Below are 72,089 nucleotides of genomic sequence, written 5' to 3' on the forward strand. Positions count from 1 at the left end.
ATGGTTCTGTCGCTAATCCATCGCAAACACGAAAAAAAATTAAAAAAAAAATTATTTGAAAATTAAATACCGAGAACTGTACAATTTCTATTTCCTGTACAATTTATATTTCCTGTAAATAAAAAACAAACCACACAAAAAATTTCATATAACAAGAATCTACAACAATTAATCGTTCCACCTTAAAATTAACAAGTTTAATTATTTACAATTCAACAATTACAATTAGGAAACATAAAAAAATAGAACTTCTTCAACACAGTCCTCTAATCATCGCCAAGATTTTGTGTGTCTTCTTGTTCATTGTCTTTATCTGTCCCTTCAGCTCCACTACGCTGATTATCGCTAGCAGCCTACACAAGAAAAGAACAGTCAGTATTGATAAACAAAATATAATGAAATAAATTACACACTATATGTGATTCTATCATGTGCTCATGTGTAATCTAAGGCAATAAAAAAACTCTATATGTGATTCTATCATGCTCATATGTGCTCTAAGGCAGACAAAAAGTTATATATATATATATATGTGATTCTATCATGCTCATATGTGTGCTAAGGCAGTCAAAAAAATGAATATGTGATTATAGCATGTTCATATGTGTTTTAAGGCATCTAGAAAAACTCTATATGTGATTCTACCATGCTCAGATGTGCTTTAAGGCAGGCAAAAAATTATATATGTGATTCGATCATGCTCGTATGTGTGCTAAGGCAGTCAAAAAATTGAATATGTGATTATAGCATGCTCATATGTGCTCTAAGGCAGGCAAAGCAAAAAAATTTATATGTGATTCTATCATAAATGATATATAGCATGTTCATATGTGTTCTAAGGCAGTAAAAAAACTTTATATGTTATTATAGCATGCTCATATGTGTGCTAAGGCAGTCAAAAAACTGAATATGTGATTATAATATGCTCATATGTGTTCTTAGGCAGTCAAAAAACTGAATATGTGATTATAGCATGCTCATATATGTTCTAATGCAGTCAAAAAAACTTTATATGTGATTCTATCATGCTCATATGTGTTCTTAGGCAGGCAAAAAAACTTTATATGTGATTATAGCATGCTCATATGTGCTCTAAGGCAATAAAAAAACTCTATATGTTATTATAGCATGCTCATATGCGCTCTAAGGCAGTCAAAAAACTGAATATGTGATTATAACATGCTCATATGTGTTCTTAGGCAGGCAAAAAGTTATATATGTGATTCGATTATGCTCATATGTGTTCTAAGGCAGACAAAAAACTGAATATGTGATTATACCTGAGAGGGACCTAAAATCGAAGATCCCCTATCCTGAACAGCGGCCTTGATCTCATTTCGGAGAAAGGGGGCGACGGTGTATTGGAAGTAGTTATTCAGTGATTCATTAACGATCTGGCGTACATCATCACCAGAAAGAATAGTCGGCTTCTTGGAGCTTATGTCGGCGCAAGAAGTCGGTGAGCCGTAACTGGAAGAACCAATAACTGGTGAAGTGTTCATATTACTCCCAAACCCGAACACGCGACCTTTTTTGGGTTCACCTGCTGCAGTCACTCATGCTGTAGGATCAAATGATGGATGCTGAGTAGCGTCATCGCCATATCGCTCTACCATCTGTTGCTCATATGCCTCCTACAAAATAATGTTTAAAGTATTCATTAATAATTAATGATAACATTATGATAACTTGCATATATATATTGCAATGATTATTAATAGAATTAATACATACCGTTGTTGTTCTCGCCTTCTCTAATACAAAGACTCCCGTGGTCTTCCGTTTATGTGTTTCTACAAACACATCCTTATATGGTACACTGCCTCCTTTTTCTGCTTCCTGCGAAGTTAAATGACAAAAGATTTAGTACACAAGTTTGCAACAATACTTATAAATTAATATTATATATTGATGAGTTACCATTTTCTTTAGGTGACTCCCAAATGTCTTAGATCCACCTGTGTGTAGATGGGCTTCGGGCATCTTCTATCGATTTTGTGCAGCCTTCGCAGAGCGATTTCTAAATGCATCTTCCGCCCACTTATCGCATATTTCATCACAGTAATCTCTCCTGGTAGTAATAGGACCATGGCCCTTCCACAGTAATGGATCATCTACTACGCCAGATGCTTTTTTTGCTGCAGTCTTCATAGTGTGCAGCATGTCTGCAAATCGATTGGCAGCCACCTTCTGCCACACCTTCCTTGCATTATTTTTTTCCACCGTAGTTGCGAAGCGATTCGAAGCCTATAAATATTTTCAGAAAGTTAGTAGACATTGCTTAAATAAATTAAATATAAAACACATTAACTATGAGGAACAACTGTATACCATGAATGAGGACCACAATCTGTCTAACACCTCCTTTGGGTACTCTTTCCATTGAGCAACTGGTCCTGGTAGATGTTGAAGAAGTGAATTCCTAATCTCCCGTACTACTTCTTATGGCTCAAACCTCGTGCTGCACATGAATTGTTACACAGTAAATATCAATATAAAATATTTAAAAGATATGCAATAATTGAACACAAAATACTTACGGTCGATTATCGATATACACTATTCGAATGAGTCTTCTTGTGCCAGCCTGAGAAGACCCTGTTTCCTTTGTTGGCTGTTGACTTGTGTGATCAACTGGTGTAGGTGGGTCGTGTACAGGCGCAACATCATCTGTAAAAAAATATATTAGAAATTCTCAGAATGCGCATTTGAACTAATCAAGCATCCAATTAGTTATATGATATACCTATCACAGGAGCCCGTGAAAATGAAGGCTGAGCCTAGCTACTACTGGATGAGCGACCACTATAACCTCCACGAACCATATTCTAACAAATAACATATGCCATACAATACATTCAAATAATTCACATCAAGTATTATAATGCATTCAAGTCATTCACATCAAGCATTGCAATACATTCAAATAATTCAAATCATTGACATCAAGTATTGCACTAATTCAAATCATTCGTTGCATAAATTATAATACATTCAGATAATTGAACTCATTCACATCAAGTATTACAATGCATTCGAATCATTCGTATCAAGTATTACAATACATTCAAATAAAATTTTTAATCATTCACACCAAGTATTGTAATACAACTCACATCAAGTATTACAATGCATTTAAATAGAGGTTTGTAGTATAAGATTTTGCTCACTAGCTTGAGAATTCTTCCTCGTCACTAGTTTGACTTTCTTCTTCTTCTTCTTCTTCATTGTTTGCTCATCCACTTGGTACATCATTTGGATCACATTCCTCTATGAATGTTTCATCGGCCAATGGAGATATGACATGCATATCATGCGCAACATCGTGACCATAAGCGAAGTCATAGACATCATCTGATTGATAGTAATCACTGTCTTCAGCTAACTCATCTTCCTGTAACTGATCATACTCGGGGTATAGTTTGGATTTCACCTTGCAAACTGCCCACCATTCATTTCTATCTGACTTTTTTATACTCGGATATGAAGTATAATAAACTTGTTGAGCTTGCGAGGCTAATATGAATGGTTCATATGTTCCAAACCTGGATTTATGATTCACCTCCACAATGCCTGAAGCTTTGTCGAGTCTTGTTGCAGTTGGATCAAACCAATGACACTTGAATATCGTAACCCTGTTATTCATGCCTAAGTAAGTCAACTCCATTATTTCCTCTATAACACCGTAGTAATCATGTTCATTTTCACCGTAGCTGCTACCCTTGACACACACGTCACTATTTATCGTTGATTTGTTGATACTGTAGTCTTTTGTATGGAATCGATAACCATTTACGATATACCCGTTGTAGCATTGCACAACTTTGATCGGACCATTTTCTAAATCACATATTCCTTGATCTTTAACATCACCATGGCGAACCTACGCACAGACATAAACAATGATTGTGATCGCGATCAATTAAGTAACTTAGTGTTCTTTATAAGTACAAAATTTATGTTAGCTTCTTTACCAACTGTTTCAACCACTCCACAAACTTAGTTTCACGTTCTTTTTGTACTTCTGCATCAGTGAGATGTGAAACTTCATTTTGTAACTCCAGATTAAATCGTCTGCAAACCACAAATACTTATATTACCAAGCCATGTATCCACATATAGAACATAAAAGGATTTATAATTGAGTTGCATATACATATACTTACTCGATGTATGGGTCGATCGCTGAGCAATTAAAAAGAATATAGATGTGTGTTGCATCTTGCTCTCGATCTGTCAATAGCCTTGATCGACAACTACCAAATGCATGCTCAAGTGGTTGAAATATCGACAGCTTGTCAGCTACAGTTACTTGTTGTCCATCATCGTTACGGGGTGGGCATGTGTAACGTGTTGGAATATGAGGTTCGAAGTACATAGATGAGAAATTTGAAATCTCTTCTAAAGTGTACGCCTCACAAATAGAGCCTTCTACTCTGGCTTTATTACGAACCTTTTTTTTTAGGTCAAACATGCATCTGACAATAATATACATTTCAAATTTTAAATATCTGTCATTAAAGAGACAAATATAAACAAACATATACCTTTCAAATGGGTACATCCATCGATATTGTACAGGGCCACCAACCCTCAGTTCATATGGCAGATGTATGATCAAATGTTCCATAATATCGAAAAATGCTGGCGGAAATATCTTTTCTAGCAGACAAACAGTGGTGATGACAGAGTCCTCGAGATTCTTTACATCTGATACAACGACCTCCGATGCGCACAATGTTCTGAAAAATCCGCTCAACTCAGACAATACCCCCCATATAGGTTTGTCTAACATATCATGGAATGCTAGGGGTATCAATCGTTGCATAAAGATATGACAATCATGGCTCTTCAACCTATATAATTGTTCATCATCAATCTTCACAGCCCGAGCAATGTTAGAGACATATCCATCTGGAAATCTCAGTTGTCTCAACCATTGACATACATGTTTTATTTGATCAGGTCCGAAAACGTACTTCGCCTTTGGTTTCAGTACTTTGCCATTATACTCTTTGAGTTCCAATTCTGGTCTTTTACATATTAATTTTAAATCCATACGGGTCTTCGAATTATCCTTCGTTTTTCCTTTAATATTCATTACTGTATTGAACACATTATCAAACACATTTTTCTTTACATGCATCACATCCAAATTATGTCGTATCAATAGGGTAGGCCAATACGGTAGTTCCCAAAAAATAGATTTTTTCGTCCAATTGTGATCATTCCCAAATCCACGGAAGGGTGTAGGACTGCGGGCATCTGTTAATACATCTGGAAAGTATCGCAATCTTCTTAGAATCTCTATGCCGGACAATCTTGAGGATGGACCTTCCGTTTCAGTTGTGCCTGCTTTAAATGCATTCTTTTGACGTCGGAACGGATGATCGCTGGGTAGAAATCGACGATGACACTCAAACCAGCAAGACTTCCTTCCATGCCTCAATCTAAAAGCTTTGGAATCCTCCATGCAGTACGGACAAGCCAACCTCCCATGTGTGCTCCAACCAGATAACATACCATATGCAGGGAAGTCACTGATTGTCCATAGAACAACGACCTTCATGTTGAAATTTTGTTTTTTGTGGGCATCATACGTGGTAACATTGTCATCCCACAGTACTTTTAGTTCATCAATCAATGGCCTTAGATATACATCAAGATTTTGGCCAGGTGAGGTCGGACCAGGGATCAACAGAGACAAGAAAAGATTTGGACGTTTCATACACAAGCTTGGTGAAAGGTTGTATGGAGTTACAAATACTGGCCAGCATGAGTATGTAGTTGATCTACCCCCAAATGGATTAAATTCATCTGTACATAGACCGAGTCTAACATTTCGCACTTCAATTGCGAAGTTCTGATGAGTACGATCAAAGTGCTTCCAAGCTTCAGCGTCAACAGGATGCGTGATCTTGTTTTCATCGTGTCGAACTTTATTTGCATGCCATCTCATGTGTTTAGCTGTCCTTGAAGACATATACAATCGCTGCAATCTAAGAGTGATAGGAAAGTAGTGGAGCGACTTGTATGAAACTTCTTTTGATCTCGTGCTACCATTGCCTCTTGTCTTTGACTTGAACCGAGGATGCCCACATGACGGGCATGATATGTTGTTTTCTCGATCCTTGAAATACAATATGCAGTAATTTGGACAAGCATCAATCTTTTTGTAACCTATACCTAGAGCGTTGACCATAACTTTTGCACAATAGAAATTTTGTGGCAATTTCTCATCTTTGGGCAACATACTCTTCACAATCATGCACAAACGGTCAAAACATGATTGACTCAAATTATACTCGGACTTCAAATTCATTAGTTAAAGAACTGCAGACAAGATAGTGTGACTCTCACAACCGTTCCAAAGTGGCTCATCAGCATCTCTAAATAATCATAAAATCTACTAGCTGCATCGTTTGGTGATTCTTCATCTACGACAGTTCTTACATCACTAGAACTCATAGCAGAACCCGGTTTTGTTCCTGCGGCATCAAATATCAAATCCGTATATGGATTATCGTGCACCACATTCACCCGTGCATCAAAATCGTTTCTAAATTCTTCTCTATGAAACATCCAGTTCTGATAATCACTCACAAAACCCTTCCTGTATAGGTGATGTCTAACGCTATGAGGTTCTACAAATCGATTATTCTTACAAATCTTGCAGGGACACCTAATCTGACCTGTAGGATCCACTGTACTGACACTTGCCGTTGCAAATTCAATAAAACTGTCAACACCATCCATATATTCATGCGATAACTCATTGTCCACTATCCTACGGTACATCCATTCACGATTTACAGTCATTCTGTCGTATGATGTTATGAATAGTATCCTAACAAATTAAAAAAAAACAATCAGAATGCTACGATGAAGAAAATATCAAATTTATCATGCAATATACTATGTCAAACAATAACAAGAATTTTGATGCATGCATTAATAACTTAATATTTTCATGTGCAAACTATTAATGACACGATACAATCATTTAAAGCATGCTTTTATTATAAAATTTCACATGGAAGTCAAAATCAAATTGAAAGTAACTACATGCAAGCATGAATACAATTACATCAAACATTGCAATACATCGTAATCATTCATATCAAACAAATGGCAAACATGTACCTGCAGCAAACACACTTCAATATCTCACTAACTACTACCATGCTTAGCATGGACTCCGTACTCTAAAAATAAGAACACTTCCATATTCATACATTAAAATCATGCTCAGCATGATCTCCGAACTCCAACAAAGCAACCCTAAATATCAACAACTAAGTGAGTGTGTGAACAATAACGTGTTACATCTAATAAATTAAATAACATGTGATACGCTTGCATCACTTATTCACCACGGGTATTTACCCGATTTGCATTGTTTTTGTCATTTACTTACCACAGGTGGCTGAGCACGAGCTGGTTCCGTTGAAAAATCTGCACAAAAAAATGCAGTTTTAAAAAAAAGTTGCCACAAAAAAAGGAAGTTGTTCCGGCAAGGGGTCGACTCCCTTGTTGTTTTATCCCCTGCTTGAAACGCGTAGGGTGGGCGAACCTATCTCCGGCGAGGCGATGGTTGGTCGGCGGGGCGACGGCTCGGGCGGAACGCAGGGCGACAGGCGACGGGGCGGCGGGCGGCGGAGGAAGGCGTCGGGCTGCGTAGGGAGGGCGGGAGAGAGGAAACAGGAAAAGAGGAAAAAGGGTTCTGATCAGATTTACGCAAAAATTAGCGACGGAATTATTCCGTCGCTAAGCCGACGTAAATATATACAACTCCTTAGCGACGGAATATGTCTGTCACTCACGGTGTCGCTAAGTAGCGACGGAAACATACCATCGCCCAATCCGTCACTAACTGCAGCGTGTTGTTGCGACAAAACTGGTCTGTCGCTACGTAGCGACGGCTTAGCGACGGACCATTTTCCATCGCTACATCTGTGAATATCACGAAATGTAGCGACAGATTAGTGACGGTCACTAAGCCGTCGCTAATTGGCGACGGGAAAATGCCGTTGCTACTATCCGTCGCTAATTGACATTTTTCTTGTAGTGGACAAAGGGATATGCATATATCTTCCCATCAGTTCTTGAATCCTATTTAATTTTCTTTAACTAAATTGAATTTTGGATTTGGATTCTCATGGGATAGGTGCTAGGCAAGACTTGGCAGGTTCAGGTGCACAAGAAAATAGGAAAAAAATGGATTCAAGCAAAATAGTTGTGATAGGCCTGTGACCATGAGTAAATCTTGGACTGGATTTGGGCTGACCAGTAGGGATGCACATCGAGCTGAGCTAGCTTGAGCTCGACCTGTTTAAGCTCGGCTCAAACTCTTTAAAAAAAAATAAATGAGTCGAGCTTGAACAAGGGTTCAGGCACGGTACACATAAACAAGCCGAGCTTGAACAGGCAATCCAGCTCGAATAAGCTTGGTAAGCCCGATTAAACTCGGCTCAAATAGTTATAAAAAAAATAGATTTATATATGTATGAATTTTGTTTGTAATGTTAACATAAAGAAGGGTCTTACCTTAATGGATAAATTTCAGTGTTTTTCTCTCATTCAAAAAAACATTTTACATGATTTTCAAAAAGTTTAAAAATATTTTTAAAATAAAGGTTTTCAGTTCAAGCCAAGCCGTGCTCGAGCTTGACTTGAGCCGATCCCGAGCCATAATTGTTAAAGATTGGCTCCAGCTCATTGCAAGGCTCCCAAACAAAGCCTTATTTATATAACTAGTGCACTTTTTCACCATAATTTTTTTTTTCAATGAATATATTACCAGTGCACTTGAGATAACTTCATGTTAAGCCACTATCATTGGCAAACACGTCTGAAAGTTGGTAACATGCATCCTATACATTACCATTGCAATCATTTCACTGTTATCAATCCAAAATAATATCGATATCTAACTGTAATTAAGATAATTTTTTTAAGGAAAATGATAAAATAGTAATTAAGATAAAGAATCAATCGTTAGAATTGAACCCTAGGGCCTTTGATTGTTAAAAATGAAAAATAGATAGAGTTCAACTTAGAGTAATTTTTATATCCTCAGTGCAGAAAGAGAAGTTTCCAATTTTGACCAGACCAAAGCTTAATTGAATATGGAATAGACATGCATATGGGCCTCCTAATTGCAGTCCACTTGCATCTGAATGGTATTAGACATGGTCTGCATTTAACCCTAATCCATACGGGCCTTATCAGGCTAACTTGGACCACTTAGACGTCGACCCATATGTTGTAGACATTAGCCTGAACCGACAGATATATCTAACCCGGACCTACTTAAGCCTCAAAACGAACTTGATGTGGACTCACCCATATCTGTCTTGGTCCAACTAGAATCTTACTTGGACCCACTGAGTCCCTCCACACTGAAACACTTGCCTCCATTTGAAGCTGACATGTCCAACCTAGTGCTGATCCACCTGCACCATATTATGGCTAACTTGGGCCCAAGCCAGATTTTGCAACAGCTCACTTGGGTAACATGTAGCGTCTGATACCGTCCGTGCCATGTGAATCCACAATGGATTCGATGTCTAAGTGCAAAAGCAGTCCTTCGTAGAAGAACATGGATCCCATCATTTGAAATAGGATGGGTTCCATTTTACATTCAATCCTAGCCATCCAGCAGAACCATTTAGCCATTGATTGGATGGCTAGGATTGAATGTATGATGAAACCCATCCTATTTCAAATGATGGGATCCGTGTTCTTTGTAGAATAGGAAAGAACAGATCTATTTCTGATTCCATGTAGAAAAAGGCAAACACTTTCTCTCTTTAAAGAGTTGCTTCCAAATTATTGGTTTAAACAAAGAAGGCAGCTTAACAAACACATCTTCTTCCATATTCTGCTGTTTCTCTGCCTAGCAGCCTTCACACATGGCTCATTTTTTTTTTATGACGAGGAACCCACCTAGGATCAAGCCACAATGGGCTCTTTCTCGGGCAGTAAACACCAGTAGTGAAATTGGCTCCACAACTGCACTCTTGGTAAAGTCACTGGCCCGACCTCTGGTGGTTTGACCTTGAGACGTCCAGGGCCTCTAGACTCAACCCTTTACCCTAGCCAGGAGAACCTCAGCCACCGGGGAGACTTTTGTATTAACTAGTGTTTGCTTAAAGCCAAGTGTATTGACAATAGTCTGAGTAGTAACTTCACTATCTTGTGCAAGCTCAGCATAGGTTCAGGGGACAGGGGCCTTGTTGGATCTTGGTACTAGATCCAGATATTGCGATAGGGTCTCACAAGAGGAACCCCAAGAGCCATTGTATAGTGGGCTCATTATGAATTGTAATTAAGTCTATTAAGTAGGATTAATATGAACATTAATCCCAGTTTAATGATTGAATACATAACCTACATGATAATTACAGAGGGGGAGCATTATCTCTAAGTTAATGATGAAACTAATGTAATCCTCCATGATTGCGTATATAAGACCATGACCATGGCAGAAAAGGGTGAGAGTAATCTTTGAGCTCTTATAGAGGATTGTGAAAACCCACACTTAGAGATGAGCTAAAATAGCTCAATCTGGTAGCTAGAGTGTGTGACTTTACAAGATTGAAGGTTCAATTCCTCATTCTAGCACATGCCCTATTATCCGGTAAGGTTGAAAAAAAAGAGGAAAAATGAAAAGAAAAAGGAGAGTAGTTAAGTGTGGTTCAGATCTGGTATATAGCAGATAGGTTCAAAATGGTATGGATTAAATATATTTTAGCCAAACCAGATTGGATATGGATCAACCTGAATGAATCCTATTTGGATCTAAAAATGTTTTGGAGCCATTTTGGATGGTAAAGGGTTAGAGTTCAATTTGTTTAGATCCAGAAAATCCATATTTGATGAAATAGACCAAATCAGGCCTATGTGGATCAAACAATAGCACTATTTGGATTTGATGAGCGAGAAAGATCAAATCATGAGATTTGACCTATCGAATTAGATATGGAGCTACATATTGAACCAACAGACAAGTTTGTTGGACTGTAGCTTTCACAAATTTAGGTCAGTTTGTTCTATCCCTTTCTTATTAGTTGATTTGGATATATGATATACATTTTTTACTTGAATGGGTCAAACTTTTGAGTGTGAGCATTTTTGGGTTGGGTTTAGTAACCAACATTGGATCTGGATATTGAGATCCAACTTTAGACACAAAACTCAAAATATACTTTGGATCCAATTATGGTTTGATTGAATCACTACCTGATATGTGCGAGTTTGGATCCAAACTAGCATTACAAAGATTCATTTTTTACTTCGAATCATGTTGGACTTGATGATAACATCTCAAGTCAAGTTTTGAATATAGACTCATATAAATCTAATGGATTTGGATATAGTTTTTTTCTTGGATCTAAACTTATATGTTCATAGGCTTGTGGTTTGATTGGTTATTAAAAATGAATGAGCTTATAATGTTTGGCATATCCAAATGATAATGAGAAAGAAAAAGACAACTCTCGTTGAATATGGATCTAGTGCATTTAAGGACTTAAGCTTTAGTTCTAATGCATATTGTTTCTAGTGAACATATATTGCTTAATGTAATGCATTAGAAAAATAGGAGCTAAATTAGCTATATTATAATTTTACACATATGTGATGGTTTGCTTGTATGAATATATGATTGGATATTTTTTTATACTACAAAAGTTTTATGCATGTTTTGCAACATGGTTGTAGTAGTCATATTTATGACTATTTAGATCTAGACATATTGATTCAAAATAATCAAGTAGTGGTTAACTTGATGAGAGTTAAAGCATGTTGCATGTAATGATGATGCACATGGATAGTAGGAGTATTGTCTATGGTGAAATTTTTAAAAATCGAGAGCATTTGCTATGTTTGGCAAATCATGATTGATCATAAATTCACGGGTTGATGAAAATCTATAGTACTCCACTAGTGTGCACGAGAACATTGTGCAAGGTTATTAGCACTTGATGATATCCTATGGTATAGTAATTGAAGGGTCATAAGAGACCCCATGATTAACTAAGAAGGTGAGACTCATATATTATGATGTATTATAAGGCAACCTAAATGATATATATGCAAAATAATTCACCATGTGATATATATTTATTTGCTTTAGAGCTATAAACTGTATAGTTGTTGACATATCTTTGGGGCATGTTGACTATGCTTTTCATAGGCAGAGTTTGTTCCTCTCGGTGGGGAAGATCGAGTTTTTGCATAGCCCAGGTCAGTAAATGCAAATGTTGAAAATAAAAATTTGCACATAAAATTGCACATTGAGGGTTATCATTGAAATTTTGACATGATGAATAATTTATATAGCTATACAAGATAGTTTCATGACATAAATTATGAGAGAACATTCACACAATAAGCCTCATGATGTTATGAATAATACATAGTATATGTGAATAAATCTCATGGTCACATCATATATGCATGATAACTTGATAAATTCATAAATCTTGATGAATATATTCTCAAGATGTTATGATCATTTTGTTTCATGCATGGAATGGTGAATTCTGGTATGATAGAATAGTTTACATGATTATGTGATAAATAATCCATATAATGTGTGAAAAATCTCATGATTAACAATATGATATAACTCTTAGAAATATTCTAGTTTATTTGATTGATGTTTAACCATGTACGCTAAAAAATGATAAAATCTTAGTTGATTATTTATTTTCATCGAACATAGTAATTTATCTATTGACTAAGGTAGTTTCTAAATGTCTTTGCAAGACATGTGAGTTGAGTAAGACTCAAGTATGCATAAATGAATGACCCACTTGATGTATGAAAAATCCTCATAATGCTAATGTTCTTCCCGTATGGCCAAGTGAAATATATTAAATCTTAATACTAGATCCGAATATAGTCATAGGCTCTCACAAGGGGAACTCAAAGAAAAATTATATGGTGGGCCCATTTTGAATTGTAATTAGGTCTTTTGAAAAAATTATATGAACATTAATCATAGTTTAATGGCTGAATGCATAACCTACATAATGATTATAAAGGGAGTGATTGTGGATAATGGGTCATGATCTCTAAGTTAATGGTAGAATTAATCCAATCTTTCATGATCGCCTGTATAAGACTATAACAAGAAAGGGTGAGAATAATCTTTGAGCTCTTATGGAGGATGATGAAAAGCTCACACTTAGAGATGGGTTAGAATAACTCAATCTGGTAGAGCGTGCAGCTTCACGAGATTGAAGGTTTAACTGATTCTAGCACATGTCCTATTATCCGGTGATCCTCTACCAAATTCAGGTTTGGGACGTATAAAGATCCTACAGCCCTAGGCTGAGATAGCACAACTAGGTCTTCGATTCTAAACACAGTTTCTTTGGGTAATAAAAAAAAGAAGAGAAACACTTTTGAATGTAAACCATTTTGTGCTATAGTAGGACTGCACAATAATTCTTCTAGTCAAGAACTTGCTGCTCATATGCATGCCAAATCCATGCTATGATATCTGACCATATAACTTTCTTAATGTTATGAAGTCCATCAGATATAGACCTATAATCTATTTTCAGTGGAAACATTGTCACGAAGGTTACATCCAACATAATTCTTCTTTGTTACTTTCGCACACATATGTATATATATGAGGAATTGATTCCTCTTAACCATCCATAAACTATCAACAGATTTTCAATGTTCTTAGCCATGTTTGATAAAACAAACCTCACAAATGTATTCAGCATGATCCATTTGCTAGGAATTTACTATTGGACCATTCTTTTTGAGAAAAATATAGTTTTAAGAGCTTAAAATTTTATAATGATTTTGAGCTATTGATTTTTATATCCTTATAAAAACCAACTCACATGCCATAATCGGATGATTCAAAACCAGATTCTTACTGAACAAACCATGTAGATCACATCTTTGAGTCCAGACTTCAAAAAAAGTAATAAAAAGTGAAAATTTGAGACTGTTCACACTCTTCTACTATAAGGAGGAACCAATCACTATATACATATATATATATATATATATGTATATATATATATATATATATATATATATATATATATATATATATATATATATATTTGGTTCCAATCATCCCCTTCATCGTACTCCATTTGGGTTCTCACTGATTTAAGATGTGATGAAATCAGGATTACTGGATGCATTCAGCATGGTCAATTTGATATGAATCAACACTTGGATTGCATTTTGTCAACAAAAATATACAACAACAACAACAACAACAACTACGCCTTCATCCCAAAACAATTGGGGTCAGCGATATGAACCAAAAAAGAAATTCATTTTGGGTCTTCCACATGAATCCTTTTCCTCCAATCATTTCTATCCAACGCCATGTCCTCGGTGAGGTTCAAAGCATTCATATCCTTTCCTATCATCTCCATCCAAGTCTTCCTAGGCCTACCCCGACCTCTTTTAACTAATATATTTTCCCATTTCTCCAACCTTCTAACTGGAGCATCATTAGGCCTTCGCCGAATATGTCCAAACCACCGTAAACGATTCTCTCGCATCTTATTTTCAATGGGTGCAACACCTACCTTCTTACGTATCTCTTCGTTCCGAATCTTATCTTTTATTGTATTTCCACACATCCATCTAAGCATCCGCATCTCAGCTACACTCATTTTTTGAATATGATGTCTCTTGGCAGCCCAACATTCCGTACCATATAGTAAAGCGGGTCTAATAGTCGTCCTATAAAACTTTCCCTTCAACCGCAATGGCATTCTACGATCGCACAGCACTCCAGTAGCACTTTTCCATTTCATCCACCCAACCTTTATCCTATGATTTACATCTCCATCAATTTCTCCATACTTTTGAATGATGGATCCCAAATATTTGAAATAATCATTCACCGGTATATCTTGCTCACCAAGCTTCACTACACTCCCATCACTACTTCGTTGCTTACTAAACCGACATTCCATATATTCAGTCTTACTCTTACTCAACTTAAAACCTCTAGCTTCCAATGTCTGTCTCCATAATTCTAACTTAGCATTAACCCCAGCTCTAGACTCATCAATCAAAACAATATCATCAGCAAACAACATACACCACGGTACATTTTCTTGAATTGATCTCGTAAGCTCATCCATCACTATCGCAAATAGGAAAGGGCTTAAAGCAGATCCTTGATGTAACCCAACCGTTATCGGAAAATTGGTTGTCACCCCTCCACAAGTGCGGACATTGGTTACTACTCTTTCATACATATCTTTAATTATACTAATGTACTTGAGAGAAACACCTTTCTTCATCATTGTCCACCAGAGAACGTCCCTAGGTACTCTATCGTATGCCTTCTCTAAATCAATAAAAACCATATGCAAATCTTTGTTCCTCTCTCTATATCTTTCAATAAGTTGTCTAAGAAGATGTATAGCTTCCATAGTTGATCTTCCAGGCATAAAACCAAATTGATTCTCCGATATCATGACAACCTTCCTCAACCTAGACTCAATCACCCTCTCCCAAAGTTTCATAGTATGACTCATGAGTTTTATACCACGATAGTTTGTGCAATCTTGTATATCACCCTTATTCTTATATAAAGGCACCAAAGTACTCTTCCTCCACTCATTAGGCATCTTATTTGTTCGCCAAATCAAGTTAAAAAGATTTGTCAACCATTCTAAACCTTTCTCTCCCAAGCATTTCCAAGCCTCGATAGGTATACCATCTGGGCCAACTGCCCTTCTTGATTTCATTTTCTTCAAAGCCTCTGCAATTTCTTTCTTTTGAATCTTGCGCATGAAGTCACGATTTATCTCATGAAAAGGAATGGAGAAGTCTCCAAGATCTTGAGCATGACTATCATTAAATAGCTTATCAAAATAATCTTTCCATCTCTCCTTAATCTCCTCATCTTTGACTAAAACCCTTTGCGTTTCATCTTTGATACATCTAACCATACCCAAATCCTTTGATTTCCTATCTCTCATCTTTGCAAGCCTATAAATATCCTTCTCGCCTTCTTTGGTATCCAACTTGTCATAAACCTCCTTATATACCTTAGCCCTCGCGTTTCGAACAACTTTTTTAGCTTCCTTCTTTGCTATCATATACTTCTCCAAATTCTCATTATCACGACTCTTACTTAGATTTCTATAACACTCTCTTTTAACCTTAATAGCTAATTTGACATCCTCGTTCCACCATGATGTATCCTTACCTAGTGGTGCACCGCCTTTAGACTCACCCAATACCTCCTTAGCTACTTTTCTCATACCACCCGCTATCTTATTCCACATTGATTCTGAATCCTCCTCGAGACACCAATCAACTTCCTTAACTACCTGCGCTACAAACATTCCTTGTTTAGCTCCTTTCAGTGCCCACCACTTAATTCTAGGATCTATCCTATGTCTATCCCTTTTGCGGCATTGTCTAATTCTAAGATCTAAAATTAAGACTCTATGTTGTGTAGCTACACTTTCTCCTGGTATAACCTTACAATCGATGCAACAACCCCTATCTCTCTTTCTAAGTAGGAAAAAATCTATCTGACTCGTATTAACCCCACTTTTAAATGTTACTAGGTGAGACTCCCTCTTCCTAAACCAAGTGTTTGCTAAGATCATATCATAGGACAAACAAAAATCTAAAATCCTTTCTCCACTTTCATTTCTTTCTCCTATACCATAGCCTCCATGGATATTCTCAAATCCATCCCTACTAATGCCTACATGTCCATTAAGGTCACCGCCGATGAAAAGCTTTTCTCCATAAGATGTCTCTTGTACTACTCCATCTAAATCTTCCCAAAATTGATGCTTAATGGAATCATCTAAACCTACTTGAGGTGCATAAACACTAATAATATTAATAATATCCGTACCTAATACTAATTTAATAAGTAAAATTCTATCACCCTTCCTACGGACCTCAACTACATTATCTATAAACTGACGACTCATAGCAATCCCTACTCCATTCCTATTCCTATTTATTCCTGTATACCAAATCTTATATCCCCAAGGTTCTATCACTTTAGCTTTCTCACCTACCCATTTGGTCTCTTGAAGACATAAAATATCAATCTTTCTCCTACACATAACATCTACTAACTCTACCAACTTACCAGTTAAAGACCCTATGTTCCAAGTGGCTAACCTAATTTTATGGTCTTGGACTAACTTCTTTACCCCCACCCGTCCAACAAAGTGAGGGAACCCTTGCCTATTTGACACCACACCCGGGCGCCGGTGTGACGCGTCGCTTCTGGGCGACGACCTAGCAACCCTTGCACATTTATCACTGCCTCCGGGCCTAGAGAGTACAGCGCGTCGCTCAGTAGGGAACGCCCCAACGAAATTCTCATATTGGTTCATTTTCATAGGATATGACAAAGTTTTTATGCTGGCTGTCACAGGCCTACCGCAACCCTCCTCCTTTATCCGGGCTTGGGACCGGCAGTGTCAACAAAAATATGATTTCTTAAATAATTTTTTTGGCATTTTCATTGTAATTAATTACTGAACCAACAGGCCAGATTATGGCAATTCAAATGTCGATATCAATTAATGAGCCATGTCGATCACATGCACGTGGCCATGAACAGAGAACAGATTTGATCGAAGCAACTTACATCAATAAGATTCTGAGATGGGGTATGACGACAGGGATGACATAAGGAATGAGTGGAACCGAATTGTGATCTACATGGCATGGTTTGATTCTCTTAGATACATGATTTGGACAGTGAGTGACCTGACCTGACCTGCTACGGTAGACTGTCAAACTACATGGAGATCTTGGGAGATCTCACGGCAACCTTTGGTTAGATGCAATCGTATCATGTTCGGATCTTGCTTCATGACAAAGGAGTAAAGCATATCTTACATATTCTCAATCAAATCGCCCTCTTGCCTCAGTGAAAAGATCAGGTGCAATATGATTGCACACATATTTGTGCATTAATCACCTGATCGCCCTCCATCTTGGGAACAGGCCTGTCAGTTGTTGGGCTCAAGGCCTCATGAATGGCAATGAAGTGCTTAACGCACAAATTTTGTGCCATGTGATTGCACCCGATCCCGCTCCTGGTCTCATAGTGCAATAATTCTTATCTAATCATGATAGAGAGAGAGAGAGGATTTCAGTCCGCGTGTTTGACACAGTTTATGGTTTCTAATGTTTTTCAAGTTTTATTATTTACCGATAGGGCTGGTAAAACAACCGAACAGTTCGTGACTCGGCTCTTTTTGGCTTGTGGCGAACTTGTTCATCACAAGTTCATCACCTATTTGTGTTGCTGGCAAGCCAAGCCATGAACAGCTCGTTTAGCTTAAATGATTCAAGCCCGGCTTAGCTCGGTAGAGCTCATATAGATCAAATATATATGTATTTTATATATAATGTATATTTTAAGTTTAATATATATAATAAATATGCAAAAAGAATGATGCATAAAAAATATATACTATATAAAATATACATATTTTAAGTGTGATATATAAAAAATATATATCCTATGTATAAATAACATGTAATGTTTTTACATGAGCCAACTTGTGTTCAACATGTCTCATTAAGGGATGCATTGAGGTTGAGGTCGGCTGGGCTAAACATGAACATGGGCCAAGTCATGAGCTCAATCCACTGGTAAACGAGCCGAACTCAGAACATGCCTTCGGATGGTTGGGCTAGTTTACCAGCCTTATTTACAGATATATTTTATAATATTAAAAGTATTTACACCATATTTTTATGTGTTAAAATATTGAAAAAACATGCCCTCATGTCCCGTTTTCATAAAAATCACGGTGCATATGAAATAACAAGACCAAATGGTATTATCATTCATCAACTGATTAGACTTTATTACATGAGATCGAGTCATCCCTAGTTAATGTCATACCCATTATGTGATCTCTTTATTGCAAGTTGTTTTGATCAAAATCTTAACCCCATAGATGGATTCCAATGGTTGATTTGATTAGAATCAACCTTCGAAACAAGGTTTTAAATGAAAAAATAAATAAAATTATATAATAAATTTTCATATTTTTACAGCTGTTGATTTTTCAGTCTCCCAAAAAATCTTGCACATTGATTTGATTGCAAGCTATGTAGATCACATCCACATGGTCAGATTGACCAAAACTGCTTGTAACAATGAGGGGGCGTTTGATAGGCAGGACAAATGCCGAGCGGGCAGGACGCGCTGCATTTGTCGGTAGGGATGGCAGTGGGGCGGGGCGGGGGACAAGGTCTCCACCCTCCGCCCCGCCTGATCAAGATTAGGACCTCCATCCCCGCCTCCATCCCCGGCAGGGATGGATTTTAACCTCCACCCCCGCCTTCATCCCCGTTTCATGTCCTCCATCCCCGGTTCAAACGGGGATGAGGCAGGGCGGGACGGGGATATTGCAGGGAAAAGTGATGGGGACGGGTCGGGGCGGGGATGAGGCAGGGATCGTGGCAGGGACGGAACCGGACGGGGAAAAGTGTACGTCCATCCCCGCCTCCATCCCCGAACGAGGATGGATTTTAACCTTCGTCCCCGTCTCCATCTCCGAACGAGGATGGATTTTAACCTTCGTCCCCGCCTCCATCCCCGGTCCAAACGGGGCGAGGCGGGGCCCCGCTTTCCCCTGGTCCACTGCCATCCCTATTTGTCGGGACGTGCCAGTCACACCCCTGGGGCTGGGGTTGCGACTGGCACTTCCCGCCAAATTCCACTGTACAGGAAGCACTGCATCCTGTACAGCCTGTGTTGTCCGGGCATATCAAACACAGGACACATACCCGGGCAAGGATGCATCATGTGTATCAAACGCGCCAGGCGATTCCAGGGTGAGTATGACAATCGGGTATGATGTTAGGGATTGTTGGGTCCCGTTCAGACTTTATCTGTCCTGACCAATGTACATTTGCATATATGTATATTTATGATACTTCTTAATTTTAGAACTAAATAAATGCCACATATAAATGTTTGCACTCATACAGATCTGGTGGATTTGGTAAGATTTTAATGTATCTATCTATATATCTGGTTGATTTAAATAAGATGTAGACGTAGATCGGTGCAGTCCAAAAAGGATTTATGTTTGACTAGTTCTAAGTCTGCTAGGACCACATTGTCATTGTCTATGCAATGTACAACTTTAACAGTGAGAGAGCGGGTTGGGACTGTACTTTCAGACAAGACCCATCGGGTGGGCAATGGTTCAGGCCAGACTCAACAAGGACTTGGATCCAGTCCCCGGAAGCAGGACCCGAAACCCATCTATCCGGCCGGTCTTTTGTCAGTCTTGGTTTGGAGTTGGCATAGAGATTCAACCTAGTTCATATCTTTATATTTAGTTTTTCTTTGTTTCCAAAAAAACGTTTTTGTGAAATTCGGATAGCTATGAATGGATGATATCTTTTCTTGATGATCCATTATTTTGCCCCAAACCCAGACAAAAAGAAAAGAAAAGAAAACGACAACAATAGCCGAAAAAAGGATTTCATGACATTTCAGAAATTCGTAAAGCAAATCAAATTTGTGCAAGGTAGCATATATATATATATATATATATATATATATATATATATATATATATATATATATATAAAGAGAGAGAGAGTATTGACTACTTTTGTGGTGTTCAGTTGAAATTCATAGGAAGAGGTTGTTTTGGCCAAGTCTGATCCCATGAATGTGCTCATCATATCAAAATAGTAGTAATCAAACCTAGGGGTGGCAAAACTTGACACAAGACCCGCCAACCCGACTCTTAGGCGGGTTCGGGTTGGGCTTAAGCCAACCCGTTTAATAAACGGGTCGACCTGTGTAACCCGTTTATTAAACAGGTCGGGTTCGGGTTGGGGGTATGCCAACACGCCAACCCGGCTGACCCGTTTAATAAACGGGTTAGGCGGGTGGGTCAACCAGTCAACCCGCCAACCTGACCCGTCAACCCGCCAACCCGACCCGTCAACCCGCCAACCCAACCCGTCGACCCGCCAACCCGTCAACCCGACCCGCCAACCTGAGAACCCATTTACCCGACCCAACCCATTTATTAAATGGGTTGGCGGGTCGTGTCGAGTTACTCGTTTATTAAACGGGTCGGGTTCGTGTTTGCCACAGCCGACCCGTTTAATAAACGGGTCGGGTTCGGGTTGAGGTATGCTGACCCGCCAACCCGTCGGGTCGACCCGCCAACCTGACACGATTGCCACCCCTAATCAAACCTTGAGTTGTTTAAGTAAAAACTGGTTTTTTTAAAGGTTGAAAAATCAGTCAATTGTAGGCCATTGATTTTAAACCCTCAAACAATTGGACATACACATTGAAAAGACATGTTCTAAGGGAAAGTTCCAACTAAATCAAACATGTAGACCACATCTGCAGGGTCAGATGTGCAAAACAAATAAAAAAAATTGGGTTCTCCACAAAGGGGCTTGAAACCTGTAATTTTAGAAAAATTGCCGTTAGAAGCATAGTTGTCATTATCAGTGCATATCGGCCTGAATCGACCGATACATATTGTATCGCCAGAAAATCAATACGATACTGACCTGAATCAACTGTTTTTTAATAAATATAAAAATTAGCTTAAAATTAACTTTAATAGTTTTAACATGTATCAGTATCGTATTGATTTTTAATTATTTTTAGCCGATTCAAAATGATTCACTTGAGAATCAGTATTCGCTTATTCACCTAAATCGTTAGCCAAACCATACAGGTTCGATTCCCATACTGACAACTTTGGTTACTTTATTTGCAAAAAAAAACAAGAGAGAGTTGTGAGCACCAAGGGTAGGGATGGTAGTGGACCCGGGTGGGTGAGTGGAGGTATAGAGGACAAGGTCTTCACCCCGCCCCGTCTCAAAATCCTACCCTCCATACTCACACGGGTTTTGTTTTTAACCTCCATCACCTATCCATCCCCGTTTCATGTCCTCCATCCGTCCAAACGGGATGAGGCGGGGCGGGGCCCCATTTCCCCTAGGTCCACTGCCATCTCTAAAGAAGGATCAGGGATGGGGTGGGGCGGGAGAAAGTGTAAGTCCATCCCCGCACCGGTGTTGATTTTAACCTCCATCCCCAGTCCAAACGGGGCGGTGCCGCATTTCCCCGGGTCCACTGCCATCCCTAACCAAGGGTTACAACGATAAATTCTCCTCCCAAACAATTTGGCTAAACGTGTAAAGAGGTCTATTAGTTGATAAGAACAAAAAGGTTATCAGTGATTGGAGTGATAATCACATAGCAAACACAGTTTTTTTCCCACATGTAACGCCATGGATGTGATATACATCTTTTTATTAGTGGGGAGTGATTTTTGTAGCACCAGAATCCGACCTGTGTACAGGTTTTTCCGGCGATCCAAAAGTTGGCAGCTATAAATGCATCGATTTTTTTATTAAAAAAAATGTAAAAACAAATGTTTTTCATAGAAAAAACATTATTTAAGGGTGGTTTCCCACCAAATAGAGCATGATGAATACATCTACCAGCTGGTTAGATTGAACTAAAACTTGCATTGTGAGATTCTAACTAGACTGTATATGTACCTACAATCTACTGTATTCAATATTAACCTTAGATAACTTTGCATCAGCATGTCTGAGCCTATCATGAAAAAGACGTAAACAAAATAGTATTGCCACTGTGACACAGGCGTGAGTAGGCGTGTCATCGGGTAGGGTTTGGTTCGGACTCAGGAGGAATCAGATTTGGACCTGCAGATTTCAGGTATGGTATCAGGTCCAGATCCGAGTTTAATCGGGTACACTATAAAAAACTATACCCAGATCCGATAAGAACTACATGAACCAAACCCGGACCCGATAAGAACTAAGTACATGAACCAAACCTGAAACATACCTGGTAAAATCATATTTTTTATTATTTTTACATTGAAAATTTGTGGGTCTTAATCAGAACTCGGGTCGAGTCTGAGTCTAGTATAAAATTTCACAAACTATACCTGGGTCTATGTATTAATCGGATCTTCGGGTATGGATCTGGGTCTTAATTGGGTCTTCTTATTTATCATCATACCCGAACCCTATAGTGTTTGGTTCAGGTCGGGTCATGGTAAACCAGACCCGTTAACACCAGACACTTATCTCACTGTACCCTCAAAGTCAAAACCCACAAATTGTATCCTTTGTTTATGTGTTTGTCCTATCAACTCTAGGATAACTATGTTATCATTTTGTCACACCAAAAACCATCTGGTCAGACTTGTCCTTTTTAACATAGTTAAATTACAAAAGCCCCAAAAGTTACTTGCGAAACTGATCCAATTGTACAAGTATTACATTTTTTTTTTGATAGGCAAGTTGGGGTTAGGCAGACCCTACAGTCATTCAACCGTACCATTGGGTTTTGAACTTGCAACGTCCCAACACAAGGTGACAAGCACTAACTGTTCCTACCAGACAAGTTTGATCATGAACTAGTTCAGCTGGCCATTTGTAGTTATCAAAAAGCTTCTAAAACTCGTTTCCCAGGGAACTCACTTTGAAAATGTGAGAACATGATTTCCAAAACTCATGAAGGCCATTTTCTCAAGGCATTGCAAATTTGAGAGCATTGTGCTATATAAGAAAGTTCTCTCATTTGAAAAAATAGAGGCCCATTTCCTTGGAAAAAAACAAACAAAAGAGAGATTGAACTTCCCATGAATCGTTTTCTCAGCTTGAATGTGCTTGCAAATCTGCTTAAGATCGGACTTTAACTTTTGGTGGTGCAAAAAATGCACTTTTCTTGTTAAATGAATTATTTTTTGATTGATCTTTTTATTGTAATACTTTTCGTATGAGTGTTTTTATTTATAAATGTAAATTGTATGTTTTAAGTAAAAAAAGTTTTGTTTATTTTTCTTTTATGTTTCTTCCTACATGTCTTCCTAATGGGTATATTTTTGGTACAGACGAGTGTACCTACAATCTAGTTCTAATCTCACGATTCAGAGTTATTGACACAATTTATCCTCACATATGTGTTCAGCATGCTCGATTTAGTAGGAATTGACTCTTGGATCATGTTTTTTAAACTAAAAAATATATTTTTATGAGCCAGAAAACATGGGCTTTTTTAATCCAATCCATCCACGGGACTTGCTTCTCTCTCTCTCTCTCTCTCTCTCTCTCTCTCTCTCTCTCTCTCTCTCTCTTAATGGGCTTTTTCTCCCTTAAGTGATAATTTTTTTTTTTACGCAAAATCTCATTTTTCAAAAACTCATGAGAAATTGAAAATTTCTCATAAATCACTCATTTTTTTGGAAAAATCTTGGCAATAAAAAAATAAATTAAAAAATAATTTTATAAAAATATTAAAAAACATTATTTAAAAATAAAATACACATTTTTTTCACAATAAATAACAATTTAAAACATAAATATCGCGGTATTTATGTTTTTTTTATAAATCTCATGATATTTTGAAAATCTCACGAGAAAATTCTGTTTTAAACTTTCAGGCAATTTCTCACGATATTTTCATAAATCTCACGATATTTGTCACTAGGCCTATCACTTGACAAACCAACCTTAATTACATGATGCAAACAGGTCATTCAGTGGATGGTTACTGGGCTAGAAAAAACAAGTGGACAGAAAAACACGCACTGGAGTCATCTTATCAACAAAATTTAAACAAGCCTTTTTTTTTTTCTTTTGGTAAGACAAGCGATGCCACAGTGACACAATTTGGAGACGCTAACACAACTCTGACACATACATACATTATTTTAATATTCATAAATATTATTCTAATATTTCAATAAAATTATTTTTTTATTTATTAAAATATTAATAAAAAATATTTTTATATTTCCTATTTCTCAAAAAGTTTTCTGACACGCGAGTCGCGTGTCTTTGGGAAAAGTATTTGACATACATAAAAAACAAAAAACAAAAAGCAACTGGACAATTGAAGTTACTGTAACCAATAAAATGTGTAGCTTTTATAATAATTATTTATTTTTATCCTGATTTAACTGCAATCGCCCAACACACTTGGGACAAGGTGGGGCCAGCGTCGTTGGGCCTGCCTGCACACTTGGCCCTTATCCATCAATAAAAGCTAGGGGCGTTTCCAAAGGCAGGATTTGGCCTTAAAATGGTAGTTTGGACTTTGGGTACGTAGAACCTGTCCGTGGACGGACACTTTTTTTTTGGGGGCGAGACAAAACCTTGACGTTATTTATGGTAATTTGTAGGACGTGTCCTTTCTTTTCAAAATGACCATGAGTGTCCCAGAAGAATACCAAAAAGATCAAAGTCCAGTCACCTTCCCAATAGGGTGTCTCAACGGGTTGCGTTTACGCAAACCCGACCCAAACTAAACCCTATAGGGTGCAGGTATGGTGAGAAATAAGAAGACCCGATTAAGACCCGGGTTTGGATCCGAAGATTCCCTTAATACATAGACCTGGGTATAGTTCGTGAAATTTTATACCAGACCCAGGTCTGACCTGAGTTTCGATTAAGCCTCAAATTTTCAATGTAAAAATGATAAAAAATATTTTTTCAGGTATGCTCTAGGTTTGGTTCATGTAGTTCTTATCGGATTTGAGTATAGTTTCTCTTATAATAGACCCGATTAGACTTGAGTCTGAACTCGATACCATACCCGAAAATCTTGTCCAAATCTGATTTCACCTGAATCTGAACCAACCCGACCCGTTGACACCCCTACCCCAGAATTCTCAAGGGTAGTTTGGTCGTTAAATTTCAGAGGTAGAAAACAAAAGGCGTTATTTTTGGTAAAGTGTGGGGCTACGGCAAGATCGGCACCTGGGTTTTGTCGATACGGCCAAGGGGTTTTACAGGCGGTACGTAGACGACGAAGATGCCCCTGCCAGCTTCTGCTGTACCAAGAGATACGTCACTGGAACAACGCATCATTCCAGAGCTCAGGAGACACGACACGATACGATAATTTTTGTTATTCTATTAACGGTTTCGAGTAATATTTTCACTATTAAATATGCTTATTGCATATTATAAAAAACTATCCTTTTTTATAGTTAAATAAAATCTGTGTCGTTGCTTAGGTTTTCAAAACTATTTGCCCGTTCGTGTCTTGCATTCATAACGAGTCTCCAAGTCGTCTTGTGTGACGTAATTTAGACTTTGTATGTGTGTACACCTATGCAAACATGTTTAACACAGGGGTAGCTCAAGAGAAGTTGAGGCCCTAGGCCAAGCCTCTAAATGAAGCCCTAATTTTTTTTTTCATTGTACATAAAAAATTTATTATTATTATTTTTCTTAAAAGGCAAACCGGAGTTAGGCGGACCCCTACCAGAAAAACAGCCACCCCATGTGGCAGACGGATTCGATCCTGAGCCTTTAGCTTGACAGAGGACCCCACTTATCACATGGGATACTACCTCTCGGTGGTATTTATTAAAGGGGTACTTGCACCTTTTTTTTTTAATTCTTAATATTTTTCATATTTACTAATTGGATTTATATATATATATATATATACACTATATTTTTTCATTATACATAAATTTTTTATTATTTATTAAAAGTGTTGCACCTTTTTTTCCTTAAATTCTTAATATCCTCCATATTAACTAATTTGAACAGGGGAAGGTAAAACCATACTTCAAATGAAACTGTTGTCCATTGGGGCATAAAAATTGAAAAAACAGACTCTAAAAGACTCATAAAATCATGTAATCCGATAATATTGCTTTCTTTTACTAAAATCACATAAACAAAACAGCATTTTCTGCAATTCATACGATGCAAATAAATCCCATCAAACTAGATGAACAAACTGACACAAATTTTTTTTTCCTTTCTCTTATTTTAGTGAGGAAAAAGCAAAATATCCTATATGCACCTGGAGTGAAGGGCAAGTTGAAATAGACTTTAATAAAGTTCATTCCAATTGTTTTGTCTTTTACGGGTATCTTTCCTTTCAATTTTTATGAGATTTGAGGCCCCTCTGAAAGAAGAGGTCCTAGCCTCAAATCTCAAAAGAGGCCACCCAGACCCGGCTTAACATAAAAAGCTTTTATGTAATTTTGGGTTAAAAACTATATCTAACCAGCTTCATATCCTTTTAGTTTGAGGTCAATAGCCGGAAGAATCTGGGCCGGATCATGATCTACGCTTGATGGGTCCATTTTCTTGGGACATGATTTGATATTTGTTGGGTAGTACTAAATATGAAAGATAAACACAAGAATATGTGGGAAAAAAATTAAAAGATAAGTAATAAGCAAAGCTGCCCGGGCCTAGGCCGCTAGGCAGGTGGTATAAGTTTAAATCTCATGGGCATCACCTCTTGTGCAAGCCGCAGTGGACCAGGGGAAAGTGGGGCCCCGCCCCGTTTGGACCGGTGATGAAGGGTATGAAACGGGGATGGAGGCGGGGACAGAGGTTAAAATTCATCCCCGTTCGGGGATGGAGGCAGGGATGGACGTACCCTTTTCCCCGCCTTGCCCCGTCCCCGCCACGATCCCCGCCTCATCCCCTCCCCGCTCTGTCCCTGTCACTTTTCCCCGCCCCACCCCGCCTCCATCCCCGTTTGAACCGGGGATGGAGGACATGAAACAGGGATGAAGGCGGGGGTGGAGGTTAAAATCCATCCCCGCCGAAGATGGAGGCGGGGATGGAGGTTCTAATCTTGAGGCAGGGCGGGGGTGGAGACCTTGTCCCCCGCCCCGCTGCCATCCCTACCGCCAAGACAGTGACCATAAATACGGCAGGTAGAGCTATCGTGGCTAGGTCTTTGTTCTTTGGGGACAGTTTATCCGTGTAAATAAAAAAAAAAGTAAGAAGTGTAGCCTATTATATAGGAAAGAGTTCAATAATGTGGATCTGAACTTGATCCAAAAAAATGTGCACAGATCATCTAAGTAGTGGTAGGGATGTCAATGATTCGGTTTTATCTGATACCCTACGGAATTTGTTTTAGATTAGTTGCATTTGGTAAGCCAAAACAATATCTGACAACAATCAGATGCAGATATGGTTTTGGTTTTCTGCTGCAGAATCCGACAAATATCCAAATTTGATGAATATTCGAATCCATTTATATAAAAAAGTGGATCTGGTATGAGCTTTTCTTCAACGGAATTCCAATCCATTTTGATTTTGATTAGCTAAGTGGAATATGCTTATTATGCAATTCGATCAGGATTATCTGTTAGATTTGGATTCGGTTCATACTCAGTTTCAAACTCGAGTATAAAATTGAGTACACAATTAGTTAATTGGATGTTATTTGCCCTATCTGAATCAGACTACAAGGATTCCGATTCGTTCGATATCCGACCAAATCCGAACCGTTGACATCATTCTATTGAAGAGTACAAATTGGAGGCGGAATGGCATACTTGTAGTTTTAATGAGTAAAAGGGGGTATTTGTATTACATAAGAGTATTTATGCTGCGTTGGCAGCGCGGACAAAATCTACAGCGAGCGTTTTAAAAACAAGCGCTTCGTAGGCATTTCGGAGAAATTTTCCGGCTAGTTACCGCCGGAGAGAGAGAGCACACGTTTTTCTGGCGAAGATGCTCGCCTATCTCGACCCGGTCCTCCAGAGGGACAACCACGACGCCGACGCCGATCCATCGTCCCCTCCTCCATCGGTTGGCGACGACGACGCCGCGCGGGCGGCGCCGATCGACCCCACCGACGCCGAGGGGGTGGAGATCCTCAGGATGATGGGATTGGACGGGACCGTTGATTTCACCTCCGCCGCCCACTCCGGCCCCGCGTCGAGTGACTTCGGCGGGATGCGGCGGTGCCGGCCACTCGCAGTCGTATCTCCGGACACCGTCGACGATATCGTGAGAGTGGTGAGGACGGCAGCGGGAAGCCGGAGCCTGACGGTGGCGGCGAGGGGGAACGGGCACTCAATCAACGGGCAGGCGCAGGCGGAGAGGGGGGTGGTGGTGGAGATGTCGGCGTTGAGGAGGGCAGCGGCGGTGGTGGTGACACCGGGAGGAGGAGCAGTGGACGTCTGGGGAGGGGAGATGTGGGAGGAAGTTCTGAGGGGTTGTCTGGAGTTGGGGGTGGCGCCGAGGTCGTGGACGGATTACTTGGGGCTAACGGTGGGTGGGACGCTGAGCGTGGGAGGGGTGAGCGGGCAGTGCTTCAAGTATGGGCCTCAGATATGCAACGTGGCGGAGGTGGAGGTGGTGACAGGGAAGGGAGAGGTTCGGGTGTGCTCCACGGAGGAGAACAAGGAGTTGTTTCTCGGGGTGCTTGGTGGGATGGGCCAGTTTGGGATCATCACCAGGGCTCGCATCCTCGTCGAGACTGCTCCCAAAATGGTGCTTTTATCTGCAATTTACTGTTCTTCTTCTTCTTTTCTCTTTCTCTCTCGTTTTTTTTTTCAGAATAACGCCATTTTGTTTCTTTGTCAATTCCCTCGAGTGATAATAGAGCTCAATAATTTTTTCCACGATAACGACTTTCTCTCTCTCTCTCGATGGGAAGATTTCTCTCCTCTGAATAACGTCCTTTACTCATTACCTTTTGCTAATGGGCAGACAAAATCCCTGAAATCTGAGGCATTATAAGGCTTTCATTGGGAGAGCATTGATGGTAGCGGTTGAGCGTTTCCTTCTCTCACACAATTCGCAATACTAGCCCCTCCCTACCTTTTCACCCTTTTTGTTAGTTTTTGCTACTCTTACCATATTATTGATTATTGAATCCTACGAGTCTGTGGGCGTCTCTCTCTCTCTCTCTCTATATATATATATATATAGTGGGTTCCCCTTCTCAATAATGCCTTCCCTAATGCCCTTGCATCCAAGCTTGGGCTCCACCTCTTCCTCAGCTTCTTGTCTCACTCGCTTTTTTATCCTGATGATAATAATTGTCTCTGTACTTTTTTTTTTCTTTCTATGTTAAGAGAACTAATGTTGGCTTGGGCTTTTCTTTAAAAGGTCCGTTGGGTGAGATTGGTCTACGCTGATTTTGATGAATTTTCCGGCGACCAAGAGTCTCTCATCTCTCCCCCTCTCTGCAACTCTGTGGACTACCTCGAGGGCTTCGTCTTCACCAACAATGACGATCCGGTCGACGGCCGTCCCACTGTCCCCCTCCGCCCGGACGAGGCCTTCGACCCCAAATGCATTCCGGAGAAATCCGGACCCGTTCTCTACTGCCTCGAGCTGGCCTTCCACTTCCGAGACGATGATGATCCCCAATCGATGGACAAGGTTAGGATTCTCTCATTATTTCTTCTTCTTTTCTTTCCCGTGCAAGTTTCCAATTTGACTCGCAGATGTGTTGACCAGTTTATATTTGTTAAGAATTGATGGTTGGATTCTGCTTTTTCGATAATTTTTTTAATTAAAAAAACATTTATGAGTCTATTTTTTATTAAAAAAACCTGCAAACAAGTTAAAATCCATATAAAGAGGATAACATATATATAAGTCACATTCACAATAAAAAGCACGAACAATAAGATAGTACTCATTGATTTCTATTGATTGATACTTTTTACACGTTCCCAATATACATGGTCACTAGAATATGAGAATTACTATGTAAACTGAGCATTTTAGACACTTTTTGGCAAAATCCAACCATGTAGATGCGTTTGGCATGGTTAATTTGTCAAGAATCCACTGCTACATCATGTATTTTTTATGAAAAAATGTGATTTTAGATGCTTGAATATTTATAAAGATTTGGAGCCATTGATTTTAATTCTGTAAGAAATCTTATTTATGCATCATAAAGATGATTCTGATCCTTATAAAACCAAGCATGGAGATTAAATCTTTATAGTTAAATTTGAGAAAAAAAACAAAAAATCTATAAAAATAATGATTTATATAATGTGAAAACTATTATATATATATATATATATATATATATATATATATATATATATATATAAAAGTAAGAAATGATCGGATGCTTTTGAGTACCTATCTGCAATTATTATTTAATAAAAAACAAGTATTGGATCCTGTGATTATGACATACATGTAGGTTTCTTAAGATCTTCAAAATTGATGGCTTACAATGTACCAAAATTTTAGTACATAAAATTTTTATTTTTATTTCAAAAAAATGATTCAAAACATGATTTCAATCAAATAATCTATATTTAATACATCTATATGTCTGATTGAAAAGATGTAACATAGAACTATGATTTCTATTATATATATATATATATATGAGAGTAATGGGTAAATGTGTTTTTCAGGATTTTTTTGTTTTATTTTTAAATTCTGACCAAACAGATGTACTTGATTTTATAGGAATCAGCTCTCGAAGTGTTTGATTCCGACACGGTTTTTTATAAGGTTAAAAAAAATAACGGTCTAAAATCTTTGTAAATTTTTGAGGCTTCCAATATCATTTTTTTTATTGAGAACACATGACTCAGGTGTGGATTTCTCGTAAACCGAACATGCCCAACACATTATTGGGGTCGTAACTACAAAAATACATTGAGAGGACAGAAAAACCCATTTTGCACTCTCTTTCTCTCTCTCTCTCTCTTTTTATATATATATATATATATATATATATATATATATATATATATATATATATATAAAGGACAGTTTATATAACTAAAGAAAAGTCCAAAAGCAACAACCATGAATGATGTGATGGATCCACTTTTAAAACGCTTGAGCATGGCATTGATCAAATCTCATATATTTAATTTTTATAATTTATTTATTAAAAATATATTTGACACGAAGACTTTAGGATGGTCGATATGGGCAGTTTTTTGCAACGTCTACTCACAAGTCACAATGCATTTAAAACTTTACAAATAGAAAAAAGTGTTGTAACTTCGTTGATTTTTAAAGCTTTAAAAAACACATCTAAACATTAAAAAATTCATAATGACTATCGTCATCGATCGTAGATTTTTTATGCTTTCTTTGGTCGGATGGTTCTCTTTATATATATATATATATATATATATATATATATATATAGAGAGAGAGAGAGAGAGAGAGAGCTCGTGAAGATTTTGCACGGTAGATCTTGCGACGGATTTTTAAGATTGGTACGGAACGTAAATTTTGGTATCGAGTTCTCAGTTATTTATTACCAAAATGACGAGTTTTTGTCACTGAAGCAGTGGATTCTCTTTACGCCTTTCAAGGGATGTGGTCCCCTGTTCGGCACCTGTTTGTTTAAATTATGTGACGCATCTACCCACCACTTTCTTTAGAAACGGCCAACGTGTCCCCTTCCTCCCTCCCGGAGAATCTTTTAGTCCTTTTGTGGAATATATTTGATGCTTTATAATCAAATTGCAAACAACAGGACGCAGGACGGATCAGTACCACCACAACCTCGTTTCCTTTTCCTATTTATTTGCTTTGCTGTATACCTTAAGTGACTGGGGGCGTTTTAGTCAATTCGGTGAAAAGGTTTGGTCATTATCCAATATCGAACAAGTTGGTAAAATAAAGTTTTAAAAAAAAAAAGAGAGAAAAGAAATGGGATTCTTTTTCGAAAGAGGGAAGAAAAGCAATGTTATTTTTTGTACTAAGTGTTTGTATATTATCCCGAGGTTGATTGAGAGGGAACCAGACATGGCATTTCTTTCTTCGAATGGCTAAATTGGCCTCCTCACTTTCACAATCTGACCGATAACAAGATTACTTTTGTGTCCAAATTGACCGAAGGAACACTTTACAGTCCACGCTTAATTTGGTTCACACAAACACAAATAGTGAGTTTCAATGCCTACCATTTTGCTTGATTGATCGCCTCTTGTGCTGAGCTTGTGATAAGTAACAACAACGACAGATGGTGAGGGAGACGGTGGAGGTTCTGAGGTACAGAAGGGGGCTGAGGTTCGAGTGGGACGTGGGGTACGTGGAGTTCCTGCAGCGGGTGAAGCGTGCGGAGGAGGCGGCCAAGGCCAATGGCTCGTGGGAGTCATCGCACCCCTGGCTCAATATCTTCGTGGCCAAGCGTCACATCCGAGACTTTGATGGCAAAGTCTTTCGCAGGATCCTACGGGATGGAATCGGAGGCCCCATGTTAGTCTACCCATTGCTCCGGAGCAAGTAAGTCTCTCTCTCTTTCATATATATACTCTCTCTCTTTCATATATATATATATATATATATATATATATATATATATATATAGAAAAATGGGTCCGTGCAAAACTAATTTAGTGCTAAATGGGATTTTCAGGCTTCTCCGGTGCTTTTTATGCGGTTCCTGCCCCATAAATGTGTTGTTCATGGTCGATTTACTTAGAATCCATACCTGGATCATGTGTTTTCGATGGAAAAAATGATGTTTGGAGCCTCAAAAATTTACAAAGATTTTAGACCGTTGATTTTTTAAACTTTATAAAAACCTACCCATGTGTGGAATCAAACGTTTCAAGAGCTGATCCCTATAAAATCAAGTATATAGATCACATCTGTACGATCAGAATTTAAAAATAAAATGAAAAAAAGCTCGAAAAACTTATTTAGCACACGGTTTAGCACCAAATTAGTTTAGCACCGACCCATCTCTCTCTCTCCCTCTGTATATATATATATATATAGTCCAATAAAAAAGTACAAATCGTTCGTACTATTTTAAAAAAAAATATTTTTAAATATTTTTTTGGCAAATCCAATAACCACATATCAGATCTTTATGATAAAAAAACCTAAGAACTGACTAGATTATATTTTTATGGTCTGCAAAGCTTCAAGAGTTTCAAACTGTGGATTTTAAGCAAGCTATAAAATCCTGGGTATACATAGAAAAAAATACAAGAGCTGGTTTTTAGGCTTTTGACCATGGAGATAGCATCCATACGCTTATATTTATGTAAAAAAAACAAGAAAGAAAACACTTTTCAAATCGATTTTGAAAAGTGGTTTGGATGGTTTGTACTGTTCTTTGGGTGAACAGTCCTTCCCTATATATAATTTTTCTTGTATATGGTGGAGGGATGCATGGCTTAGTGCATTTACCTTTAGTTAGTTATTTGTCGCCAAGTTTGTCTCAGGCGAGACTCTAGAGCGCGGCAGCCTCATAATAGACTCCAATTAATTTTCTTGAGTCTCTGGGCTTAGTTGTTGGTATCCGGTAGATGGGTCCGGCGCATTATCTTTTTGGACTGGCTCCCCGTCTTTTTTCTTTATAAAACGTTAATTTTAGCACGTTATTTTAAGTCTTTTTCTCTGGCAAGATAATCTTTCTTATAGTCAATAGAGGTACAGAAGACATCTAAAACTCTCTCTCTCTCTACACACACACATATATATGAGCTAACAAGTCACCAAACAAATTTTTTACTCCCTAATAAAACTCCAAGCTGTATTTGCTGAGTTTGCACCGGCAAAGATATCATTGTAAAATCATGGAACGGTTTTTTGTTTGTCATTGTTTGGATTACGATAATGCCTTCTAATGGATTTAGGGTGCATGTGATGTTTACCATGTCTAGAAAGTTTTACTTCTTTGGTAAATTCTTGCAGTTCACCTATGTGTGAGTTGACACTGACTCTCCTTTCTTGATCTTTGATCAACACAGATGGGATGAGCACATGTCCACGGCATTGCCTGAGGATGAGATCTTTTACCTGGTGGCGTTGCTTCGGTTTACCCGCGGCGCCTCCGTGTTTGCTCAGGGCCCATCCGTGGACTCCATGGTAGCTCAGAACCAGGAGATCATCCACTGTTGCGTCTCGGAAAACTATGACTTCAAGCTCTACATCCCTCATTACACAACAGAGGATCAATGGTCGAAACACTTCGGAAAACGCTGGGCTGAATTCGTCGAGAGGAAGGCGGCGTTCGACCCGCAGGCCATTCTTGCACCAGGGCAGTCCATCTTCCCTCGGAACCGTTTCACTCTGTGATGGCAGCAAACGCTGGGAGCTCTAGAAATGATCATGAAGAGAAGGATGGCCATCTTCCATCAATGATGATTGATCGATCTATATGAGGGCGTTTGATGGCAATTACCAGTTACTGCATAGAATTGAAGAAGAAGAAAAGAATGATTGTTATTTGCTCTCTTTTTTTTCAATTTAAATTGTCATATTATCATTTTCAATTGGTGTAAAGCGGATGCTAATGTTTTATGAAATTTCAGTTTTCCCTTTTTGATTCACTGGTTTTTTTACTGATTGTTTTTGGGCTTCTGCATGGGTGTGCCTTAGCTGGGATTTGTTGTTTTCTTTATTATGAAAGGAAGAGAATCTTGCTAGTGGAGAGAAACATACAGAGAGATGGTGACAAAGGTGTCACTAGTCCAATAGGCTCACTGAACTTCCCACCAGCACCTGATTGCACCCGGTGGTCAGTTCCCCAAAGGCAGAGTATAGAGAGGAGCAGGGCAGGGTGCAGACCTGCTGATCAAATCCGATCCTCTCCCAATCTAAGGATGCACCGTAGCTGAAGTTATGTTGTGTTGACTATTTATTTATTTACTATTGAGTTAAATATTTTAGTGTTGGTAGTAAGGGGTCTGAGTCAGAGGCTTTGACAGTAATACCAATAGGGGCCCTTGGATTCCGTTCATCTTCAGTATTGAATGGGCATCCAAGGTCGACCATTGTGAAATGATCTAAAAAAATGCCATTATTAATTCCATCTCAGGATTTTCTTGATATGAGAAAATGCCATGCTAGTTGATTTTTTGATAAAAAGTTCAGAAAATATCACCGCATAAAATAACACACAAATGATGTAAGACCTAAAAACTGTTGAATAAAATTATAAAAATATCATACAAAAATGCTGATATTACTATTAATATAAATAGATGAGATTTTTGAACTCTCAGCAATACTTGTGATAGAATTACTCACTTTAACATTCTTATTGCCATCAAGTGCTATGTTATTTGAAACAACATGCCCAAATATCTTTTATTGTAAAATTATGTGCAAAAATTATGGAATTGTGTGGATTCAACTTCCAAAGGTGAGACTGGAGGCGTGTTATGTCATTCACTTTTTTTAAAACTAATTTTCATCCCTCACAGTAGTGCAAGGGATTAAGAAGTCTTCCTTAGTGATATGGTGAGCTAGCCACCACCGCTGCATTTCTATTTAGCTTGCACGACTTTTCAAAACGTAAAGGAGTACGCCTGCGAAGCACTTGATGAGCATTGAATTTGACAGAATATCAAGATGTATAAACACTATCTATTTTCTGCAAACAAGAGACAATGTTCCTAGCAACCCAATGCAAAAAAATGAAAATAAAAAATATAGATAAATTAGAGTGTTGAGAGAAAATAGGAAGTTGAGAGAATTTTGATGAGGTTTATCGAGAGGGTGGTGTATGTTCACCCCCGATGATTCACTGAATCCCAAGTCTGTGTTCGGGGCTTTGAATGAGCACCACGTATACAAGCACATGGGGCTCGTATTCCCGTGTATGTTGACATAACTTTGCATCGGACTCTGGTGTTGTTGCAAAGACTTAAGTACCCTTTCTTGCTATTCTTCCCATAAAGTGATGGTTTGAGAAAATGACAAAAATGTCCTTCATTCAAAAAAGAAAAAACAAACAGTTCAAAAAAAGGACAAACATGTCCTCCATCCAAAAAGTCGAGGATGATGTTGACTCTTCAAAGTCTTCTTCTTTTTCTGTTAAAAAAAAAGGACAAACATGTCTTCTTCTTCTTTCTTCGTAAAACACTGTAAAACCCTTTCTCTCTCTAGAGAAGAAATCAAGGGAAACAAAGAGTTCTTCCTGGAGAAGGCCATGAACATCAACCCTCTCACTCTCTCTCCCTTCTCTCTCTACTTCTGTGCATATCCAACAGACGATCCTACATTGCTCCATCGTCATATTCTTCTTCTTCCTTCTTCGTAAAACACTTTAAAACCCTCTCTCTCTCTAGAGAAGAAATCAAGGGAGGTAAAGGGTTCCTCCTGGAGAAGGCCATGAACACCAACCCTCTCACTCTCTCTCCCTTCTCTCTCTACTTATGTGCCTGATTTAGAGTTTTTGCCCTTACAGGAGGGGGGTCCGGGGGTTCATCCCAGCGTGGGTAGCATCATTCAACTAAATGAGTTGTAGATCCTGATTCAGAGTTTTTACCCTTATAGGAGAGGGGTCTGGGGGCTCCTCCCAACGTGGGTAGCATCATTCAACTTGAAGAGTTGTGGAGTCTGATTCAAAGTTTTACCCTTACAGAAAAGAGGGGTCTGAGGGCTCCTCCCAGCGTGGGTAGCATCATTCAACTTGATGAGTTGTGGAGTCTGATTCAAAGTTTTTACCCATTCATATTTTAAGGCATTAGATCTCATGTTTGAACATCCACGCATGTGCAGTTTGCTTTCATCATGTTCAGTTGCTTTCTAGATTATACTTTGAATTCTGGTGCATTTTAGATCTATCGATTTGTATATAATCAGAGCTCATTTTAATCTGAATTTTTTACTGCAACTTTATGCATATGTCTTCATGCTCTCCATCAAAAATCAGATCATTCTGAGTTTGTTTGACTCACTTTAAAAATCGAGATTCAAAACATATTATTTTGCACTGTCAGGATTTTAGCAGAATCAGGACCAACTTGCAAGAGTGATTTCTCCCTAACCAGAGATGATCTTTCCAATCCGTAAAAAGGGTTGTTTTTTAAATTGAATCTAGTTTGTTCATACCAAATTTCAGCGATTTTTATGGTGTTTTCATACCAGTTTTGTGTCAAAAACCATAACCCTGTCACCCTGTGTCATTTTAACGGCTCAGATTTTGATCCATTTTGTTTGAATTTTATTTTCCTAATGGGAGATCATTTTTCAATTCTGTAAAATGGTTTCTCTTCGTTTATGTGTCTAGTTCATCCCTGTAAATTTTCAGAATTTTTCATAGTCAATTACTATTTTATTTTGATTAAATACCAGAACCTTGTATCCAGATTTTATAAATGTTCTGATTTTGCCCCCCATATCATGACTGTTGTAGCACTTCTTCAACAAATCGTTATTTGATCGACAATATTCTTCAGCAAATTGTTGTTATGATTTTTTTGAGTCTCTAATGAGTTCCTACTATGATTTGTAGTATTTTTTGGTCTCCAACGAGCCTCACAATGATTTATAGTGTTGTTCGGTCTTTTAACTATGATTTATAGTGCTTTGGGGTCTCCAACGAGCCCCACAACGATTTGTAGTGTTTTTCAGTCTTTTAACTATGATTTATAGTGTTTTCGGGTCTCTAACAAGACCCACAACGATTTATAGTGTTGCTGGACCTCGCTATAGCGATTTGTAGTGTTTCTCGCTAAACACTACAGCGATTTGTAATACAAATCGCTATCCGAATAAAGACCAACTTGTCAGGGCCATATCTTCCTAACCAGAGATCGGATTTCAAATCCGTAAAAAGTGGTGTCTTTGTTATGAAGTCTAGTTTATTCCTGTAAATTTTAAGCAATTTCTATAGTCATTTGATACCTCATTTGGATCTAAAACCAGACCCCTATCAGTCTGCCTTATTTGAGTGACATAGGTTTTTATTTCATTTTGTAAAAGTCATATCTTCCCAACGGAAGATCATTTTTCAAATCTGTAAAAAGGGTTTTCTTCCTCTATGTGTCTAGTTTATATCTGGAAAGTTTTATAACTTTTTATGCTCATTTGATATTTCAAACCTATTAAAAACCAAGACATGTTATAAAATGTTATAAAACTTAAAAAGTTTGAAACTTTCTCTATGTGTCTCGATTTTTAACAAGTTTGAAATATCAAATGACCATAAAAAGTTATAAAACTTTCCAGATATAAATTAAACACATAGAGAAAGAAAAATCTTTTTACGGATTTAGAAAATGATCTTCCGTTGAGGAGATATGACTCTTACAAAATGAAATAAAAACCTATGTCACTCAAATAAGGCAGACTGATAGGGGTCTGGTTTTAGATCCAAATGGGGTATCAAATAATCATAGAAATCGCTGAAAATTTACAGGAATAAACTAGACTTCATAACAAAGACACCACTTTTTACGGATTTGAAATATGATCTTTGGTTAGGGAGATATGGCCCTGACAAGTTGGTCCTGATTCAGATAGCGATTTGTATTACAAATCGCTGTAGTGTTTAGCGAGAAACACTACAAATCGCTATAGCGAGGTCCAGCAACACTATAAATCGCTGTGGGTCTTGTTAGAGACCCGAAAACACTATAAATCATAGTTAAAAGACCAAAAAACACTACAAATCGTTGTGAGGCTCGTTGGAGACCCCAAAGCACTATAAATCATAGTTAAAAGACCGGACAACACTATAAATCATTGTGAGGCTCGTTGGAGACCAAAAAATACTAAAAATCATAGTAGGAACTCATTAGAGACTCAAAAAAATTATAACAACAATTTGCTGAAGAATATTGTCGATCAAATAACGATTTGTTGAAGAAGTGCTACAACAGTCATGATATGGGGGCCAAAATCAGAACATTTATAAAATCTGGATACAAGGTTCTGGTATTTAATCAAAATAAAATAGTAATTGACCATAAAAAATTCTGAAAATTTACAGGGATTAACTAGACACATAAACAAAGAGAACCCGTTTTACAGAATTGAAAAATGATCTCCCATTAGGAAAATAAAATTCAAACAAAATGGATCAAAATCTGAGCCGTTAAAATGACACAGGGTGACAGGGTTATGGTTTTTGGCCCGAAACTGGTATGAAAACACCATAGAAATCGCTGAAATTTGGTATGAACAAACTAGGTTCAATTTAAAAAACAACTCTTTTTACGGATTGGAAAGATCATCTCTGGTTAGGGAGAAATCACTTCCGCAAGTTGGTCCTGATTCTGCTAAAATCCTGACGGTGCAAAATAGTAGGTTTTGAATCTCGATTTTTAAAGTGGGTCAAACAAACTCAAAATGATCTGATTTTTGGTGGAGAGCATGAAGACATATGCATAAAGTTGCAGTAAAAAATTTAGATTAAAATGAGCTCTGGTTACATACAAATCGATAGATTTAAAATGCACCAGAATTCAAAGTATAATCTAGAAAGCAACTGAACATGATGAAAGCAAACTGCACATGCGTGGATGTTCAAAAATGAGATCTAATGCCTTAAAATATGAATGGGTAAAAACTTTGAATCAGACTCCACAACTCTTCAAGTTGAATGATGCTACCCATGCTGGGAGGAGCCCCCAAACCCCCCTCCTGTAAGGGCAAAAACTCTAAATCAGGCTCCACAACTCATCAAGTTGAACGATGCTATAGTTAGTGTGCAGGTCAGTTAGTGTTTGATGGAGAAATGTTGGATCGTTTGTTGGATGTGCACAGAAGTAGAGAGAGAAGGGAGAGAGAGTGAGATGAGGTTTTACCCCTCTCTTGTAAGGGTAAAAACTCTGAATCAGGATCTACAACTCATTTAGTTGAATGATGATACCCACGCTGGGAGGAGCCCCCAAACCCTCCTCCTGTAAGGGTAAAAACTCTGAATCAGGCTCCACAAGAGTCAATGTACAAGTCAGTCGGTGCTTGATGGAGCAATGTATGATCTTCTAATGGATGTGCACAGAAGCAGAAATAGAAGGGAGAGAGAGAGTGAGAGGGTTGATGTTCATGGCCTCTTCCAGGGGAGATTTCTTTCTCGGATAATCCTGCAGTGCAGAGACTGGGTCTTAAATAATCATCTTCGGAGCACTTAAGTCTTTACAACCACTCCTTTTCAAGAACCGTCATTTTTTTTTTGCACCAATGGAGGAGAGGGTACTTAAGTCTTTGCAATCGCATCAAACTTCAACGCTAATTAATGCTGACAAACATGGGGATACGAGACGCACATGCTTACATACGTGGTGCTCTTTGGGACCCCCGATCATGAGATGTAGCTAACTGCCCTGTTTGGGGGGGGGGGGGGGGAACATATAACCTGCTTTGAGGTTTATCCATTTGACTGATTTTTTATAATAGAGCATGCAAATCTTGTCAACGGTCACCACCATTCAAGACATACCCATTGAAAGTAATAGTAGTGTCTAATTCATCCTCTTAACCCTTAAGAAGAGTCACAATTCTTGGATCCATTTGACCTCCAATAATCATGACTATCAAGAAACGATCAACAGAGACAAAAAGGAATGCTCTCAATCCAAACCAAGCCAAAGCCAAGGCTAAGGCTGTAACATCACAAGATTTTTAACTCGAAAAAATTGAGAATTCTTTTTTTATTAGCAAAAATATTTTTCAACTTCTTAGATTAAAAACCTTGGGCAAGTTACGGATCGATCAATCATATTAGTATTGGATTTTTATAAAAAAGAATATATCAATTTAAACTTTCATTATCACATATAGAGTATTGTTCAACAGGCAAATAAACAATACTACAATTTATAAAAATAAAATAACATAAGTTCCAAAAATCCAGTATCTATGAAAGGAAAGGGTTTGGCTTTCTGACTCCGCTTTAACTCCCCATCATCACCTCGATAGATTATTCAGCACTTGTAATTTTGTAGGGGGTCAATAACCACATCCCCGTAGAAATACAATGATAAAGTACATGTCTATAGAAGTAGGCATATATGAAATATCATTTTTCTCACACATAAACAAATATCATTATATTAATAATTCACAGAACCACTGAACAACTAAATTTCACACTTATGCATGATTATGTATAATATGCATGACTTACGGATGCAGTAGATCGTCCATCTATGATATGAGTGGCTTGAAATTCTTTCATTTAGGTGGTCTTTCTTAAATGATGCATGATATGCTTTGACTAAATGTACAGTACACTTGTGTTCCTCTTGTTAACAATCTCTATGAGTACTATGCAGACAATATTCAGATCAGAGACATGATCAAGATGTACATTCAAATAATTTGTGTCTTAGTACCTTATCCTTGTACTTTCTTTTCAGCCCTGGGTGAGGGACGAAACTTATCGAGAGAGAAATCCCAATACCCTCAACTTGATATATCAATCTTTCATTCAGCTGAAGCCGTATTCACTACCACCCCACGACACAAGTGGTATCTATTCCTTATCTCCGTGGCTAGGGAAGCAATCTTTTGTGCTTTACAATACCCTATAGAGTCAATCAAACTAGCTTACTCTCTCATTGTATGCAACATGAGAATTAACATTCACTTTCTTAATTAGTTAGTCCTCGTGAGATAGGTACATAAACATTATTTGCACACTTCAATGGTCTCCACATGGCACATGTATATATGATTTTCATTCGACACATCATAAAGTTGTTGGCCACCACTTTTGGGCACAAACAATACAATTCAATTTCATATGTCATGAGCACGTATGTCATTTCTCACTGTCATGTGAGTCACAAATTCAATATCATACCCAAAATGTCTTAGAACAATGCATTATCACATACTTTCTTTGCATTTTTCGATTAACATGCATGTATCACACATTCTTATCATGATGCATTTAGCACTATAAACAATTCACATCTATAATGCATTGATCATACATTAATTGGCTATCATGCAACATGCATCACCAATTAATTTTTTTTATTCGAACAACCACACCATTTCATATAAGGCACGATGTTCGTATCATGCTCATCAAATAACATGTATGATATCTCTTAACAATTCACGCAGGTCATGATAAAAAATGCACATCATATAAGAGAATGCTCTTATAAGAGAATGTTCTTATATAACATCAATCATAAATTTTACTTAATGAAAATTGCAGGCTTAAAACACATAAGCAAGACTAAGTTCCCAATTTTCATTAGAACTTATAACATATACAAAATATACGTTAAATCATGATTGGTTTCTGAACAGAATTAGCCTACTCGACTAACACATCATATAGGGATTAAATTATCGATTTTATCATATCATTTTTCATAAACATATTCTTTTAATCACAAATTTTAAATCTTGACACCATAACACAAGTATCATTTTTTTCACAAGAAACCAAATTTTAATCTCAAATTAATATGTAGTTCATGAAACACATACATCGTAATATATATATATATATATTGCTGGTTTAAATTGAACATTTGAATCCAAATCTTAATTTACAATAACTCAAATTTTTAGCTGCCGGTCATGAGTTGCATTATATGTGACATTTTTTTTCCATTTCTTTATAAGCCAGATTCAAGAACTGATTATGTTGAGAATGATCATGTGTTACACATTTTTTGTATGGCCAAACCAACACATCGCCTGGATTGTTTAAAAAAAATGCAATTCTTATCAAACAGATCACCAAAAATCGTCTCACCCTCTTAATGAAAAATGAATAACGAAAATCCTATTTTTTTGTTTTTTGCATTCACATAGACGTCCAGAAACCATGAGAAATTACATCGACAAGACAGACTATGCTTACACGTATATACCGAACCCACATGCATGCATATTCTATTGAATGACAACATCACATGTCATTCTAAAGAAAACACTCATTTAAACCTTTTATTTCAAACAATAACATGTGTTGATCAAAATGAAAATTTTAGTAACTTACCACATGGAAAAATCAACAAACACCAATTAGACTTTTTATGTCGAACAATAACATGTGCTGATCAAAATGAAAATTCCAGTAATTTATAGCATAGGAAAATGACAAACACCAATTAAACTTTTTATGTCAAACAATAACATGGCTGAGCAAAATGAAAATTTCAGTAATTTACATGGAAAAATTGACATTCATGGAACCTAAACCCAAATGCACATACTAAGTCAAAGTACCTACCTCAAACAATAGACTTCGAATCAATGTAGCACCGGTTGGACTGTAGTAGTCGGCTGTGAATTCTGCTACCTACTGCCACAATCACCATTACCCAGCTGAAACAAAGTGGAGAGAGAGAAATATAGGAAGAAGTATGGAAGAATAAGGGTTCACGTGGGCTTTATATAGAGAGTGAGGGGATGAGAGTTACAAGGTGATTAAGTGAGGGATGATCATGGTGTAAATTTGAGGGTTTCATTTACCAGTCCAAGAGTCATCTACTTACATTAGTGGGGAGGGAGTTAGGCTAAGATGATGGTCACGTATGGGAGGCTTAATGAGAGAGAGGAGTGGGTGGGAGTTAAAAAAATCAAGGGTTATATATAGAGAGAGAGACACACACATAAGAAAATGGGTCTGTGCTAAACCAATTTGGTGCTAAACTGCATGCTAAATTGGTTTGTCGGGCTTCTCTAGTGCTTTTTATGCGGTTCTGGCCCCATAAATGTGTTGGACATGGTCGATTTACTAAGAATTCACACCTCGATCATGTGTTTTTGATGAAAAAAATGATGTTTGGAGCCTTAAAAATTAACAAATATTTTGGACCGTTGATTTTTCAAACTTTATAAAAGCCGACTAATGTGTTGGAATCAAATGCTTCAAGAGCTGATCCCTCTAAAATCAAGTACATTGATCACATCTATATGGTCAGAATTTAAAAATAAAATGAAAAAAGCCCGAGAAACCCATTTAGCACGCAATTTAGCACAAACCCATTCAACTTTCTTAAGTCTCTCAAGCCCAAGCCACCTTGATCCAAAGATTTGGACACGATTTTGTAAGATACTAGGTGTGGGGCGTTCCTCACATTAGACCCATTTCATATAAATTTCTTGAACATTTTTGTGGTTTTTTTTTTTTGCATTGCTAGGCATATTTATAATCTGCATAAGATGAGTGAGAACAGTTGGGATCGGCGGCCTGCGCACAAAGACAACAAACAACAAATGCAAAAACAAGCATGAAGTTGCAGGGTATATACTTGAGGCCACCATCGGAGAGCTGGGATCGATGCCTGGCAGTGGCTGGAGCAGAGGAAGTTGCAGGTGGTGGCTGAAGCAGGGGAAAGCTTCACTCCTCAGCCGAACTACTGTCATCCATGAGCGCAGACTACTAAACGCAGTCGGTGAGCAGGACCACTGTTCCCTTTGAATGGGAAAAAATGCTCGATGGAAAGGTAAGGATCACAATCCTCTCTCTTTCCTATTTTTCCCTTTGATTTTTTGTATTTCTCTATTATTTAGGGTCGCCCATGATACCCCCTTTTAAAGGCTTAGAAAGAGAACGTTTTGCATGACTGTTCTCCTTAATTCTACGCATGTATATCGGAAAGAACACCTTCTGTGGGAGGTTATCCACAACGTGGGTAACTGCCACTCACGGTGGCTTATCCCAACATTCTTTCACTTGTTCCGACGATAAACCCTTAACCAGAAAACTTTATGGGAATGACTTGATGAATAGATTGGCCTTTATAATATATTCTATAGATCCTTAGTTGAATCTCTAATCCTTATGAGATTAACAACAAACAAGTAATAACAAGAATCAATGAACTGAATGTGATCACTTTATCTTTATATGCATATGTCAAAAAGAGTTTAACAAGCCCATCTTCAATACATGTTCGGAATATAATCTCGGTGCTAGCCCTTTATTTAGAGGATCAATAATAATCTCTTTGGTACCAATATTAACAATATGCACTAGATGATTTTTTATCCTTTATTTAACAATAAAGTACTTTAATTCCATATGCTTACATGACATGGTACTTTTATTGTTATTCGAAAAGGACACTGCAACTTCATTATCACAGTAGACCTTCAGTAGCTTGTCGATGGAATCGGCCACCTTTAACTGTGATATAAAGTTCTTCAACCATATGGCCTGCGAAGTAGTCTCGTACAATGCTATGAATTTTGCCTGTATGGTGTGAGCAGCAGTGGTCGACTGCTTTCCATTCCTCCAAGAGATCGTGCCCCCAACAAGTAAGAAGACATACCCAGTAGTAGACTTTCTACTATTAAGGCATCCTCCTAAGTCCGCATCTGAGTAGCCAGTGACCTCAAGGTGATCAACTTTATGATACGTCAACATATATTCTTTTATCCTTTGCAAATACCGCAAGACTTTTTTAGCAGCCTTTCAATGGGATATGCCTGAGTTAGACTGAAATCTATCAAGCATCCCTACTGCGAAGGAAATATCTGGATGTGAACAAGTCTGCGCCTATTGCAAGCTGCCAACAACTGATGCATATGGATAAGCACTTATCTGTGCTTTGTCAATATCGTCCTGTGGACAATCCTTTAAGCTCAGCTTGTCACCTTTTGATATGAGTGTTGAACTAGGAGAACACTTCTACATCTCATATCGTTTTAACACCTTATTTATATAGGATCTTTGGGAGAGGTCTAGAAAACCTTTTGCTCTGTCTCGACAGATCTCAATGCCAAGTACATAAGCAGCCTCACCCATATCTTTCATATAAAACCGTGATGCAAGAAACTGTTTTATCTCTGAAAATAACTTTATATTATTGGTTGCAAGCAAAATATCATGCACAAACAACATCAATATAATGAACTTACTTTCACTTTCTTTAAGGTATATACATTGATCAATAATGTTTTCTGTAAACCCAAAAGTCACAGTGACTTGGAAAAATTTAATATACCACTCTCAAGAGGCCTGTTTAAGTCCATATATAGATTTGTTGAGCTTGCAAACCAGACGATTATTTTCAGAGAAACCAAGAGGTTGATCCATGTATACCTCTTCATTCAGATCTCCATTGAGAAATGTTGTTTTCACATCTATTTGATGTAGCTCCAAGTCATAATGAGCTACGAGGGCCAAAATTATTCTCATTGACTCTTTAGTTGAGACAAGAGAAAATGTCTCATTATAGTCAATGCCCTTTATCTGGGTGAACCCTTTAGCAACCAATCTTGCCTTATGTCTCTCTATGTTACCTTTGGAGTCATTTTTTGTCTTAAAGACATATTTACACCCTACAATTTTTACTCTCTTAGGTAACTCGACAAGAGTTCACACTTGATTCTTAGCCATAGAGTCTAACTCTTCTTTCATGGCTTTTTATCCAATATGAAGATTGTTTGCTTTCCACAACTTTCATAAAGGTCAATGGGTCATCGTCTATATCTATGAAATCATCAGGCTCCTGAAGGTACACCACATAATTAGGATGTGTCGCAGATCTCCTAATTCTTGTGGATATCCAAACATGTCATTCTTCAGACTCAAATTGAACCTGATCGTCCTGTTTGTGCTCTTCCACATTATCCATAATAGGTTCACTTTGGATTTGTGCATCAACAACTGGGTGATCAACTACATCATCATTAGAAATAATAATGTGGTATCTTTCAGTGTTTTCTTTAACAGGTGGTGAAACTAGATCATGTACTTTCTCAAAAACCAAGGTTTTGAAGTGCAGTTAATCCTACTGAACCATCTTCAAAGAATTTTGCTTTATCCGTTTCAACAATTCGTGGTGAGTGAGATGGGCAATAAAACCTGTATCCTTTTGATTTTTCTGGATAACCAATAAAATATCCACTGGTTGTTCTTGGATCAAAGGCTTTAATGTGAGGATTATACAACTTAGCCTCTTCAGGACATCCCCATATGTGTATATAAGACAAAGATGGTTTTCTATCTATCCATAACTCGTAGGGAGTTTTAGGTACAAATTTTATAGGTACCTTATTTAAAATATGCACAGTTGTTCTTAAGGCTTCACCACCACAACTTAATGGAAAATGTTAAATAATTCAACATAACTCTGACCATTTCTTTAAGCGTTCGATTTCTTCTTTCTGCTACACCATTCTGATAGGCACTACCAGTCATGGTATATTGAGGTATAATGCCTTATTCTTTGAGAAATCATGCTAATGGTCCTTCTCTTTGCCCCATCTCAGTAAACCTACCATAATATTCGCCACCTCTATCAGACCTAACTATTTTAATAACTTTATCAATTTGTTTCTCTACTTCTTTCTTAAATTCTTTGAACATCTGAAAAACATCAAATTTTTCAAAGATCAAGTAGAGGTACATATATCATGAATAATCATCAATAAAGGTGACAAAATATTTTTCGCTTGTATAACAGAGGGTAAATGGTCTACATACATCCATATGGACTATCTTCAATATCTCATTACTACATTTGACACCTTTTTTATATGTATTTGTATGCTTAGCTTTTATGCAATCAACACACAGGTCATTATCAGTAAGATTTAGAGATTTCAAGATCCCTTCATTTATAAGTCTCTTTATTCTCTTTTTAGAGATATGATCCAACCTTCGATGCCAAAGCATGTAGGATTTATCATTTATCAAGCGACGTTTATTTCCAATAAATGCGTATTCAGAAGTCAGGGACTCCTGAGTTTGGATATTTACAAACTATCATAAACTGATGCAGAACCAATTTCAATTGAATTTTTGTAAATGAACAATATAGAATTTTTAAACTTAAAATAATATCCAAATTTATCCAATTTTAAAATTAAAATTAAGTTTCTACTATATGATGAAACATAAAAGACATTATAAAGATCCAAATCTAAGCCTGTATCTAAAGTGATTCTGCAGGTCCCAACACCCTTCACATGCGAACACATCTTGTTTTTTGAATAGATGCTCTTCTTATGCATTGTTGGTTCCCTTCTGCTCAGAAACAACTGTAGACAGTTGAAAATATGAACAGTAGCACCAGAATCAATCCACCAACTATTTTCAGGAATTTGTAATAAGTTAGATTCATGAGAAATAAATGACAAATTGTCTTTCTTTTTCAACCACTTCTTGTACTTTATGTAATCTGCCTTCTTGTGTCCCTTTTTCTTGCAAAAGAAGTACTTTATGCGAGCAAAGTCGGATTGCTTGCCTTGGGATGTCTTATCCCCTACTGGCTTCTTCCTAGCATTTTTCTTGAATGCAATCTTCTTCGGTCCTATCTTGGGTTCATAAGAAGCCATGTGTGCACTTTGCACCTTCTCTTCTTTCAATCTCTCTTTTTTTTCAACACACTTGAACATAAGTTCATTGACCATCTATTCATCATTATGCATATTGTAAGAGATTTTAAAAGGTCCGTACTCCAAGGGTAAGGACACTAGAACTAAATGCATTAGAAAAGAATCAGAAATGGTCAGTTTCATGTCATTCAGCTGAGACGCTATGTTTCTCATTTCCAAAATGTGCTGACGAATATTTTCTCCTTCAGTATATTTCATAGATATGAGCTTTGACATCAGGGTACTGGCTCTGGCCTTGTTTGAACTCACGAATTATGCTTCAATAGCACTCATGAATTCTCTCACTGTCTTGCATTTCGGGATAGCACTGCAAATATTCTTAGCCACCTTAGATTGCAAAAGCAACAAGCTAAGTCTATTCGAGCACTCTCACTTCTTAAAAGCACTCTTTTGTTCAGCAGTGCTTTGATCAGTCAGGGAAACATGTTTATCTATCCTTAGGGCCAGATCTGAATCCATATACCCTAATGTAAAAAGAACAGTCTCTTTCCAATCACTAAAGTTTGATCCATCTAGAAAAAGAATACAACTAGAGTCATCTAGAATCATAAGACTAGAAACTACACGACAGAAGACATGTATCAAAAGACATTCATACGAGACAAAACTTAATAGAAAAAGCAAATGAATAAAGGTTGTTAATATGCTTATGTCCAAGCGAGTGTAGGGCGTCATTGAAGCCTTACTTTGGTAAGAGCTCCAACACACAAAACTACTTCACCTACAGACCATATTTGATAAAACTAAGGTTCTTGTGAAGTTAGACCATCAACATAAGATACCTTTGGATACACATGTGTGATGTATCTCGATATATTTACCTTATTTTACCCTACCTAAATTCTAAACATGATAAAACTTCTTTTAGGTCGTTTATCATTTCACGAATCTAAGTACAATGTTTATATTGGCTAAAGCTGTATGATAGTATTGAAATTTTTGACAACATACATATATCCAGTCACTTTGTTGACATGAATACACAAAATTATCTAACTATCCTTAATGCCAATATTGAATATTCATAAAACAATGAAATAACGCTTTAATCATGTTGTAACTTAATGCCTATGCCCATAGACCAAAGAAAAAATCAATATCCATGTAAACCGATGAAATAAAACCTTGAAACAGTCACCAATTTATTGAATCAGTTCTCAAACCTTATGAATCGACGATAAAACCTCTGAATCGGTGACATAATCCCTTGAACGGGTCTTAAAACAAAAAGAACCAGTCAAAATAACCTCTGAACAGGTCCCAAAAATGGATAAATCGGTCAAATGACCCCTAAACCGCTCCTAAAAATGGATGAACCGGTCAAAACAAGCTCTGAATCAGTTCAGAATACACTAAACCGAGTCTGTAACAGTCTGAACCGGTCTCTGTTACAGTGAACCGATCTTAGTTGTCTGAGAATTGATTCCAGAGAGACCCAGATTAGTTCAGAAACAGGCCAAACCGACTGAGATGGTTCAGGCTTTGTTACAGACCATTCAAATATGGTTCTGTCAGGCTGACGAATCTAGAACCGTATAATCTAATTTTAACCAGATTCTGGATCTGCCACTGAAAGAACCAGATCCGATTGACAAAGATTGATATTCGGATTCAGAATCTGAGACCCAAAAATCTGTATCCGGATTGAACCTTAATCGATATCATGGGTCAGTACAGGTCAACAGATCCAGGTCTGAACCATAACCAGATCCAAAAGAACTTAGTGGATCGGGTATGGTTTCAGAAATCCAAAGCGGATTTCACAGATCCCACCCAAATCCAAAATCAAAGTGGGTCGGGGTCATAAGGATTTTAGATCCATTACCCAAGAGCCGGATCCGATCCAAAATGACTTTTATGGATCAAAACAGGTAATATGGATCAGATCCAGTTATAGACCCGATCCAGACCCAAATCACTACGGGTCATGGATTCTTATAGAACTGGGTCCCCACCTGAATCTCGGATCCGATCCAGATAGCTTTATGGATCGGTTCAGGTGGGGGTGGGTCTGGATCCAAACTTGGACCCGACCCAAAGAAGTTTAAAAGAACCCAAATCGCAAAATAGGGTTTTCAGAAACCCTATTTTGCCTCTTCTCATTTTCTCCCCTGATGCAGATCGTTGTCGCCAGCTCTGACAGTCTGGCAATCAAATGATCACCGACGACCCCGACGGCAAGGAGGTGGTAACAACCACCGTTAGTGGCCCAATGGTCACCTGCTTTTGATGGTGGGGTGACAACAACCGCGACCGGCCTGCTGCAGAGGTCTGACGACTCTGCAGCGCCCTGACGGAGAAAAGAAGGAAGAAGGAACAATCAACTTGCTTTTCCCGACTGACGCCCAAAACCGGAGGTAAAAAACAAATTTTTTTTTTTGCGTTTTGGAGAAGAAATCGGTGATACAACCGGCATCACTGGAGAGAAAGGCGACATATCACCGGCCTGGACCCATCCAAGGCATTGCCCCCTTTCAGCCCTTAAAAATTGACCCTGTCAAGGTCGACAAAAAAGGGGAAGAAAAAAGGGATTGCCGGGTAGCCTTCAGTCGCCGATCTCGTCAGAAAAAAATTCGGTCTGACGGGCATAGGCGCAACGGCTAAGGTGGGGGCCCATAACCCAATGTTGGGATCGACGGCCTGCACACAAATACAACAAACAGCAAATGCAAAAACAAGCATGCAGTTGTAGGCTATACCTGAGGCCGCCATCGGAGAGCTGGGATCGATGGCTGACAGTGACTGGAGCAGGAGAAGCTGCAGGTGGTGGCTGGAGCAGGGGAAAGCTTCACTCCTCAGCTGGACTGCTGCCCTTCAAGAGCGCATGCTACTAAACGTAGTCGGTGAGCAGGATCATTGTTCCCTTGAATGGGAAAAAACACCGGATGAAAAGTTAAGGATCATGATCATCTTTCCTATTTTTCACTTTGATTTTCTGTATTTCTCTATTATTTGGGGTCGCCCATGATACCCCCTTTTAAAGGCATAAAAAGGGAACGTTTTGCGTAACCGGGAGGTTATCCACAACGTGGGTAACTGCCACTTACGGCCAACAAGAACCGCATGTTCTTCATTATTTCCAAAGATGAGAATATCGTCAGCATAAACAAGATGGTTAAACCTAAGGAAGTCAGGAAGAGGTACACCTGACAAAACACTATTAGTGGTTTCCGCATCAAGTAAAGATGATAGTCCTTGCATAAGCACATAAAAAAGCAAAGGGAAAATGGGGTCCCCTTGCTTTAGGCCGCACTGTGAGGTGAGGAATTCCCTTATGCTCCCATTCACACAAATAGTAGTAGAAGTGAAAGAAATTAAACATTTAATCCAAAAAAATCCATCTACTTCCAAATCTCATCTTGCGTAGGCATATCAATATACAGTCTCAACTAACAGAGTCAATTGCCTTCTCGAGGTCCACCTTAAAGACAAATGCTCTCTTCTTTGTTTGGTAGATATAATGCAAAGCATCATGGACCAACAAAGCACATTAGTGAATCACCTGCCCGGGATAAATGCACATTGCATCGGGGATACAGCCTTGTGTAGCACTTGAGTATTTCAGTCACCATATACACACCCTAGTAAAGAGAGGTGTCTTAATTGGTCAATATCACCCACACCCCTCTTTCGAGATGAAAACCATCATAGACTTGCAAAGTTTGCACAGAAGCTTTGACATTATTATTAAATTGAACCATCATCTAGAGGAAATCTCCTCCCCCCCCCCCCCCCTACACCCACATCCCAAATTACACTAAAAAACTAGATCGAGAAACAGTCTAAGCCAGGGGCTTTTATGAAAGGAAGATCACACACTACTTTTAGCTCATCTCGAGTGAAAGGCCTCTCAAGGGTGCTTCTGTCCTCAAGGGAAAAGGCAGGCAGCTGAACATCATCTAAGCAATGAAAAAAATCATTTGAAGTACAAAACTTAGTCTTAAAATACAAGGTTACCTCATGAAAAATGACCTCCTTGAATAGAAATAGCCGAAATTAAAGTTTTGTCGACGCCTTGCTAAAGCATAAGAATGAAAAGAAGTGGTGTTTGCGTCTACGTATTGAAGCTACTGCACCCTAATCCTTTGCCCCCCCCCCAAACGAATCTTCTCCCAAAGACACCACTCTTTGGTTCCATCCCCCAATGTGTCTTGCTCTAACATATTTTGTTGACACCTCTTTTGCAATGTCACAATGACACGCTACTTAAGCCGCGTATCTCTCATGACATGCGTGAACACGTGGCACGACTCAGTTATCTCTACGACACGAGATGGACACGAGTTTGACCGAATCCGACACAATCAAACATGTTTGACTGTGGCAGACACGGTCAAACATGCATGGTTAGACATTCTTGTCCAACTTTAAAAAAACAAAACAATTTTTGTTTAACATGACAAACGATATTATGGTCTCTTACCATTTTCCTTTCTTGAGAAAACCCAAGAAAGCCCTTCACATGCCTTCGAAAAGGATCACACACAACACACAAAAAGTGCTTGAGAGACCCTCCTTGTATAGAAATAGAATGACAAAGGCACTTCACCCTTGCATCTATGGGACTATTTTTCGCGTTTCAAAAGCAAAAGAATTAATTACATTGGTGCCTTACATTAAACCTGCTTTCCATCATGTTTGTGCCTTACAATAAAAATGACTTTAATGATAGTGCATGTGGGGGACCCATTTGCAGTCCCATTCTTCTTCTTTTTTCTTGAAGCACAAGTCACATTCCTCTTATAAATTATGTATGGTTAAAGCTCAAGAAACATCATTAGACCGTATAATCCATATACTAGTTGGATCAGCTGAAGTTATAAATCCCCATATATATTCGACATTTATATTATAATCTTCATTCCAAAATATTTATCAACCTGGTAGGATACTTAGTTACAAATAAATGCATAAATTACTATAGGATTATATATAATAAATTCATTTTTTATTTAATATATATATATATATATATATATATATATATATATATATGTGTGTGTGTGTGTGTGTGTGTGTGTGTGTGTGTGTGTGTGTGTCCTGATTTTCAAAATTTTCTTGAATTCGTGTCTCGTCCATTAATAACGTTTCAGTATCCACTAGTGTCTTTATGACATAGCCCTCTTGCTCCAAGTCAGCCCCATAGAATCATGGAACTTGTAAAATACAAGTCAAACTTAGCTATTCCTTACACCTTGAACCAACTGATCAGTTTACCTGAACATAGGCAATTTTCCTGGCAATACAAGGGATGACTGGAGGGTGTAGGTGAACTTGGAGAAAACCAAGGGCTGCGGGGATACGAAATACGTCACCTTGCAGGAATTATGGGCCTACCAGAAACTTAAAGAGAGGTCTGGTTAGGAAGGGAGGGTACATTACTCCCTCTGAGGAGGGCGTTTATGAATCTGAGCAAGATGATGGCACTACAAGAACGAGGGTAAGTAGTAGCAATGAGAGGCGCCACTATTTCTCTCTTTGTTAAAAAAATTGTTTTTTACAGAATTTATGAAACAATAATACATTACAACATTCTACAATAACAATACAAAACAATAACAATTCAAACATTACATTCAACAAAATTTGTATATGAAACAATAATGCATTATGACATTCAACAATAACAAATCAAAACAATAATCAACCAATCAGCTTCATGTGCTAACGAACTAATCCTACTTCTCTCTCTCTGCTTCCTTGCTATAAAAAATAAAACATGTTAGTACATATGACAACTATTAAGAACATAATGCTCAAAATTAGAAACACTTAAGTAAATGTGACACTACAAGAAAAATGCGTAATGGCGACAGATGCTATCTGTCGCTAATCCGTCGTTGTACATGTTTACGACAAATTTTACGACAGATATCATCTATCGCATAACCCTAGTCGCTAAATTGTAACGAGAATTTATCTGCCGCCAATCCGTCGCTATGTTGCGACGACTTAGCGACAGATCATGTACGCTGCAAATTCATCATTAAACGATGACTGATTTGGTTAAGCGATGGAATTTAAGTTGTCATTATTTTCGTCGCTACCATTCATCGACAGATGAATATTCATCGCTAATTAGCGACGGAATAGCAACGGCTTAAATTATGCCACAAACCGATGACTACCACAAATTGGTGATGGAGCAACGACGGATATTATCCGTCGCTAATTTGTTATAAAAAAATTTATTTTATTTTTAAATATTTTGAAAATCGAGAAAAATTTCTCGTACAATTCATATATCCTGCTTATAAAAAAACAATACAAATAAAAAATGCATACAAATTAAACAGAAATGCTAAGTTAAGCAAACTTTAACTACCAAGTACAGTCCTTGCGAAGTTATAATTAGTTACAAGTTTGTCAAACAAATTAAACAAAAAAATCTAATCCTCGCCAAGATTTTGGGCATCATCCTCTTCATTTTCTCGATCTGCCCCTTCCTCCATGCCTCCATCAATTCCTCTATGCTGATCATCTCCATCATTCTATAAAAGAGAACCAAAATGTTAGTATTTATAAACAAAACAAAATAAAATAAATTATATGCAATCCATCTAATCTAATGCAACAAAGTAAATGGCTGAATGACAAATATACTAGTAATAAACTGAAGGACATTAACAAAATTATAAGAAAAAAATTATAGCAACTCAATCATGCATACCTGACGGGTACTTGAGCTCATGTTGAATGCAGATGAAGTTCTACTGTCCTGAAAAAAGTTGCACAACTCATTACAGATAAGGTTGGGAATGACTTTATTTAAAAAGTGTTGCATTTTGTCCTCAAGACACTGATAAACACCATCCCAAGACACAACAAGTTCAATAAGACGTTGGGAGTTGATGCTAGCGGGAGAACTCTATGAGCCTGGGCTGCAGGAGGCGACGACTGGTCTGGTGTCCATGTTACTCCTAAACCCGAACACACAACCCTTTTTGGGTTCACCTGTAACAGTCACCCATGCTGCAGGATGAAAAGACGGATGCTGAGTAGAGTCATCGCCAAATCGTTGTATCATTTGCTGCTCGTATGACTCCTACAAAGTAATAATTAGAATATGAATTAATAATTAAGAATTACAATGTTTATGATAACATAATTCAAAGTAACTTGTATATTACAATGTTTATTAATACAATAGATACATATCGTTGTCGCTCTTGCCTTCTGTGATACAAAATCTCGCATGCTCTTACGTTTATGTGTTTCAACAAACACATCCTTGTAAGGCACAATGCTTCCTTTTTCTGCTTCCTGCAATGTGACATGATATAAAAAATTGATTAATAAGTATGTAAAAATACTCATAAATTTGACTATATATATATATATATTGATGACTTACCATTTTCTTCTGGTGGCTCCCAAAAGTCCTAGATCCACCTGTGTGTAGATGCGCATCGGGCATCACTGCTCAGTTTTGTGCAGCCTTTGCTGAGCGGTTTAAAAAATCATTGCTCGCCTATTTGTCGCACATGCCCTCCCAATAATCTCTCCTGACAGTAGCCGGCCCATGGCCCTTCCACTGCAGTGGATCATCTATCCCACCAGCTGCTTTTTTTGTTGCAGTCTTCATATTGTGCAGCATGTCGGCAAATCAATTGGCAGCCACCTTCTGCCACACTACCCTCACATCCTTCTCCTCGTTTGTACTCGTGAAGCGATGGGAGGCCTATAAATACTTTCATAACGTTAGCACATATTTCAATAAAACACTGCTTGTTATGATAAATGATTGCATACCATGAATGAGAAAATTAAGTTGTCTAACACCTCTCTTGGGTACTCTTTCCATTGCGCTAGCGGACCTGAAAGATGATGCAATAATGACTTCATAATTCTTTGTATTACTTCTTGCTGCTCAAACCTCGCACTGCACATGAAAAGATACACATTAATAATTGACCGTTAATATACATTTTTTTATAAGTTAAATATTGAACAAGTGACAATGAAATACTTACGGTCGACCATTGATATACACTATTTGAATTACTTGTCGTGGTTCACACAGAGAAGACCTTGCATTCGACGTATGTGGGTCATGTGTAGACGAAACAACACCTACAAAACAATGAGTTAGAAATTCATATAATGTAAATTTCAACTAATCAAATATACAATTATTTAAATGATATACCTATTGAAGGAGCCCATGAAGATGAAGGCTCAGACTGGCTACCATTGGGTGCTCGACGATTGTGTCCTCCACGAACAATATTTTAACAAATTAAAATGTACTGACAATACATTCAAGCATTGCATTATATTTCAATATATTCAAATCATTCTAATCATTCAGATCAAATTGAAAAAACCTTCATGCAAGACATTCAAACATTGCAACATATTTCAATATATTCAAATCAATATAATACATTTTAATACATTCAAATCATTCATATCAAATTGAAAAAAACTTCATGCAAGACATTCAAACATTGCAACACATTTCAATATATTCAAATCAATACAATACATTTTAACACATTCAAGTCATTCTAATCATTCAGATCATTCATATGAAATTGAAAAAAACTTCATGCAAAACATTCAAACATTGCAACATATTTCAATATATTCAAATAAATACAATACTTTTAAATCATTCTAATCATTTAGATCAAATTGAAAAAACCTTCATGCAAGACATTCAAACATTGCAATACATTTCAATATATTCAAATCATTCAGATCTTTTATATCAAATTGAAAAAAACTTCATGCAAGACATTCAAACATTGCAACACATTTCAATATATTCAAATGAATACAATACATTTTAATACATTCAAATCATTCTACTCATTCAGATCATTCATATCAAATTGAAAAAAACTTCATGCAAGACATTCAAACATTGCAACACATTTCAATATATTCAAATCAACACAATACATTTCAATACATTCAAATCATTCTAATCATTCAGATAAATTTGAAAAAACCTTTATGCAAGACATTCAAACATTACAATACATTTCAATATATTCAAATCATTCAGATCATTCATATCAAATTGAAAAAAACTTCATGCAAGACATTCAAACATTGCAATACATTTCAATATATTCAAATGAATACAATACATTTCAATGCATTCAAATCATTCTAATCATTTAGATCATTCAGATCAAATTGTATTACAAGTTGTATTTCACTAGCTCGTGAATGACTCATCATCATTTGTCTGACTTTCATAGTCTTCTTCCTCCTCCTCCTTTTCTTCGTCATCATCTTCTTCTTCTTCATTTAACGTTCATCAACTTTGTATATCATTTGGATCATATTCTTCCATGCATATGCCATCAGCCAATAGAGATATGACATGCATACCATATGTGGCATCATGACCATATCATCTGATTGATAGTATTCATCATCTTTATCAATCTTTCCTTCCTGTAATTGATCATATTCGGGGTATAGTTTAAACTTCACCTTACAAACTGCCCACCATTCATTTCTATCTGACTTTCGTGTAGTCAAATATGATATATAGTACACTTGTTGAGCTTGTGAGGCTAATATGAATGGTTCATATGTTCCAAACCTTGACTTACCATTCACCTCCACAATGCCAGAGACTTTGTCAACTCTAGTTGCTGTGGGATCAAACCATTGACACTTGAATAAAGTTAACTTGTTATTTGGGCATAAGTAAGTCAACTCCATTATTTCTTCTATAACATCGTAGTAGTCATATTCATTTTCACCATAGCTGCTACCCTTGACACACACGCCACTATTTATTATTGACTTATTGACATCGTAGTCTTTTGTATGGAAACGATAACCATTTACGATGTACCCGTTGTAACACTGCACAACTTTAGATGGACCATTTTGTAAATCACATATTACTTGATCCTTAACATCACCATGGTGGACCTACAAGCACAAACAAGAACTATGATCACGACAAGTATCTTATTGTTGTATAAAGGGAAAAATGTATACAATCGTCTTTACCAACTCTTTCAACCATGCCACGAATTTATTTTCACATTTTTTCTGTACTTCTGCATCAGTGAGTTGTGAAAGTTTTCTTCGCAACTCCAGATCAAATCGTCTACTAACATAAACGTATTTTATCAAACCATGTACACACGTATAAAAATTAATGTTACGTATTAACTATACTTACTCAATGTATGGGTCGATTGCTGAGCAATTGAAAGGGATATATATTTCTGCTGCATCTTGCTCTCGATCTTCCAAGAGTCTTGACCGGCAATTGCCAAATGTATGTGCAAGTGGTTGAAATATAGACAATTTGTCAGTTTCAGTTAATTGTTCTCCATCATCATTATGAGGTGGGTATGTGTAACGTGTTGGAATGTGAGGTTCAAAGTACATAGATGAGAAATTTAAAATATTTTCTAAGGTGTACGCCTCACAAATAGAGCCCTCTACTCTTACTTTATTCTGAACCTTTTTTTTAAGGTAAAACATGTATCTGTCAACAATATACATCTCGGATTACAATAAATTTCTCAATAGTATTGAAAATAAAAATTTAAATAAACATATACCTTTCAAATGGGTGCATCCATCGATATTGCATAAGTCCACCAACCCTAAGTTCATATGGCAAATGTATAACCACATGTTCCATAATATCAAAAAATGCTGGTGAAAATATCTTCTTCAACTGACAAATAGTAGTTACGACAGATTCCTCTAGATTTTTTACCTCAGATACTACAACTTCAGTTGCTCACAATGTTCTAAAAAATCTACTCAACTCGGACAGTACCCCCCATATAGGTTTGTCTAACATATCATGGAATGCTAGGGGTATCAACTGTTGCATAATGATATGACAATCATGGCTCTTCAACCCATATAACTGTCCCTCATCTATCTTCACAGCCCGAGCAATGTTAGAAACGTAGCCGTCTGGAAATCTCAATTGTCTCAACCATTGACATACCAACTTTACTTGATCTGTACCAAGCATATACCTTGCCTTTGGTTTCAGTACTTTGCCATTGTACTCTTTGAGTTTCAATTTTAATCTTTTACATACCACTTTTAAATCCATACATGCCTTCAGATTATTCTTCGTTTTCCCTTTCATGTTTATTACTGTATTGAATACATTATCGAACATATTTTTCTCCACATGCATGACATCTAAATTATGTCGTATCAATAAGGTTGGCCACTATGGTAGTTTCCAAAATATAGATTTTTTTGTCCAATTGTGATTCTTCCCAAATCCAATAAAGGGCGTTGCCCTACAGGCATCTGTCACTCCACATAGAAAGTATCACAATCTTCTTAAAATCTTTATGCCAGACAACCTTGTTGGTGGACCTTCCATTTCAGTTGTACCTGCTCGAAACACATTCTTTTATCGTCAGAACGGATGATCGCTGGGTAGAAATCAATGGTGATAATCAAACAAGCACGACTTCTTTCCATGCATCAATCTAAATAATTTTGTATCCTTCATGCAGTACGGACATGCTAACCTCCCATGTGTGCTCCAACCAGATAACATACCACATGCAGGGAAGTCACTGATTGTCCATAGAACAACAACCTTCATATTAAAGTTTTGTTTTTTGTGGGCATCGTATGTCAGAACATCGTCATCCCATAGTATTTTTAATTCATTAATTAATGACTTCAAATATACATCAAGATTTTGGTTGGGAGACGTCAGACCAGAGATCAATAGAGACAAGAAAAGATTTTGACGCTTCATACACAAGCTTGAAGGAAGGTTGTATGGGGTGACAAATACTGACCAACACGAGTATGAGGTTGATCTACCCCCAAATGGATTAAATCCATCTGTACATAAACCTAACCTAACATTTTCACTTCCAAAGCGAAGTTCTGATGAGCACGATCAAAGTGCCTCCAAGCTTCTGCGTCAATAGGATGTCTGATCTTGTCTTCATCATGTCAAACTTTATTTGCATGTCATATCATTTGTTTAGCTATCCTGGAAGACATATAAAGACATTGCAATCTAGGGGTGAGAGGGAAGTAGTGGAGTGACTTATATGACACTTTTTTTGACCTTGTGCTATCATTTCCCTTTGTCTTTGGCTTGAACCGAGGATGTCCACATGATGGACATGATCTATTTTTTCTTGATTTTTAAAATACAACATGCAGTGATTAAGACAAGCATCTATCTTTTGATACCCCATACCTAGAGCATTGACCATAACCTTCACACGGTAGAGATTTTATGGAATTTCTCATCTTTGGGCAACATACTCTTCACAATAGAGCACAGATGGTCAAAACATGATTGACTCAAATTAAACTGGCACTTCAAATTTAGTAGTTGAAGAATTGCAGACAGAATAGTGTGACTCTCGCAACCATGCCACAGTGGTTCATCAATATCTCTAAGTAAGTCGTAGAATATACTAGCTGTATTGTTTGTTGCTTTTTTCTCTACCCCAGTTGGTGCATCACTATGTCCCAAAGCAGAACCCATTTCTGGTCCTGCAACATCAAATATCAGGTCCACATATGGATTATCGTGCACCACATCCACCCTTGCATCATAATTATTCTAAAATTCTTTACCATGAAGCATCCAATTTTGATAACCACTAACAAAGCCCTTCATGTATAGGTGATGTCTAACGCCATGAGGTTCTACAAATCGATTGTTCTTACACATCATGCAGGGGCATCTGATCCGACCGGTAAGATCCACTGTACTGACACTTGTCATTGCGAATTCAAAAAAACTGTCAACACCATCCATATATTCACGCGACACCTCATTATCAACTATCCTACGATACATCCATTTACGGTTTGTAACCATTTTGTCCTAAAATATTACAGATATTTTTATCACTAGTTAAAAGAAAATCTTAATAATGCTATGATGACACAAATATATTCATTTGAACAAAAAATTCATGATACAATTTCACATAGAAGGCATAATCAAATGAAAAATAACTTCATGCAAGCATTGATACAGAAACATCAAACCATGCAATACATTCAAATCATTCATATCAAAACAATATCAAATATGTACCTGCATCAAACATACTCCAATATCCTGCTAACTACTACCATGCCTAGCATGAATTCCGTACTCCAAAAATAAGAACACTTTTATTCTCATACATTTAAGTCATGCTCAGCATGATCTCCAAACTCCTTTAAAGCAGTCTTAGATATCCAGAGCAAAGTGAGTGTGTTAACAAAAAAATGTTGCATCTAATAAATTAAATAACATGTGATGTACTTGCATCACTTACTCACCTCAGGTATTTACCTGATTTGAATTGCTTTTCACCGAAAATCCTTTACAAGCATAGTGCTCAGAGCTCCTTATATTTACTAAAAAATAGTAAAACCTGTTGAAAATTATACTAGAAACTTAGTTGAATGCCAAAAATTGTAGTAGAAAATCAAAACAGATTAAAACAAAACAAAACAAAAATCGAGGCACCCCCTGCCTGTTAGAAAATCACAGAGGCACCCCTCTGTGTGTCAAAAAATCACAAAGGCACCCTCTGCCTATAAAAAACACTTAGAGGCAGGGGGGCTTTGCCCCTTGCCTATCGAAAAACCCGAGCGGCAGGGGCCAAGGCCCCTACCAGACTGTAGGAGGCAAAGGCTCGCCCTCCCTACCGAAAATCCTGAATGGTAGGGCAGAAGCCCTCGCTAGACGAGAAGAGGCAGGGCCTCACCCTGTCTGCTAGAAAGACCCGAGAGGTAGGGGTCTCAGCCCCTGCCTGTCGAGAGGAGGCAAAGGCCCTCGCCTGCAGAAAAACAAAGAGGCAGGGGACAGAGCCCCCTGCTTGTCAGAAGCACACAAAGGCAGGGGGCTTCGCCCCTTGCCTATCGAAAAACTTGAGCGGCAGGGGCCGAGGCCCCTGCCAGACGGTAGGAGGCAGGGCCTTGCCTACCGGAAAGCTCGAACGACAGAGCCAAAGACCTCGCCAGACGGGAAGAGGCAGGGCCTCACCCTACCTGCTGGAAAGATACGAGCAACAAGGACCGAGGCCCCTGCCTGTCGGGAGGAGGCAAAGGCCCCAGCGTGCCAGAAAGCCCGAACAACAGGGCAGAGGGCCTTGCTGAACTGGAGGAGCGAAGAGGAAGAAGACAAACAGAGAGAGGGGGGGTCTCCACCTGAGGGGTCGCCGGACAGAGGATGCCGGTGGTGGTCGGGAAATCTAGCGGAGAGAGAGAGAGAGAGAGAGAGAGAGAGAGAGAGAGAGAGAGAGAGAGAGAGAGAGAGAGAGAGAGAGAGAGAGAGAGAGAGAGAGAGAGAGAGAGAGAGAGAGCGAACAGGCGGCCGACTGAGGGTCAACGGGGGGCGGCGGCGGGAGGCAGGTCAGGGACGACGGATGCCGGGCCGAGGAAATACGGCGTAGACAAAACAGAAAAGAGAAAGAAAGGAGAAAAAATTAGGGATTTACGATAAAATTAGTGACGACCAAATTTCGTCGCTACTCTGTCACTAATGGGCGATGACTTAGCGACGAAATAGTTTTGTCATTGATCTGTTGCTAAGTTGCAACGAATATGGCGATGAAATAAATTTCATCGTTAATCTGTCGCTACTTTGCGACGGATTATCGACATAATACTTTCCGTTGCTAAAAGCACAAATAACTGATATTTTAGCGATGAATACCTTTTTCTTGCTAATCCGTCAGCGTTTTGCGATAGATTTTTTCCATCGCTAATTAGGGTTTTTCTTATAGTGTGAAAACACACCAAAATATTATCCACTTGCTATATATATATATATATATATATATATATATATATATATATATATATATAGAGAGAGAGAGAGAGAGAGAGAGAGAGAGAGAGAGAGAGATGATAAAGAAATGGGGCATACCAAAACCATAGCAAGATTTAGGATAAGGGTTTTTGTCTGAGTGATGCCACTATATTCAACATGTCTTCTCTAAACTTTATATTTTCTTCTCTCTCTCTCTCACTCACTCTAGTTGTTCGAATTGCAACTGATTTCTTCTTTGTTCTTCTCTCTATCGCCCCATATGATGTATAAGTCGCAACTAGTTTGTCCTTTGTTCTTTTCTCTCACTTCATTTTCTATTCCAATAGTTCAATCTTCGACTGAATCACCTGCAATTGAGAAGATAACTTTGAAACTTAGGTTTTGTCTTTGGATGAAATGACAAATGCACACATGCCTCTCACATGTCCAAACCACTCTCCGAAGAGATTCACAAAGACTTTTCAGTGCGACATTGTTGTGCCTCCTTATGAAGAACATGTTTCATCATCTTCAATTTCCACATATCACAATTTATTTTGTACACGTCGATGATATATAATTGGTTATGAACAACTAATGATAATGTACAAAATATAACTCACATAGTTACATAGTTCTCTGATTAGCTATATTCTTGTCTAAAGTAAACTTTGTATGCATCAAATTATCAAAAAATAATTAGTAACACTTTATGTTTGCAAAAACTCTCATCTAGCAACGTCTTCTCGTCTTCTAAAACCTTTATCCATGACTGGTGAGTGATCTGGCCTTTTCTTTGACGATACATGTAAGCATTCTATAGAACTGTGAGACTTCCTTGCCCATGACTCCATACGACCCAAGCTTGACAGTTATTGAAGCATTTCCTTTCTTGAGTTGTCTCAGGTGGGCTATGCATTTGTTCTTTCCACATGTGCACTGAGAAGAACCCGCAGTTGCTAATTTGTATTTACTTATAAATATTAATAGCAATGATATCAATAAAATTTTAATTGTACTAAAAAAATACTGGATTTGCTTTTTACCTAAGGTTGTCGTGGATGGCTCTTAAGCTGCATTGGCCTATGGTGTGTGGGGGGTCTCCTCTTCCTCCCTTGAAGTATCACATACCTGTGAACTGAACCTATCTAGGTATTAACTTTGGCTGGCGGATGGTGAACTGATCCACGAAAAGAAAGAATGCTTACCTCTTCATCGTAAATGATATGTCGATATATGTTAATTTCATGCAAATAATATTAGATCATACCACATTGTACAAAATTGATTCATATAAGAATATTCACTATCATATAATAATAATATTAAATCAAATGAAAGAAATAGTAAGATCATGAAGTTAAGATAACATACAATTGTGAAGTATAAACAAGGGCTATATACATCTTTTAACTCATTTTCAAGAGAGAAAAAGAATACAAAGGCACTTACATTATACTTCTTTTGTGACCCTAGATACTTTGTTAATTCTTCAATAGGTAGATGTTCAATTGCACTTATATCAATTTATGAGTCCAACCAATTAGAATTTTTTGACAACATTTGTATGGTAAAAATTTAAAAATAAAACAAAAACAACCACAAATAGAGAGAGAATATCAAATTTTCAATGTTGTTGTGTACATGGTTTCAAAGGAGAAGCCACAACTGAACGGACTATATATATATATATATATATATATATATATATATATATATATATATATATATATATATATAGAGAGAGAGAGAGAGAGAGAGAGAGAGAGAGTTTAGATTATTTCACTAAAACTCTTTTAAGTACCTAATCATATGAACCCTATCTAAATTGAAAATAATTACATTTAGCTTAAGAATTTAGATTATTTCAAATATTTGAGATCCAAAATCATTAAACCTAGACATATCCAAAATCATATGAACCCTATCTAAATTTAAAATAATCACAATTAGATTCTCATCTGCCAAAAGAACCGGTGGACAATCAAATACATTCTTGCATAAACTGGAATGAAGAAGGCAAAACGGTGGAGGATTCTAGAGTACACCAACTTAAGACAAAATGGTGGAGTATTAGAGCATATCAACCTAAGGAAACCTATCAATTGGTTAAAGATCAACAGGGAAAATTAACTTTTCAAATATAAAAAGGGGTCCAAATACATTGTTATGTAATGAAATAATTTGTAGCAAGTTCTTAAGAGGTGAAGAACTTGCCAAACGTGCTATTCATACCTAGTCATCTAAATCACATATATACATGAAAATAATATTATATTCATCTGAACTTCTCTCCTCTCCGAGAGAGAGAGAGAGAGAGAGAGAGAGAGAGAGAGAGAGAGAGAGAGAGAGAGATCCGTGGATGGTATTGAACGATACGTAACCATGGTCTCTTAAACCTTGAGTAACATCCTGACTGATATTCCACTTAATCTCTGTTTTTTTTGTGTTCTTTTTTGGCCCAACTGCAAGGATACCTCCATCTAACTATTGATTTTTTCTTGTTAAATATCTTCTCATCAGGAAGATTATTCATCCCATAATTATTCATTTATCTCTCTGATCAGGGTAACTGCTTCCTTCCAATTTTCTCCTGCCTTCTCCTATAGTTATTCTATGCCATGTAGTTTGTCATTGAGTTGACAGATTCCTCATTGTGTTTATGATATTTGATGCATTATCAATGACTTGTTACGTGTTGCATTTTTCTTGGTTATCACCTTTATAGCTCTTATTTCTAATTTTTAATGATATATATATATATATACTTTCAGTATCCTTTTTTTCCCTCTTGAAAAGATTGTGTAAGCTTTTAGAGTTCAATCTTGTTAATGCCAATCAGTATTTGCCTCCACACTTCCTCTTTGGTGCCTATTGACCATGCCATCTTTGCTCCTTAGTGGATTTCATGAAAAATTCAACCTACCTTGGGTTAGGCTTTTTGTAATCCTCCCTCCTCTTTCACTGCGAATTATATTATGCCCATAACTTGGAAGAAAATCTCTTTAGTCTGAGGAATTGAATCATGGAATAATTCTCTTTCTTGTTGCAACTGAGAACCATTGTTTTCATGTGGATCTGCATTGTGCGTAAGTTAAGGCAATGGTGAATAATGATGTTTTGTCACTGGTGCAATTTGATATGTTCATGTTAGGGATTGATGTTTGTGATTGTAACGAAAGTTAATATTCCTAAGAATTTCTATTGTTGCAACTTTCTATGTCTGGATGCATAAAAAGACTGTATGTGCAACTTTCTAGCAAATCAGTACATAGCAGAGAGAGAGAGATCATAGAAAACATTTCTAGCAGAGATAGAGAGATCATTAGGGTGCCGGATCATATCAGTACATTGACATAGAAACAGTTCTAAATCAGAAACACCCAGATCTAGAGTGCAGAGAGATAAAACAGTAAACAGTAATAAAACAGGAAGAACCAACAAATTCTGAACCGCAAATGATAAACAACCTAAATATGGATTTAACTATAAAAATGGAAAAAATCTTGGAACATAAAAAAATTAAATTTAAAATTGATGAAAAGATAAAATATATGTCAAGCAAAGAACCCCCAATATGATAGATGTTAAATGATAAACAACCTAAATATGCAAAAAATTACTGGTAACAATAGAGCATGGCCTTCTTAATCTTCTATAATCATCCACAAATCTTAGTTGTTTTGGATGATTTTAGAGTGTACAGCAATTTTAATGAATAAAAATATTATATAATTTTTAGGGTTTTTAAAACTGTATGTTTCATGTAATGTCGAATCTAAAAGAATCAGAAAACTCACTCAAGTTTTCAGAAAATCAATATTCTGATTTGGTTTTTGCACAAAATCCAATGGGGTTTTGCATCAACAAACCCTTATTTGCTTCCATTGAGAGAGAGAGAGAGAGAGAGAGAGAGAGAGAGAGAGAGTTAAAAAATAGGCACCAGCTAGCTGCTTATTTTCTCAAAGACCATATATAAATTACATGCATTACTAGCATTAAAAATGTGGGTCATTTATAGAAAAGGTGGGTAGGGACAGCCTAGGAGGAGGAAGAAGAGAGACACCTTCGAAAGGGGGGCTGGTCTGGCAGCGTGAGCCGAGCAGGGAGGAGGGAGACTGGGACCGGCAGCATTAGGAGGAGTCATCCGACGGTGTCACCCACGAAGGGAGGAGGGATGCAGGAGAGAGAGAGAGATCACATGGGCCCGTTGGGCCCTAATAATAGACTCAATAATGATGACATTTATGTCACCACTACAGAGTAATCTATGTCGCCGCTATTGACCCTAATCATTGTATATATATTTAACAGTTGCACATGTCACCATTAATAACATATTTATAAAAGCGACTTACAAGGTTGCCATTATAGATTAAATCCCTATAACGATGATCTCCCAGCCGATCTATAACATCGACATTTATTAATCACCATTAGTGACATATCTTTAATGGTGATATATAAAGTCGCCATTATAGATATATCTATAATGGGGATATATAAATTTGACGTTAGTGTGGCAGTTCCACTCCATCAATAGCAGCAACGATTTCTATCATCGCTATTGACCCATATTCTTGTATTGTGGAGAGAGGACAAGGCATAGAGAGTTCTGGGGTATCAACCTATGGAACTCAAGAGATATGAATCTTGACTACGTACCTACAGAAGCTAAGAGCTTTTCTGGTTTGGAAGTGATCTGTTTTTGCTCGTGGAAGAGGATAGCTATGTCCGGGGCAAACTGATCAGTTGGTCCAGGGAGCGAGGAAAAGCTATGTAGTCATTAAATGCTAATCATGAATATATGTTTAACATGGTTTATTTACTATATCAAGAGGTTCTATCATGTCTAATCACTACTAATGCACAACAAGACTTGATTTCAAAAATAAAGAAAAATCAACTGATAATTCATTAAGATAAGGGTGGTTAAAAATGGTTTAAAGTATCATGTTGAAGTCAACTTTAACACATGAAAATAGTAAAAAAACATGTAAACATGATAGTTTAGATTTTGCTTTTGGATGTTAGACGTACGTAAATCAAGTGGGTATTTACAATAAGTTATGGTGGTTCAGTAACACAATAGAACCACCTACATATATCAACATGTTCTCAGTCGTTTTTAGACCATTGTTATCATAAATTGTGAGACTAGTTTTTCACCATCTTAGAAATTGAATTTTATGGTATATTAAATATGAAAAAACCTCCTAACATAACAAATAAACCATGTTGAATATATTGGTATGGCAATAGTGCCTAGAAATCTATGGAATGTATGCTCAGAACATTACCACAAAATTTGTTATATATATAAAACAATTTTGGGTTATTGCAGACCAAATTTCACTAGGTTTTCCGGGGGAGATTTCGATTCAAGTTTCATGAGTTCTCTGATTTCCATTATTAGTCAACATGGGGTAAATGTTAATCACCCACTTGATTGATAGACACTCAACAAGGTTCCATGTCACCATGATATGAACCTCACCTAAGTCCAAAGCTTCCATGCATTTACTTTTTGAAAGATTTTTTTTTTATTCTAAAAAAGATTCAATTCTTTAACACTTTAAAGAGTAGTTGCCAAACGCTCCTAGGCATGCATGGGATAGCGTGATTAGGGATATGTTCCCACAAGTGTTTGTCTTTACTCAAATGGTCAACAACAACCAGTCCCATAATCCCAGAATAGATGATTCCAAACCTTTAACCACGGCCTATCAAGTGGGTTCTCACGAACCAATGTGCATGGGAGTCAGTGTGAGCTACGTAGAGTGTGCTGCGTTGCACAACTTGACCGGGTTTGCGGTTGGCACTTACCGATATGCAAAACTTATGGACGGACTCGGCTTGTTTACTACGGACCTGTAACCGCACCAAGTAAAGGATCTTTTTTCTTTCCTTCATTTTTTTTTTTTTTGAAAATGGCACCAATCAATTCTTTCACACATAGTCTCATAACCTTTTATTCAAAAAGGAAAAATAATTTCTTGAGAAAAAGTCATGCAAGAGACTAAATTCATATCAAGCAGCCGTTTGTAAAATTGTGATCTTCACTCGAGGGGTAAGCCCTCAGAGTTTTATGCTGATATGGACAGAGACCGTAAGTATGACAGGCTGAGCCAGTGCGGCTAGGTCTCTGCGCCTAGAGCGGTTTCTCCAAGTAAAAAAAAAAAAAAAAACTGAAAGCTAGGCATTTTCATGTGGTGTTACCTTGTAGCTCAGATTTCATGAATTTGGATTCTTAGTCTAATCGTTTAACAAAAACTGGGAGCATAATGGATTTGTAATCTGGTAGAAAACCAAGGGTATGAGTGTTATTTGCAAAAGTTCTGCAAATAATGGGAATTGAACCTAGCTACAGTAGTGCCAAGCTAATGTGAAACATATAATTCACACTTTTAGATGTAAAATGTATTGATAGCGTATGGGCTATTCTATGTCAACCGATCTAAAATTTGCTTCATTACTTAGTTCCAGCTGTATGCCTTGGGCCTGTGTAGGATTGAGTTCACAACTAGGCCAAAGTTCCAAAAAAGCCAAAATGATACGTATGGGTTCTACCCACATTTTCCCAGAAATGTCTGTGGAAGTACGACAAGTGTTAGCAAAGATAACATTAATGCTAAATTCGACAAGGTCACGATAATGATAAACTCGATAAAACCGAGTTTATTACTATAACAGCAGATCAGCTTATCCAAGATCATCCTGCGCCAAATGCGACTGCTAACAGCAGATCACGAAATGATAAGTCTATCCAAGATTATCTTGCGCCAAATGCGAATCTAACAGCAGATCACGATAATGATAAATGTTATGAGATCGAAGTTATCGTTCCAGCTTAAGAGGTCAGGGTAGTTAATCTTATCATATGTAACTGAATGGATAATAATAATTAAAATAATGATAAACGACTAAGGAAAGTCGATAGACAATGTAACTATTTAAATAGTGAAAAACTCCACATGTAAGTTGTTGAGTGGAGTATCGTGGACGTAGGTGATTGCTCACCGAACCACGTTAATATCGTGGACTTCGTGTATCGTGTGTTTTTGTTTAACAAGAAGGGTTAATTTTTAGGGAACGTAGGGACTTCGGTCCTCTCAGGCTATTTAATATGATAATGATTAATTATTGCACTTATACAAGTGAAAAGGCAAAGCAAGCAGTTTTGATTCTTAGGCATAGGTTATACTAAAACAACTTGAATAAGGACCTTTGAGTTGCATGCACAGTATATTTGGGTTCCAATTCTAGGAAATGAGGCATTACCATCACAGAATTCCACCTATGTTCTTTTACAATGAGAAGACCGCAGAAGGGTTGCAATGCTGGTTTCTGAATCTCAGATCCTCGTAGGACCAGGTTGTGGTAGAAGTTCGGGTGAACCCCAATACTACTTGTAATTGTTGTAAGCCAAATGACACTCGAGAGAGAAAAAATATATACCTTATGTATGAAGCATTTAGGAAGTACTAGATTTTTAATGGCCTGTCTGTATGTGTTCCGGACCACCATGTTTTTCACCTTTTTTCTATGATGTATATACCTCTTTGGCACTCTAGAGTGCCCCACAAGGCCTTACGGCCTAAGAACTCCGTGTATTCGGATCCTCTTTTCCCCTCTTGATGTACTTTGCTTTCAAGTATCTATAAAGAAGCTTTTTGCATCCTTGTCTCTCTCTGCACTCTTTATGTTTGTGCATACGCGTACTCTTGCTTTCGCTCGTGCGCGTGTGTTGTGCGTTGCTTGTGCGCTTAAAAGGTCTGCCTTCAGTGTTTGTGATTGCTCGAAGCTACGTCACGGGGGCCTTCGCTTCCAAGCCTATGACAAATTGGTACCAGAGCCTTGTCGACATTGGGAGTGACAATGGCACCAAAGAAGATTGCCATGACCCCTTCAAGCAGTATGGTTCCTGCTGAAGAGGACTTCATGGCTGATGATCGGGTGTCAGCCATCTCGCGCGATGTTGCGGACCTGATTGGGTCAGTGACCAACATGAAAAAGTTGGTTAATGGAACTTGTGTCGCTTTTAATGATCTTAATGCAGAGATCAAGATAGCAGTAGAGGGAGTGGAAGACTCAGTGGAAAGTCTTGCAACTAAACTTAACTACTCGGTGGAGAACTTTTCCACCAGATTTGATGATTTGTTGGGTCGGTTCAACATCATGGCTGCTGAATTGGATGTTGTTTGATGAAAGAATAAATAGTTGGAGCGACAGCTGAGAACTGCCCCAGCTGGCAGTGTTGCGACATACGTGGATAGGCCATGTTACAGGCTACCTAAGCCCGCAAAGTATAAAGGCACACGAGACTTAAAGGATCTCAAGAATTTTATCTACGAGATGGATTGGTTTTTAGAAGCTACGAGGATAGAAGATGATGCATATAGACTGCGGACCGCAACAATGTACTTTGCGGATGAAGCAACCCTCTGGTGGAAACATCGCTTGGGTGATGTTCGATGGGGATTGATTGCTATAGTCTCCTAGGAGGACCTCCAGAAGGAAA

The 72,089-nt window shown here is 37.7% G+C and overlaps 1 protein-coding gene across 1 annotated transcript; it reads left to right on the plus strand.

Annotated features, from left to right (window-relative positions):
- The first annotated feature begins 28,440 nt into the window (after window positions 1–28,440).
- Window positions 28,441–35,102, plus strand: LOC149816514 (cytokinin dehydrogenase 7-like). Its single transcript, XM_089988177.1, has 4 exons — window positions 28,441–29,304; window positions 29,926–30,201; window positions 32,780–33,042; window positions 34,521–35,102. The coding sequence occupies exons 1-4, from the start codon at window positions 28,540–28,542 to the stop codon at window positions 34,846–34,848; spliced, it is 1,632 nt and encodes a 543-aa protein (XP_089844303.1). The 5' UTR covers window positions 28,441–28,539; the 3' UTR covers window positions 34,849–35,102.
- Window positions 35,103–72,089: the final 36,987 nt, after the last annotated feature.

Source organism: Nuphar pumila, chromosome 14 (assembly GCF_984573655.1).
Source record: "Nuphar pumila chromosome 14, dmNupPumi1.hap1.1, whole genome shotgun sequence".
Classification (NCBI taxonomy): domain Eukaryota; kingdom Viridiplantae; phylum Streptophyta; class Magnoliopsida; order Nymphaeales; family Nymphaeaceae; genus Nuphar; species Nuphar pumila.

Bases quoted from the DNA above. Each gene is read 5' to 3' on its own strand.
- LOC149816514 (XM_089988177.1), top strand. From the start codon at position 28,540: ATGCTCGCCTATCTCGACCCGGTCCTCCAGAGGGACAACCACGACGCC. The intron at 30,202-32,779 runs GTTAGGATTCTC...CAACAACGACAG, and splicing joins ATCCCCAATCGATGGACAAG to ATGGTGAGGGAGACGGTGGA. The intron at 33,043-34,520 runs GTAAGTCTCTCT...TGATCAACACAG, and splicing joins TACCCATTGCTCCGGAGCAA to ATGGGATGAGCACATGTCCA.